Raw genomic sequence first — 72,089 nt, forward strand, 5'->3', positions numbered from 1 at the left:
CCACAGTAAGAGCTCTCTTTGTCTAAATTTCACAACATAGCTGAAACGTTTTTGTGAAAAGATGCTAAACAGACTCTGAATGTGTCTCGGTTACAGCCCGTACCGCAAAAATAACTGATGACTTGAAGGAAAAGTTTAGGCAGTTTTGCCTGGACACTGGCATCCTTGAGGAAAACATTGCCATACTGACAAAGAATGGTACGTTGTCTCAATTCCTGTGGTCACTGATACAGTACAATAATGGTTTTTTAAAACTAACTTTTAACTACTGTTTTGCAGGTGAATGCTATAAGTTGCTCAAGTGTCTCTTCAACCACAGAAAGACAAAAACAAACAGTTGGTCTGATCATCTCAATGGAAAATCAAGATCTTTCTGCTTCTGGCCTCTTTGTATGGAATCATCAGTTCCTCTTTGCGTCTTAAACACATTTCTGTCATGACAACTCTCGGAGGGATTGGCATGGTAATGGGCAGGGCCACAATTAATACAGAGGGCTGATCTTATGTTGTGTTTATATGTAAAACTGTAGATATCCAGATCATTTGAAGATCAGTAAGCTTTAAACTCAGCAATAAACAGTGATACCTTATTTTCTTTTAATGGCATTTATTCAATGCTGTTAACTTTTCACTTTTCAGAAGTGAAAAACTGTAATAAATAAAAAAATCCAATCTGTGAATATGAGTACAACTCACAAAAATAATAAAACTCATCATTAGGATATAACCTTTACACAAATCCTCACAACCTTATACATGGGCAAAATAAATAAATAAATAAATAAATAGAACAGCCTTGCTAGAACAATACAGAAGTATATTAATCTAATAAATACACAATTAATTAATTAATATAACTTTATTAATATAATGCAATATAATAATAATAACTTTTATCCACATCCTATTACATTTGCATAGTTGCAGTAAATTTGCATTGATGATTAGACTAAATCTAAATATGCCAAGGCTAATTAGCCTTGTGCATATGATTGTATAATATCATCCATACTTTATGTTAGATAGCTACTTTTTCAAAAGGGTAGCTTTAGTTTAACTACCTAAATTATATATATCTTATAAAAACAGTTTAGAATAGCTTGATAGTTATTTTAGTATTATTTATTTATATATTTTAGTAATATTTTATTTACGTTGCTATTTATATTTATGTTTTTTATTTGAGAATGTTTCTGGATGTCATGACGTTTTGTCACTAACTTCTGTGAATTCTATCTTCATAGAAAACACATACATTACACACTAAATTAAATTTGAGACTCGTTTCGTTCACTTTGCTTGACACAAATTTCAAGAAATTAGCCAGATTGTACCACACAACTAGGGCTGACGCGGTGAAGGAATTTCCCTTGCGGTAATTTTGAGTGGCTCAATAGAGTGCGATATGCGGTATTATCGCCATTTATTTCTTTATATTTATTTGTTGCTATATAAATAAGTGTTACGATGAGGTCAGCATGCACAAAAACGAGGACATTTTCAGTAACCAATGTTACTGAACAGCGTTGAAATAGGAAGTTAAGTAAACAGAAGATAACGTCAAAATAAGGGTCCACATAACAGAACATAAACCTGACAATAAGCTCGTTAGGCTATTTGTATAGGCTATAACATTTAGTTCCGATCCTCGAATCTGACTGGACAAAATCGGCTTTCTGCTGATATGTCACATCCAGTATCATCGTCTTCGTCTTAAATTGTTAGTCCACTAGGTCACGGCAAGGGACTGTTGAGTGAGCCATGGCCCCTCCCTTGTCTATGCCACTGGTAATGGGTATTGGTACTGGCCCCCATGGCCCCTCCCCTGTCTACGCCACTGGCAGGCCCGCCGACAGGGGCGGACAAACGGGTCTGTTGTCCCGGGCCCAGGGTAGGGAGGGGGGCCCAGAACTGGGCCCTCATTAAATTATGGAATAATTGTTAAAAAAATAAATAAAATAGGCATATTTGTTGAAAAAATATCTAATATTTGAGTTACATAAAAGCTTTTTATTCGTTTTCTTCCTAATTGTCCTTGAAATAGTGGTCAAGACCCCCCCCCCCCCCCCCCCCCCCAAACAAAAATGGTTTGGCCACTGATCGAAATATGATGTTGTCATTTGATTTGAAGTTCAGTAGGCTAACGTTACGCTCAAAATGTCCGGTCAACACAAGTCCGGTGCTCAGAAAAGAAAAGAGAAGAAGAAAATAGAGGCCTTCGAGATGCCCTAAACAAATATTTTTAAAAAGGTGGTGACGGTGAAGCTGGAACTAACGTTAGTAAAGTCAACGTAGAGCAAGGTAAGAAACAGCGCAGCCAACGTTTATGAGTGTTGTCAAAGACCCGGCACTTCGGTACCAAGTCGGTACAAATTTCTTTTTAAACGTCACGCCACGGTACCAGGTTTTCTCAAACCCGGGATGCGCGTGCATGCCCAAAGTGCGTGCAGTTGCGTCCTCTTCATAAAAGCGCTGAGACATGGCGACCGGCGGTGCTGCTGCTGTGGTGGCTGTATGCTGTAAATCCACTTGTTGATAAGAAAGGAGGAAAGAGCCACATATGGAAATATTTTGGATATTAGCTCATAATAGCGACGCGGCGCGCTCGTTTTTACAGGCGCGCCTAAGTTCATTGTTGCATAGCAACGACAGACGCCACGGGAGAGCAAACGCTTGTGGAATGGAGAAAGCGGTGCGAACTGCGCTCTCCATGATGACGAGGAAGTATTAGCAAAGAATTCATTGATTTCTAGCCCTTGGATTAGCTTTACTACTATTTATGGAGATGAGAAATAAAAAGCCGGCTGAAATGCATCACTGTCATCATCGGTGAACAGATAATGGGTCAGATCCGAGTCTATTTTTGCTGCGCTGCTCATGCTTAAAAGTGAAAGCACACCTTTGATGGACAAAAAATAAATATGATTTCACACAAAAAGTGCCCAAAATGCACAGATTATGCATGTCTAGTGTGTTTTAACAAGAACTGCAGTAGGCTATGTCAGAAAAGAAAATGAAGACATTTATAGAAAATGTACCCATTTAAACGTGTTTTTATTATTCATTTTGGGTAAAAGTATATGGTGTTTTATAAAAATAAAAATAAATCGTGGGGGGGGGGCCCCATCTAAGATTATCTTGTCCCGGGCCCAGGCAAGACTATCAGCTGGCCTGGCCACTGGTAATGGGTATTAAAAAATATTGATATATTTGGTCTTGGCGGAATAGATCTGCAGTGCTGTTGCTGTTATTACTGCTGCTGCAGAGCAAGTACAGGACTTGCTTCTGCCAATACATGCACGACACGCTGCTGTGAGCAAGTAAGACATGCTGCTGCTGTACGTACATGAATTACTCTATACAGGTGGAGCTGGGGAAGGTGGAGGGTTTCTGAAAGCGCGCTGCAACTGCTAAGGTAAATGTTATTTTGTATTTGAGGTTGAGCACGTGAGCTCATTGGCTACTGTTACAGCAGGAACCAATCAGCTGTTCCCCATAGAGAATGATATGATTGCAAGTGATTGAGTTAAAGGATTAGTTCACTTTTAAAAAAACTTTTGCTGGTAATTTACTCACCCCCATGTCATCCAAGATGTCCATGTCTTTCTTTCTTCAGTCGAAAAGAAATTAATGTTTTTGATGAAAACATTCCAGGATTTTTCTCCCTATAATGGACTTCAATGGTAGCCAAACGGTTCAAGGTCTAAATGACCGTTTCAGTTCAGCTTCAAAGGGCTTTAAACGATACCAGACGATGAATAAGGGTCTTATCTAGAGAAACGATCTGTCATTTCCAAAATAAATAAAAAAGTTAAAGTGTTATAGGCACACAGTGCTCGCCTTGCGAACTCTCCTGTTCGAACTCGTTCATCAAAATGAACGAATCTTTTTTCGAGTCATTGACTCGTTCATCAAAATGAACAAATCTTTTTTCGAGTCATTGACTCGAAAAAAGATTTGTTCATTTTGATGAACGAGTTCGAACAGGAGAGTTCGCAAGGCGAGCATTTGTGCCTATAACACTTTAACTTTTTTATTTATTTTTGAAATGACCGATCGTTTCGCTAGATAAGACCCTTATTCATCGTCTGGTATCGTTTAAAGCCCTTTGAAGCTGAACTGAAACGGTCATTTAGACCTTGAACCGTTTGGCTGTCCATGTCTCAAAGACATGGACATCTTGGATGACATGGGGGTGAGTAAATTATCAGCAAAAGTTTTTTTAAAAGTGAACTAATCCTTTAAGGACTCATTAGCCTGTGCCATCTAGAGTTTCATTACAGAACTTTGTATTTACATTCTGTTCACATTATGATAAATCAATTTGCTATAGTGCTTCTCCAAACAAAATCTCAAACAGCACCTCATATTAAGAGAATGCAATAATCAATGTCGCACCTCTAGACCCTTTTTGGTCCCACTTTATATAAAGTGGCCCTAATACCTGTGAACTTACATAGTAACTACATGTGTACATAGTATGTAACTACAGTGTACAGTAAGTGCACACTGGTACATAGTATCTACAGCTGAAATATTTGTGTAACTACACATATGTAACAATGTAACAACCCACGGAATGGTATGTGTAAGTACAAATGTGTAACAGGACATTGGTAACAACCCTTTTTTTCACTTCAGTAAGTACACGTGTAACAGGAATTATGTAACTACATTTTGTAACAACAATATTTTACACAAGTTGTTCCACTTCCACATGCAATCTTAAATACTGCAGTTACCAGTTAATAACATTATTTATTAACAACATTTATGAATTATGATGACTCCCATAGATGACTCTCCTATGGCTTGCCACTCTTCTTTAACTGTTTTTCTATCCTCCTGTCAAAGTGATAAAAAAAATGTTATATAAAAAAAAGGACATCCATGGTGAATTTTGAATCTTGTCATGTGTGTGGGTGTGCTGCCCAGAATTGATGTCAGGTGAGTGTGGATTGCATCAATTTGCTCCTGATCTTCAAAGTACAACGGCACAGGCACTTGTTGGTGGAACACTTTTAGAAAAAGTGTCAAGCCACTTTGATTTCTGATAATGGACTGTGCAGAGAAAATTGAAAATGACATTAAAAACATGTCTATGTATGTCCATGTATGTCTCTGTAAGTCGTTTATTTACTAGACATGCTATTGGTTTGGAATGCAGTTAAAAAAAGAGATTGGTGTTTATAGTTTATACAAGTTTAGAGAGAGAGAGATTTTCATTTCATATAGCTAAAGCAAACACACACCTTTATGACATACAAGTTAAAGAGAACTTGGTAAAGACAGAGTATGATAAAACCCACATTAAGTGCACATACCCTACATTTTAGTCCAGATCAGTAAGCTATAAGAAAAATGTATATTAAGATATAAAGATACACGATCTAATACACGATCACGAAATAATACAAATATACTACATTATAGAGAATCTTAACAAACACTTTGTAAGGGCAGGACATGTTTCCCATCTGGCACCATCTGTTACAGCTATAAACCCACCACTGTCCACTGTGCCCCCAGTTAGTTTACCACTTTTCTCTTTTGCCCACATCCAGACAGTCGAAGTTTTGAGGCAATTGGAAAATCTCACCCCATCCAAATCGGCTGGGCTGGACAATTTAGACCCCTTATTTTTAAAATTGGCTGCTCCTATTATTGCCTTACCTATTACTGCCATTTTTAATCTTTCAATCGATACTTCTTATATTCCGAAACACTGGAAAGTCGCTGCCGTAATCCCTATTTTCAAAGGGGGAGATAATTTAGACCCCAGTTGTTACAGACCGATTTCTATTCTGCCCTGTCTTTCTAAGGTTTTTGAATGCCTTGTCAATAAACAGATCACTAATTATTTCGAATTAAACCACAGTCTCTCCGATATGCAATCGGGCTTTCGAGCTGGCCGAGGGTGCACCTCGGCCACACTCAAAGTCACAAATGACATCATATCTGCCATTGACCGCAAACATTACTGTGCAGCAGTTTTTATAGACCTGGCCAAGGCTTTCGACTCCATCAACCACACCATCCTTATTGGTAGGCTAAAGAGTATGGGTCTCTCAAATCACTGCCTTTCCTGGTTCACTAATTATTTCACAGATAGATTTCAGTGTGTTAAATCAGAGGGCTTGTTATCTAGCCCATTGGCTGTCTCTATGGGGGTGCCACAAGGTTCAATTCTCGGCCCGATATTATTTTCGGCCTACATTAACGACGTGGCCCTGGCCGCAGGTGACTCTTCGATACATCTATATGCAGATGATACTATTCTCTACACCCACGGCCCATCTATGAATATCGTGTTAGACAACCTCCAAGTGAGCTTCAATAGCATACAACATTCATTCCGCGGTCTCCAACTAAATTTAAATTCCAGTAAAACCAAATGTATGATCTTTAACCGATCTCACTCTTTACCTTCCTATACAACAAAAATTTCCACTCTGGATGGTTTTGCATTGGAATTCGTTGACACTTATAAATATCTAGGTATCTGGTTAGACTCTTCACTCTCCTTCCATACCCACATTAGCAAACTCCAATCTAAAATAAAATCTAGGATTGATTTTCTTTTTCGTAACAGGGCCTCTTTCACTATCCCCGCCAAACATGCTCTTGTGAATATGACTATCCTACCTATCTTAGACTTTGGTGATGTGGTATACAAATCCGCCTCTAACACTCTTCTTGGAAAGCTAGATGTATTATATCACAGTGCTATACGTTTTGCTACCAATGCCCCATTTAGTACTCATCATTGTAAACTTTATACACTCATTGGTTGGCCCTCCCTTCACATCCGACGACAAAGACACTGGTTTTATTTTATTTATAAAATTATCTTAGGCAAAGGTCCTACCTACTTGAGAAACCTCATTTCAGTAGCTTCTCCCTCTCGTAATCTGCGATCAAGCAGGTTTATTTTATTAACTACTACCAATTTCCGCACTTCCTTTGGCCGTCTTTCTTTTCAGTTTTCTTCTGCCAATGACTGGAACGAACTCCAAAAATCCTTAAGGCTTGAAACACTTGTATCTGCTTTCAAACGACTGATATCTAACCTATTGATACACTATTGCTTATGTTAGCATTACCATTTTCTCCTCTGTGCAAATTAGTGTAATTACTTATTGTCTTTTTTTTCTGCCTTGTTATTCGTCAATAACGTATATTGCACTTTACTTTTCACACAGTTCAATTATTTACTATGTTTTTATTATTGTCCCATTAGGAAAACTGTCTAGCTATTGTACTTCGACCTACTTTTGTACGATGCTCCATTTGACTGAATAACTGTTTGTAACCTGCATTACATTGTCTTGTCCTTTATGTGTAACTTTATGTGTCTGCAACTTGACGCTTTATCTTGGCCAGGTCGCCGTTTTTAATGAGAATGAGTCCTCTATGTGCCAACCTGGTTAAATAAAGGTAAAATAAAAAATAAATAAATAAAATAAATTAGATAATTAGATCACCTCATTTAAACAACTCAAACCAGAATCTACATTCAAGTTTTTAATGTGTGTTTTATCATGTATGACGTTGGAAATAATCAAAATATTTGAGGGAGTGTGCAGTTCAACTCTTTACTTGAGAGATTTACATACATATATACCTATTATAAATGTGTCTTTTTGTGTTCACACCATAGACTTTAAAAAAAAAACAAGATCACATATTTCCAATATCTACTATAATGTTGCCCCAGAAACCATGTGGTGTTTTAATGCAAGGAGTAAACAGGGTCTTACCAGAAGAGGCCATCTCATACAAGCTAAAGACAGGCTACAAAAGAAAATTAAAAATAAATTTAATTTTGAAAGTGTGTAGAGAAGACTAGGGACAGCTAAACCTACACATGGTTAGCTAAGTTTGAGCCAGACAGAACATCAACCTGACCGTCAAGAACTTTTTGTCTCTCGAAATAAATTATAGACCCATCCATTGATATATAGAAATTGATATCTACCTAGCCTAGCTTTATGTAATCGTTTATTATTTAACATACCTGTACCTCAATTCGTGTCGCTGTACAGCCTCCCCCTACTGGACGCATCAGTAACAACAGGAGCGTAAAACTGCCTGGGCCGTATATCTACCAGTTCCAGGTCTGCAGCCTCCCCATACTCAGTCTTACTGCACGAACCTATAGGTTTGTGGCAAATTTGTAAAATGCCAGCATATGATCTTCATTGGCCGCCTGCGAACAACATCTACTTTACTCCGCCCTCAAACACTGTAGTTGTAGCTGAGACTGGAAGAGTTTGGGTCGTGTTGAAGATGTCAAGAAGATGTTGTTTTCTGCACTACGAAAGCAATTCCATTTGCATGGACTTCCAAAGGATGAGGATTTGACCTCGAATTGATACGGTAAAACCGTCGCCATCTTTACTGTTCGTATCACTGTGTATCAAGTGCTGAGTAAGATCCAGAGCTGAAATTCTGACACGCACTGTAAGCGGTAGAAAAATCACAACACACTAGGCAATCTGACCGAATCCTTAATCTATCCATTTCAGACACAGAGGTGATGCTACAATGTATATTATGAGAAAAATATATTTTTATTATTATTATTCTTTCTGCCAGTTGGTGGCACTATGACCACTACTCCCAATAGTCACATGCTCAGTCACCATGACAAAACATATAGCTCAAGTTTGATCTAAATCACTCTCTGCACACAGAAAATATGAGACACTTCTTCGACATCAATATTGCGTCGTCACGGCATAACCAAAAATCATTTCGCAATTTAGAATCTTCAATGTCTCGGCATAATGTTGAGTAAAATTCTGTTTGGCAGAAGCTGATGAATGTCCGTTTGAAAGTTTTTGACTTGATGAGTACAGAGATTCGTACAGATATGTATGTATGTACGAAATATCCACCAAGATTTTGTACATTGCAAAAATGGCTCTGGCCCCAAAAACATTCCTGCTGAAAGTGTTTTATTGTAAACAGAGTCATTGCCCTTGTATGCGAATAAAATAGAAGGTTTGCACTGATAAATGGCTGATATTTGAGTCTCTATCTCCTCCAGCCACATTAGTTTAGATAGAATGACCTGTGCCATAATGCAGTGTTTCTCCTTTTATTCCGTCTCATTTGCTCGTGGTCAGGATTTGTGCAGTTAAATAAAAAAATGGCTTTAAGGGGGAGTGAATGTTTTTACTGTAATAGATTCTATTACTGTGCTGATATCTGCACTGGGTCTTTATGGTGCATTCAGGCTGGCTGGGAGGAAATGAATCAAAAGATGGATGCCATGTAAAGAGACATCATATTTACTTCTCAAGGAAAATGTGGGAGATATGATGGTGTTTCAGTGTAAAGGATAACCGTGTAGAGGATTATAGGCTGTTTGTAAGGGGAAGGAGTGATTCCACTGATACGTTTCAGACAATTGCATAAATAATATCTCTCTTCCCCCATGGTTCAAGGTTAGTACTATGTAAGTATTAGAATTGTGTAAATCTGACAAAACCTCTTTTTGGGGACATCTGGGAAGAACCTTAAAATGATTAAATGAGTCAAATCAATTATTAATAACTTAAGTTTTCATTAAAAAAAGTAATGAAAGATTCAACAAAACAAAATCAAACAAAGATTCAACAAAACAAAATCTAAAGTGCAGCTTCGTTCAAATATATCAAGTAAAATGTAAATGTACCGATTTTCAATCATCTATGTATTGTTACAACGTCGGTAGTAAATGTAAATGAACAGTTCTTAGAAATTCTTATAATATATATATTCTTATAATATTCTTATAATATTCTTATTTGTCAGCAAATGACTTTTGACAACTCCAGGGCTTTCGTGAGAACTATAGATTATCCACCTTTTTCCTGAACGCGGAAGTCTCGCCAAACTCATAGCGGAATTATCCTTTACATTTCCAGTCTTTCTGTGTTTAGTTGAATTAGTGTAGTTTCAAAGCTGATAATGTAACGTTAAACCTATGAATATGGTTTTAAAAAGCACATGGCTCTATAGAACCATCACTTTAGTGTCACCATTTGTCAGTCTTTTGTCAGTGCCTCACCCGTCAAAGTTGAATTCCTTTCAGGAATTTCTTTAGATAATGGTAGTCAACAACAGCCCTGCTGCACTCATTTACAATTTTTAGTAATGTTAAAAAAGATTCTGTTTAATTCAGTCGCTCTTTTTACCCCTTTTTAACAATGGGTTCCGATGGAGACCGGAAAAGCACAGCATCCAAACTGAAGTTAGAATCCATCATGGCAGAGCTCATCGTATGCTCAGAAAAAATTGTATTACCACCCATGGACAGTCAGATCAGAGAGATTTTAACAGAACAATTATTGTAACGTTATTGTATTATCACAGAAAATTGTATCGTACTATGTCTATTCTTTTTAAACCGCATTATGGTAAAAACACTATGGCAACAGCTTTCTTACCCCAACGGCGTTTTGCTTCGGACTGTTGGGTGGAACTGACGGAACGGCAAATGTAACAATTTATTATGTCAGGTTAATGTATCATGCGAATTTCATAATCAATGCAAAGATAATCAATACAAAACATCAAATGCTCTGGAATAAAGAGAAGAGATACGAACCCGACATTTAAGAAATACATGAAGCTGAGAGACCCGGCCGGCTCATCTGAAGTACAGAAGGCCCCGAACCCTTTGCTGCAATTCTTTATATAGACAGAAACCTCTTTCATGTGGAAACATGTGCTAACAATGGTAATTTGCATTCAGGGGTCACACCTTTTGAGAACAGGAGGGTTTAACCATCCCACCCTCCTCTGTGTGTATGTTATCTCTAAACTCTTAAAAACCTGATTACCTTTGGTTTTACTTATTTGGAAATGAGACATTTGTACCAGTCGCACTGAGACATTTCAAATAAACATGTATAAAACTCAATGATAATCATTCACATTAAACCATTTAGATTCTTGGGTGAGTTTTTGGTGATCTTCGCATGGGGGAGAAGGAGTGGGGGATGAGGGAAAGAAATGTAGGTTTGGTGAGACTTTTGTCTCAAATGGTGAGTTCAAATGGTAATTTCCAGAGTGGTCGTTCCTATACCAGTTCTTCCAGTTTTTCCAGTCTTACACTACAGACAAAGAGGTTTGTGAGGTTTTCCACTGTTGCAATGTTCTTTCCGTATTTACAATTCTTTGCAGCCTTTAGTCAGAGCCTACAATGCGTTGGATCCTTCACCGGGAACAATACAAGTCCAACCATTATGACTGAAAGTTTGCTAAGAAGTATTTCCTGCTAAAGTAAGGGCGTTTTCACACCTGAAAGTCCGCACCAAGGTCCGAACCAAAGTTCATGTTTTGATACATTTTATACATTCAGTAAGTTTTGGTTTGGTTTCACATTGCAATTATGCGAGTGCATGACATGAGCAAACTTTACATGACATACTTGCGTCCTGTCGTCATTATCTATGTGGGCTGCATCTTGACATTGATTGGTTTGTAAACGGACGTGCGTCTGACGTCAGCGTGTTGTCAATTCGGCGGGTAACTTTGACAAGAATGAATGAACAGACGAATATCGTTGGCACTATACTGTTATTATTACGGCATTACTAGCTGCAGCACCAACTATACTCGAGGCTAGTTCAAATTCACCAAATGATTGTCCTGGTTGTGCGAACATTTCATCGTCGCCGGCAGGAAAGGAGGAGAAAACCGCAAGCAATCCTGCGACAACCACCGAAACTTCCTGTAAATGGTCTGAAAGTCCGAACCATACAGAAAATGCTTTCACACTATAGAAACAAACCAAACCTTTGTTCAGTTTGATCCGGACCGAGACTACCTCTTTTCGTCTGACCAAATTTCGTCTGTTTGGTCCGGACCATGGTCCGGGGGAGGTTTCACACCTGTAATTTTGATTCGGATCAAACTGAAAAGTCAGAAAATCCGGACCAAACAAGGTAGGTGTGAAAGGGTCCTAAGGCAGTATTTGACTCTGGTAAGCGTATCAATAGCAGACTGGTGTGAGTGGCCTTGGTCGGCTACATGCCTATAGTGCATTATAGATGTTGAAGTTTTATCCACCGAGGGGTCCTTGACCTCTGGTGAGCCCTGATCTAAATGTGTTCAGTCTTCAGAGTACTGTCCTGTTAAGGTTAAGAAAATCTGTCTTTCTTAACTTGCACAGTATACCGTCTTTATTAAATGGCCAATATTTGACTAATGTATGTGAAAGAAAAGTGAGAATAAATGTTTCTGCATCTTCACATTTCAAGAAATGTCCTTCAGGGATTGGTAGAAGGTTATGAGAATGAACAACATCGCAGATAATAATCAAGGTATATTTCAAAGTCTTGTTTGGTTGTAGTGTATTTTTCTTTTGGTATTCACAATATGAACAATCTTGCTATCATGATAAATGGGAGATACATTTTAAAACAAGTTGTTAATTACCTGTATGTACTGTATATTCAATTATATCTATCCATTCATTCATTCTCCAAAACGCTTGTCCTATGTAAGGTCGTGGGAATACTGCAGCCAATAGAAACATATCACGAAGAACATATTTTCTTTTGGTTCCTTTTAAATAAGTATGTCTTTAGACAGAAAAACCATTGGCTGTCCCTACCAGCATAACTGACCCTCCATCATAAAGATAAGACTGTCTTCTGTTTTACTGCACAGCCTTCTATTCAAAACGGGCTTGTGCTTGATTACTCTCAGTTCAAAACTAAACATGAATGATTGGAGCACTTTTATGCCCCATGTCATTTTGACATACAGTCCTATTCCGGCTCATTATTGCTGCCTGCTGGGAATGCTTTTTAGGCTATTGTCAGAGCTTTACTGGTATGGTGAATTGTCTAGAAGGGACAATAGCTTTCAGGCAGGCAAATGGTATGTTTGTCATATGTAGCATAAAATGTATCACGTGTAAAGGCTGTATTAGAGCATAAAAGCTACCCTGCAGAAACAGACAAAGTGCAAATTAATGATCTAAAAAGGTTCCCAATGTTTGTACAAATCTCTCCAATACTGACATAAATCTGATGTTCATGTGGCACAGCGCACTTCTTTTTTTAATTTTAATTTATATATTCAACAATATGTTAATTTGTTAAATCTCATTTGACAAAGAGTTGACAACATCAAGCTTAGTTTGTTTATTTATATTTTTTTATTAAAAATTACTTTTAATAAAAAGAAATGGGATCAGGACATGAAGCATTCCAGAATCGAACCTGCATCACCCAAGAATCAGAGCTCAACGTATCTCTGTATATGCGTTAATCAGTGTTCCATGGTTCTCAATACAACGTGTTCCTGGATCAACATCTTTGTTGATCCAGGAACAACATTCCAAGGTTAGAATGTCAAGTTTAGGCTTAAAACCAGGGTTAGGTGCTTCCACATCAGTGTTATTCACCTATCACTTCCCTCTGATTTTATTTTAGGGATAACATATGGGTAGGGATATGGTTAGGACTACAATTTTGGACAGAAATGTTGTTCCAGGATCAACATAATATGTTGACCCAGAAACATGTTCCACTTGGCAAGATCATGGTGACCTTCTAATAACATGATTGTTTGAACACTAATCCATAGGTGTTTAGAAGTAGAAATATTACTTTTAGTTATTTGGTTGCATATCATCGCTGACACACACAGATATAAATACTTTCACACTCACACCGGAACAAATTAGTGTATCCAAATCATCTATGCTGCATCATGGGACTCAATCATGGGACTGCATCATGGGAATGGCCTCATGGGGCTCAAACCTGGGATCTTCTTGCTATGAGGCGAGATCAGTCCTCGTGGAACTGAGTTTTTTCTTCATAATTTTGAGGTTTTGAAATCCAGGCCATTTTCTGAATGCCACCACTGAGAATATAAATTGCTTGAAACTAAATTTTCCATCCTTGGCCACATGCTGTCTCTCAAGGTTCAGACTGCATCATGGCAGTATATGTGCACATCTTCAAATGAAGCCTCTTCTGCCCTCTTCAGGACTGATGGCAATATTAGAAGTGCTCAAAGAAAATCAATTTTAGCTAAAGGTCCTGCACTGCCTATCACATTCCATTATACTGGAACTGAGAAGAGCACATGTCCAGTTACATTTCAGACTGTGAATTATCTGGAACTTGACCACCAGATTTTTACTTCACATCCGTTAAAGGCTTTTTGGATCCACAACTTTGATCTCTCCTGCCAAGTACTAGCAATTACAGTTTTTTTTATTTGTCCAATTTTTCCACCAATGCTGCCCGTCAACCAGACTCCAGGTCGTTACTGTTCTGTTAAAAATAGGAAGTTAGAGACTGAAATGAGTTTCTGACATTCTCTGTCTTCACATTTCACAAGAATGGCACCGGTTATTCCCACAGCAGAGGTGCTGGGTTCACATGGGACCTGAGGCAAATTACATATTTTCCACACTGCCATTACAGTCTCATACGGCTGAAAAAACTGGATATTTCTTTCACCCGACTTCTAACTCTATAGCAGGGTTCAGGAAAATATTGTGGTTTCTAGTGGGCATGATTTCTCACTGCTGAAAGTTGTTTCTATCTATCTGTATTGCCAGAGACCCACATTAATAGTTTAAAAGGTTTTTCCTATAATGCACATTCCACCCAGTAGCTGATAGCCTCAGGTGACCTTAGAAGAGGAATGCAATTATAGGGGAGAGGTAATGCTCTATTGTTTTTGAAGGCTCACTCTGTCTCTCATGCTCTGTGTGAGGTTAAGTTTAGCCACAATATGCTCTTCCATATTACTGTACTGTACTGATAGCGACAACATCCTGTACTTCAACATTTTACACAGGAATACATTTAAAATATCTAATACTTTTCCTGAATCATAAAATAGACTGTTTTTGTCCATGCAAAACCTGCTGTGATACTAACATCATGGGTGCTTGCAATTCACCATCTGATAGGTTGCTAATGTGTTAGGTGATTGCTTACAATATTTTTTTGATATTCAAAAAAAATAAATAAATGTTTCCTTAGTTTCCCTTAACCCCTCAGCTTCCTCATGTCTGGGTAGTTGCCTTTTGTTGTCTCAGTGTCTTTTCAGGTTTTTTATGTCTGATTATGCTCCGTATGTAACGGAGGCCAGCTAGTGAGAGCTGTGCAGGTAAACATCACCTCCCTGATCCCAAGAGGCGCACTAGCGATTTGGTAACGTGTGCGCCTCCCATGCCGGAGACGCGGGTTCGAGTCCCGTTCAGGGTGAGGTGAGTAGGACTTGAGGGGTTATATTGGTGCCATGACCCGGATGGGAGTGAGGTTTAGGGGGGTGAGTGTAACGGAGGGCAGATAGTGAGAGCTGTGCGGGTAAACCTCACTCCTCTGATCCCAAGATGCGCACTAGAGACTGTGGTCTTTAGCATCCTTGTTAGCACCCGCCTCCCATGCCAGAGACGCCAGTTTGAGTCCCGCTCAGAGCGGGTCATGTAGGACCAGAGGGGTTACACTTACATCATTGCAGTTTGTCTGCTTATCTTCCTTAAGTCTTCTCAACTTTATTATGTCTTTTCAGTTTCCAAATGTCCCCTTTTCATGCTTATGTCCTTTTTGCTTCCTTACTGTATTCAGAATACTGTACAGAGAATATTCATGTTACGCACCCATATAGCTTTCTTGTCTGCTCAGCTTCCTTAAGTCTCTACAGTAGAAACAGTGATGCACCAACTATAACAGAATGTCCCCTTAGTTTCCTCATGTCATTTTAGCTTCTTAATGTCCTCTTAAAGCAGCACTAAGTAGGAATTCCGTTTTTGTCAAACAGCGACCCTTACAGTCGCTGTGGAGTACTTGTACTGTCGTGAATAGCACTCACGCAGAGATGGCTCGCACTCACGGCCGGATCCCCTCCCCCTGTACACCGGTACCTGTTCAGTAGGATGGACGCTGTAACGAGTGGAAATAAGGTATGGCCCCTTTAAGAGCTGCGCACGCCCTACCACATGTATACGGCGCCGGGTTATTTCTGTTTGATGCTCATTTTATCAGAATTTTATCAGATCTGTTTTTTGCCGTAAAGCAATTCGTTACCTCGCGAGACCTGATATCACACGATACTTCCTAACACTGAGGGCGGCGGCCCCGCCGGCCCAAAGTTGCAAGGGTGGTTTTGCGGCTCACAGGCACCAGGGGGGTGCGAGACGACCACCATTCAACACGAAATTAGTAATATAAACATTACAATGACTCCAAAGCTGTTCGGTTAAGGTAAAAAAGTTACTTAGTTCACCTTTAACTTCCTCAAGAATCTTCAGGTTCCTAATGTCCTTTCAGCTTCATTACGTCAGCTCAGCTTCCCCGTGTCCCCTCAACTTCCTTATGTTGTTTCAGCTTCATTACATCTCCACAGCTTCCTAATGTCCCTTACCTCCCCTGTGCCCCTTCAGCTTTCCTCAGATTTTTTAAGTTCCATCAGTTTTTTATGTGATTTTAGCGTCCTTTCGCTTTCTCGTCAGTGGATAAAAGCTGGTAACATGGAGAGCATGCAAGTAAACGTTGTTCATTTACATATACTATCGACACTGTAACAATACAAAGCGGGCTGAAAATCTGAGAAGTTACGCTTTAAGTTTGCTCTCCTTCCTTTCAGTTTCCTTATATTTCCTCAAGTCCCTGCAACTTCCTTTCAGTCAACAGTGAGAAAAGATGTTTCAGTGAGGATGCTATTGGTAGTTCCAGTAATTCATTGGAGGAAATTGTTCATTCTAATAAATTGGTTTCGATTGAAATGTTTGTTTTAGCCCATCACAAGCTAAACTCACTCCACTTTGTCTGCTATCTCATGCGTATTCATTCCAGTCGCCATAAGTACTGTATGTGCTCCCTGAAGACTACAAAGAAGCACAGCCCTGAAATTAGAACAGCAAACAGTACGAGCTTCCCGGAGTGTCCTCCAGTGCTAAACCTAATATCGCAAGATAATTATCATGGATTTTTACAGCATGCTGTGCACATTTGTCCTAAAGGGGAATCTGTCAGCGTTTCTGCAAACGGAATTTGTATTTTATTAGCTCATGGTAAAATTGTCATATACAACAGGAGGATTAAAACAATCACCCAGTTTTATAGTTAGAGGAATAGGTCATATAAAAATGAATGCATGAGCAGAGATGCAGATACAGACAGGGAAACAGATTCAGACGGGATTCATAAATGACAGGCTTGGAAATGAGCGGATATTTCCTTGCAAGAAATTTTGGATGTAATTCCAAGCAAAAAAAAATTCTTTTCTAGAGGGATGATAGAAAAGTGATTTACTTTTTCTCTGAGGGAAAATTTACACCTCTGATGGTTGGCGATTTTGAACGGTACAGATGGCATTTGGTAAATGGCAAAAGATGGTCCAATTCATTTCTCAGATCACATGCATCGCAAATTCAATTTGAATACCAGATTTATGGCAACAGATGTGCCAGAACGATAGATGCCGTAGATGATCATAATTCTTTTGCCAGTTGTTTCCACAGTGGCATCATCTCTAATTATGGTTATTTTTACAGCATTGTCCATCACATTAGAATTATCCGGTTTCATTTAGAAACATTTAGTCAAGGGTTAAAAAGAAAAAAAGATTGAAAGGTTTGTGAGATGTCAGTTTGGGGCAGGATAACTACACCCAGTAGGTCTATGGAGAAAACTGTTAGCAAATTCTGAGAAAATACTGAGGGGAGGTCGAAAGACTTTGGAGAATAGAAGGGACATCTAAGGTCAGTGCAAGATTCGCAGCAACAAGTTTATCCCTGTAGTAGTAGAGCAAGGCATTAGCAACACCAAGGTCATGGGATTGATTCCCAGATAACCGATAGAATGTATCTTGAATTCAATGTAATATGGTTTGGATAAAAGCATTTCCCAAATGTGTAGGATTTGAAAGGAAGACATAGATGAATTGTTTGCCCTTGACATTTTGACTTGATCTTGACTTGCAAGACGCGATAAAGCTAAGCGAATCGTCGACGAACGAAGCTTTCAACTGAACGCGAAACGTTTGATTGCCTTCAGCTAATTCACGCCTGCACGATTGGTGGCGCTGACCGAGAATACATTTTCCCTCATGTATGTATCATACATTTATGTATCTTTTTTGACACCAGTATCAAGTTTGTAACATATCAACAGTCTACACAATAGACTGCAGTTTGAATTTATTTGATTTGAACCATAAAAACCTCTCACTTGGAGAACAAATTGATGCACGATGCATCCAATGCAATTATTAATTATATACATTTTACAATTGTATGTATAAGATATATATTTTACGTATAAATCTGCAAACCGTACCTGTACATTTAAGGCAACAACTGCAGTATTGCTTCTGTTTGGTTAAAATAATCTATTGCCATGTGACTATCTTCCCAAGTGTATTCATTAAACAGTGTCCTTTAAACAGATCCGACCTGATCTGTGGGCCTAGTTATAGCCTAAATCAAATTTAGTCTTAATTAACAGACCCGCCACATCAACTACCCATTACCTTCCTCCTTAACCGGAGGAAGCTGAGCAGCTGTTGAGGGCCCTGGAAGCTTTTTCACGTAAAACCGAATGACAGAATGAACATAAAGATGGAAGGTATCACCATGAGGTCACGCTAGCCTTTCCCTCGTTTTATTGATAATTGTACATGCCTAGAAAAGGTCAGTCAAGAGCATGCAAGAAGGGGGAAAAAATGTGCAATTTAATGTTACAATACTGCGTATTGTAGTGCTAATCTATACCAACAAAATGTCAAACATACTGTCTTCTTACTTGAGTAAACAAATGCATTATGCATTTACTGCTTTATCAGCACAATTTATTGGCCCGATGACTTTTCTATGAAGCGGATCTATAAAGTTCTCATCTCATGTGTTCTAAACCATATAAAATGTTGAAGGAAATTAGATGGCAAAGTCTGCAGGATCAATAAAGACATTGTTTGCCACTGTTCAGTGATCTGCTGAGAGCTGTCCTGTAGGGCAGGCCGCGGGGCTAAACTGCTCACATGTATAATGAGTCAGACCTTTCTAGGCTGTTAAATCCAGAGGACCCGTTTTTGATAGAGAAAGCACTGACCACATTTTCTGCTTAATGAAATTTAACATCCATTCATCCTCACATGGGGGAAAAAAAAGACTGAGACATAATGAAAAAGAGACTGGAAAGCAAAAGATGAGAGCTCATGAAAATTTACAGCGTGATACTTCAGCCTATAGAAGCAAATGCTACAGTCTTTACCATTGCGCTCCCCTTGTTGAGTTGTTACAAAGGTTTTAGCGTCAGCAGATTATATCAGAATGAAGAAATATTTTTGTGTAAGTACAATGTTATTTTTTCTCTGTGGACAAATGCAACATGGGATAAGGTTCGAAATATAATTTTATTGATTCGGATTAATGGTAATTGAATAGGCAGTTGGGTCGTTTTGATTAAAGTGAGATTGCTTTAGAATGGCATCCAAAGACAGTAAGAATTTTCCCTCAAGCTAAAGTATCATTATTACAAGCCGATTGCAGTGAGAGTTAATTCCCGCTGCAATCGCAAGACTTTCAATGCATGAGCTACTTTAGAGAGATTAAGTTGTTTTAGAGTTATATTTAATTTGTCTTCAATTAAGGATTCATCTATCAAGGCAAAAAACTGTAAATTAGAGAAAATGTGGGCTGGAGTAATTTAGTTTATTTGATTTAATGCTTTGCACAAGATTTCCCAGTTGAAAACATGATGCTTTGAAGTGCATACTCCCTCAGTGAACACTGGTTGTTGGCAATATAACCATCCTGTGCATTATTACTTTTTTTTTTTTCTTTTTTTTTTACCATGTGAGGTCTAATTCAGTCATATAGAGCATAACGTTTCAATTGAGGCAATGACAAAAATGAATTAAAATGACTATAGAAATAAAAAAAGAAAATGCATATGTATTTAACCCAAAGGCAGTGGATGAATGGATGGACAAAAAAGATGGATGGATGAATGGACGAACAAACAAACAAATAATGGATAGATGGATGGATGGATGGATGGATGAATGGATGGATGGATGGATGAACAAACACAAATTATGGATGGATGGATGGATGGATGGATGGACCAACAAATTAAGAATGGATGGATGGATGAATGGACAAACAAAAAAAGATGGATGGATGAATGGATGGATGGACGGACGAGCAAACAAACAAATTAAGGATGGATGGATGGATGGACGGACAGATAAGCAAACAAACAAACAAAGGATGGATGGATGGATGGATGGATGGACGAACAAACAAACAAATTAAGGATGGATGGATGGATGAATGGAAGAACAAACAAACAAATTAAGGATGGATGGATGGATGGATGGATGAACAAACAAACACAAATTAAGGATAGATGGATGAAAAACAAACAAATTAAGTAGGGATGGATGATGGATGGATGGATGGACGGACGAACAAAACACAAACAAACAAATTATAAGGATGGATGGACGGACGGACGGACGTACGGACGGACGGACGAACAAACAAACAAATGATGGATGGATTGATGGATTGATAAATGGATGGATGGATGGGTTTGTCACAAAGCATGAATATGAATATTCCAAGCAGTTCCAAAGCACACTACAAGAACAATTATGAAACAAAATCCATAAAAGTATGTAAGAAAATGTCAGAAAAGGGCTATTTAACGCAGATTTAAAAATAGGAATCCATCTACAGAAATTGAAGAATAGCATGCACTATTCATAAATCGGACATGCATGGAAAGGATATAAACCCTTGTTGATAAAGCTCATCACATCTCTGGTAGAGTCATATTTGAACAACCCCATCACACTAAATGCGTCTCTATAGCACGCAGTGTGTTTATTGAGTAATTTATACGCGAAAATGAGTTTTTACGTGCATAGGATACGCATGGGTTGGTTAGGGTAGGTTTAGTAGTGGGGTGGGGTGGGGTGCGTGTGTATTATACGTTTGGGTAGAATTAGTGGTGTGGGGTGCTTGTGTATTACACGCAAATGAACTGCGTATCAAATGCACGCGAAAACTCATTTTCGCGTATAAATTGCACGATAATACACAAATGCGTGCTATAGAGACGCATTTACGTGAGAACAGGCTGATTTGAAACAGGGTGATGCTGCATTGTGTTTGGAGATGCTTGTTTACAACAGGGACTGGAAAATTCATTGAGATAGAAGGAAAAATTGATGGATGCAGAAAAACCTGCAGGAAACGCTGCAGTCCCAAGAGCACATGCACGTGGAAAACAATTCATCTTCCAGCAGACCAGCCACACAGAGCTGAAGTCACTGTGGTGTGGCTTCAAATCCAAAAGGCCCTATAGACTAGAGGCCCAGTCAAATCCCACACCTCAATCCATTTGAAATATTGTTCACAAATATTCCCTAACCAATTTTGCCAAGAAAAAATTGTCAACATCACGATTCACGGCATGCAATGATAGACATATACTCAAAAAGACATCTAGATGCTTCCAAAGGTAGGGCACAACGAGCTAAATACGTGACGAGGTAAAAGGTGCAGTGGCTTTGTTCTCTATATTATGCCAGTTATATTAAAATTCCATGTAATCATGCAACAATGAGTTGTTGATCCCAACTGTTGCAGTATTACTGTCTCTATGTAGCACGTCTCTGATCCATGATCTTCTTATACTCTCTTCTTAGACTCTGACTGTAGAAGTTTTGTGCTTTCCATGCTGCTTTTTTCAGCCGAGCAGCTCAACGTCGTAATCGGATTATTTTCCCTGGCAATCCATGCGTAGTTCACATAATCGGCCTAATGATTTCATGCAGTTTGGATTGCCTGTCGAAGACACAAAAGACAACTTTAACAAATAGGTGTCAAATAATAATAATGTAGCCTAGTCTCTGAAGTTGTCAGATAAAAAAGCAATATGTTGCTCTGCCTTTCAAATTGACCACTGGAAGTTGATGGTGGCAGTAGTGCAGTGGACACGTGATCCTCTTTGTGCTTTGTAAGTGTCAGAGAGAGACAAAATACTTGAAATATGAAAATGTGTTTAGGATAAAAATTAAATAAAAAAAAATACTATCCACGATAAGCATTATCATCTGTGCCTATGCTAACTGTGTCCTTTCTGCTAGAGGACACCTGTAATAAACATGACCATTTATTGCAGTATATTTAGCATGGATGATAAGTAGGCTAGTTAATAATAATTTTAAATGGAAATACTTTCAGTTGAGATCTTTATATTTAGAGTTGGGTATTTTTATTTTAAATACATTTCCATGTATTTATGCCCATCTCTGAGGGTTGCAATAGATTATTCGTAGAGAAAAAAAAGAAAAGAAAAAAATACCATTAGTTTCGAGTTCATTTAAGTGTGTTTTTTAAACATTTCACCAGAGGGTGCCAGAGTGCAGGAAAAGAGCAACCTTTATTTTATGGATCTTGAAGAAGGTCAGAGCATTTACTTTAAAATAAAGTCAAAGCAAAATAAATATTTTTTAGAATAATACAAAAAGAGCTATAGAAACAAAACGTAACTTGATTAAAACCATATTTGCTCTAGGAAAGAGTTAAATACAAAAGATCAAGACGCACTAGAAAATATTTATTGCTTATACAAACTACAGATTGGATTATTTACTTTAAAGTGATATTTTAAGAATATTATTTAAAAATATATTTAATAGCAAATATTCAATACATACTATTTCTAACTATTCATAACTATTCTAAGTCCAACATGATCAAACAGATTTTAGTGATACAAAAGAACAAAGGTTTAGATATAGTGTGTGAATGAAACAGAGCCTACAGAAGTGTATCAGGATCACAGCATGAGCAAGTTGTCGCAATGGAGATCTAGCAAGGGTGTAAAATGTAGTAGGGATGCTAGCAATGATTTTGATCAAACAATTAAAGTCATCATGAAATAAAAATGGACAGTGATTTATCCATGCACATCTTTTTTTTTTTTTTAATTTAATTTTAATTTTTTATTCAAGTGCCGTCATAATCTTTAATCAAAATAACTTCCCCTTCCTCTTGCAGTGACATCTCTTCTGTTCTCTGATGACATGTTGAAGGCTGGACAACCTGTCAATCACGATTGCAACGGGTAATCAGAGAGAAATGTAAATCAGAGATAGTTTTTTCTTTTTGTTTAATACCAGATGATCCATGTAGTTGAGTTATCTGGGTGATGTCATTGACTGGGCTTGTTTCTGTTAGATAGAATTTGAAAGCAATTATGGTTTATGGACACAATACTAATAATCTGCATTAGTTTTAGAGGACATAATGGCTGAAGCTCAACATTTATAACCAGACCGTGAGAGAAGAGTAAACATTTAAAGTCACCCCACCCTGCAAATAAATATTAGCTGTCCTTGTTTAGACAGTAAAAGGCACTATCACCCATGTAAGATACACAGTACATTGAGCACACTTTATGTGTTATGCCTTTGTATCATGCTAGATTTATTTTACGTTTCTCGGCTTTTCACAACACTTTCTATAAAGATTGTATGTATAATGCATTATAAAGTATATTTATATCCTGCCATAAACAATTTTAACCAAAGATATGATAGGCTACATTAAACTAATGCTATTCATGGTTGGTATAGGCTATATTTATCTACCATCATTTGATTATCTTTTTTTTTTTTTAAATGATCTTCTTTTGTGTTTAACAGAAGAAAGAAACTTATACAGGTTTGGAACAACATGATGATTTATTTTTTATTTTTGGGTGAACTATATATCCCTTTGATATTTTCCTTCTCTGTCAATGAAAATAGTTCCAAACAAAGCCAAAGCATCAAGTTTTGCATGTTGCCACTGCCCAGCAGCAAACAGAAGTCAGTCTGGAGCCACATGTTCGAGTGAAGCGTTATACTCGACTCCAGCTCCACTACAGTTTGCTCAGTTGAAAGAGAAACGCACTCTACTGGAGGCCAGAACTGTTTATAAAATACATTAAAACACAAAACTTCATGTGTTACAATACTTTTACTTATACTTTTTTAATATACTTTTTTATATTAAATAAATGTCGTTCTTTTGATGTTTCTATTCATCAAAGTCTTCTAAAAATGGATCATGATTTCCACAAAAATGTTGTTAAGTACACAAATGTTAATAAACTCTTAAACATTGATAATGATAAGAAATGTTTCTTGAGCTCTAAATCAGCATATTAGAATGATTTCTGAAGGATCATGTGACACTGAAGACTAGAGTAATGTTATGGGAATAAATTAAAATTTTAAATATAGTCAAATGTGTGTGTGTGTGTGTGTGTGTGTGTGTGTGTGTGTGTGTGTGTGTGTGTGTGTGTGTGTGTGTGTGTGTGTGTGTGTGTGTGTGTGTGTGTGTGTGTGTGTGTGTGTGTGTGTGTGTGTGCTAAATATTAACATCATATCATCCACCTGCTACTCTGATCTCTAATCAGTATCAGCACAGGCCATTAAAGGGTTAGTTCACCCAAAAATGAAAATTATGTCATTAATGACTCACCCTCATGTCGTTCCAAGCCCGTAAGACCTCCGTTCATCTTCGGAACACAGTTTAAGATATTTTAGATTTAGTCCGAGAGCTTTCTGTCCCTCCATTGAAAATGTATACACGGTATACTGTCCTTGTCCAGAAAGGAAATAAAGACATCATCAAAGTAGTCCATGTGACATCAGTGGGTTAGTTAGAATGTTTTGAAGCATCGAAAATACATTTTGGTCCAAAAATAACAAAAACTACGACTTTATTCAGCATTGTATTCTCTTCCGGTTCTGTTGTCGATCCGCGTTCACGAGTCCGCAGTGACGCTGCTGACGTAAGACGCTGCTGACGTGTATCTGGTGCGTCCGTGTATTCGGGTTCAAATAAATATGGCTGGGCACAAAAATGCAAGTCTTCCTCTGTGTCGAAATCCTTAAGCCCCGTTCACACTACAAGCGACTTTGTCGCTGCAGGTCGCCAGTGGCTGCGCTTGAGGGCGTTCCCACTACTGGTTGCCTAGTAATGTTTGTGAGTGACATTCACGGATGTTACTCTATGTTAGACAACAAATATGTTTTCTTGCCGCTACAAACAAATATTTTGGAAGGAAAAGTCTAAATATAAATGGAATCAGTACATAAAATGCATAATATTAAAGATGAACGAGAAACAATGAGTGCTTTTTGCCATCGCAGCTATTTAACTGCAGCAAACGGGCAAATACCAGTCTATCTGGGTTACCGAAACCATTCAGGCACGGAGTCAGTACGGTGAATACCACTGTATGTACACGGAGATATATCATAAATTATAGGACAGTTTCTGACTGCTAAAATGAGCTTCTCGTTCAACTTGCCTCGGTCAGACTCAGCACTGAAGAGTGATGCGCTCCACTGACTTCACTCCTATTGGTTGTCGCTCCCGAAAGTCGCTCTGATTTGCATAAAGTTAAACAGATCTCAACTTTGTCGCGTCGCCAGACACGCCCCACCGGTCGCCAACGGTCGCTGTCGCCGGAAGTCGCCCGCTCCCCATTGAAATGAATGGTATATCGTGTCGCTTTGTCGCTTGTAGTGTGAACGGGGCTTTAGACATGTTTGCGAAGATTGTTTTGTTTACAGCATGTGTCGAAGCTCGGGCGCACAGACAACACGTCAGCAGCGTCTTACGTCAGCAGCGTCTTACGTCACCAGCGTCACTGAACGCGGATTGACAACAGAACCGGAAAAGAATACAATGCTGAATAAAGTCGTAGTTTTTGTGATTTTTGGACCAAAATGTATTTTCGATGCTTCAAAACATTCTAACTAACCCACTGATGTCACATGGACTACTTTGATGATGTCTTTATTTCCTTTCTGGACAAGGACAGTACATTTTCAATGGAGGGTTTAAAAATTAAACTGTGTTCCGAAGATGAACGGAGGTCTTACGGGCTTGGGACGACATGAGGGTGAGTCATTAATGACATCATTTTCATTTTTGGGTGAACTAACCCTTTAATGAGCCATATTCAACCCCTAATATGTGTTATACAGGTTCCATTGACAATGTTAAACTCTGTCTAGAACCGTCATGACCTGTAGCAAGCTTGGTTTTAAATTTGTATGTATCCCATGAACATACAATTCATCTTTCAGAATAATATCTGCAAAGAGATTCCTTAATAGTGTCACCATATAGTGTGAAGAGAATGATTTCCTTGTAAGACTCATCATCTGAGCTGTTGCTGTACAACTATTGGCCACGAGCAACGTCACTCAAGCGACAAATCCTCCAATCCTGATGCAGTGTAGGCGGTCTCCTCTCCTCCGCCCACAATCCCTCTCTTCCTCCCGCCCACGCACACACGCCTCCTGCCCTTGACTCATACGGAGAGCAGAGGAGTGATCTGTTCGTGTTTTGAGATTGCAGTGTCTGTGTTTCTCCATGCTCGTGCTTCAGCTCAGATGGGACACGGAAGTGCAGCGGCTGTCTGGCACATGAACGCGCGCGGCTGGTCTCTCTGGCGGGACATCCCAGTTACGGGATGCTGAACGGGAGCCGTGAGGGTTTGTTTGAACTGGGCAGGCAGCTCCAGCAGGAAGGAGACTCTCAAGCTGCTCTGCACTGCTTTCTGAGCTGCCTGCTGGGACTCACACATGTGCAGAGCTTCCACTCGCTGCCCAACTGCCTGCATCAGGTGAGCCCTGCAGGACGGAGCTCTGTAATGATGCATTGTGGGATAGAACCCTTTCAAATGGGCTTTAAATGTAGGAGATGACTATTTACACGCAAAATTAGCATGCATGGGCAAATAATGCACAGTTGATTGCACATAAAGCTGTAGTTTGCATGCAAAAACTTCTCACAAGCATGCCGTGTTTTAATGATTCGATGGCACACTGACCTAAAACTAGCTTTCAGTCAATGCATATTTTAAACTGGCAAATGCATTCTGAAACATTAATGCTGCACACTGACAGCATGAGCCGGCACAGCAAAAACACTCTATCATTTGCAAAGATTGTGTGGTCAGATTTGTTTGTTTGCTAGTGCACACAGGAGACGTGTTTGACGCGTGTAGCAAGATTTGTTTATCATTGTGTTGCAAGCTATTGCAATAGCCTTGTCCATCACGTGTTTACATGAAACATCAGGGGAATTTAGCGAATAATGTCTGCAGCTAGTATACATGTTTATTTATGTGTTCACTTCCCTTCAGTAATCATGGAATCTGTTCGATGACAGTCCGTCAGATTAAAACACTCATCCCTGGTTTCTCACTCTGGGTTTCTCTCACAAGGGTCCCAAGCAATGTCCAGAAGATAAACAGTGGCTCTTACACAAGAGTACTGGAATGTGTGTTTACTGTGTTATGACATTGGCCAGACATCTGACCGTACGAAAAATACATATTTAGAATTTGCTAATATTTATCACTAACATTAACTATAATATTTCATCTGAGGTATTTTGACATGTTGAAAGTTATAATAACTAGAATGTTACATTTTGAGTGAATTTGACAATCCATTGTGTACTGTAGGTCATGTTTTAGTCTAAATTCAAAAGGAAGAAAAAAATATTTATTTTAATTTTAAGAACATTCATATTTTTTGCTTTATGTCATCATTTTCATGACATTTAAGCACTTATTTAAGCAATTTAAGCACTTAATCCAGATTACTGCCAAAAAATGCATTACTGTAATGTGAATATATATATATTTAAAGAGACACACATATATATATATATAGATCATGACAACTCTCAGAAGAGAATTGAAAATAATTGTATTGATAAGAATGGAATGTACATATTATTTGTATTGACGGACTAGATTTACTGCTGCTGGCATAAGTGAGGGCTACTTCCAAAAAATGCACATACACATAGGATACAAGCTGCTGCAAGGAAAGTAGGAAGAACCCCCTAGCAGAACTAGGCAGGTGGTGCTGGGGAAGGTGGCGGGCTAGGAAAATTCCCATTGCATACTGCAGCAGCCAATTCAGGACAGAAATAAATAGGTTACGTAGATAGAACAAAAGAATATTTGGTCCATGCAGCCGACTTTAAGAGGAAATATATATATATATATATATATATATATATATATATATATATATATATATATATATATATATATTTAATTATTATTTTTTTATTATTGCTTCTCCTAAAGCCAGCTGCATAGCCAATCAATCTTTATATACTGTATATTTATTACTGTTTTAAATATGCATTTATTTTTATATGTCTATGTTTATGATGCATTGTGGTAATAAGGGATATAGGCCATGAGACGGGACCCCAAATTTGGGCTACCGGTACCATTTTGAGGGATTAAATTTCTTTTTAATTTTCAGGAAGGTACACATCTCTAGTGTTGAAAAATGTGTGATAGCATCCGATCCATGGTAGCTTTCATTAGAAATCAACACTTATATCATCCTACCTCAAGGATAAGGTGTTCAGTGACTACAAGAGAGAAAAATCTATCCTTTTATAATTTTAAAATTTTATTTTAAAAAATATAATTTTTTTATAAAAAATTTTTATAAAATTTTATAAAATTTTTATAAAATTTTATACAATTTGTATAAAATTTTATAAAAATTTTACAAAATTGTATACAATTTTTTTATAAAATTTAAAATTTATTTAAAGATAAATTCATTTATCCTTTTTCTTGACATGTGTTTGAAAATCGTCCTCCGTAACCAAAAACTACCTTGAATCTAATGCTATCACACATTTTTCAAATACAGGGTCATATACCTACACAAAAATCACCATGCGGTTTAATCCCTCAAAATGGTACCAATCAACCCTCTGTCTCACGGCCTAATAGAGAAAAAATAAAAATAATTCAATTTCACATTATATGAAAAATAATTCAAAATGTGAAAATTCTTCCTTCATTCTAAAATGTGTTTATTTGTTTGTTTGGGGGGTAAATGTTACTGTACCTGCTTTCTCTCTGGACATGCTTTCTATCTTTTATTCTGTGAAGTACTAGAAGTTTTGAATTTTTCAGACAATATTCTCTCTTAATTCCTTCATACAGATTGCTGAACTCTACATTGATGAGAAGAATTGTATCCTTTTTGATCAACCCTCGCTCCACATTGTGTAACTGAACATAAAATAATAAATCCTTTTTATCTGCACAACAAACATACATGAAATGAAACACTGTATGTTTTATGTTGTATGTGCAAAGCAGTTGTGCAGTTTGGTTAATGCAGGGCCTTTACAACTGTAGCTTCTTCAGTGTGGTCTTTTCCCTAAGAGGATTTGTGGACACTTATCGAATCTCAGCTGAAAGAGCATCACAGCTAATTAACCTGCTTAGACCCAGCACGAGCTCCCCTGTCATTATTCATCCACGGACTGCCATTAACAGCAAGGCTAGTGTTACGTGACATACATTCCCTCTTAAACCCATGGCCTCTCAATTACTAAAGCATAGAGTTTAAACGGGTTCAAGACTGGTAGTTTCAGCTCAAACGGGTCATTTACAAGTCATTAACCAAGATCATTCATAACCTCTTTTCCAATTAAAATCCAATTACATGTGAATTGGTTTCAACATATTTTCTATGATCTTAAGCAGTAAATAGCGGTGGGACTTGGTGAAAAATGTGATCTCTGTGTAATTACATAAAAGAGAAATAATTGATGTAGATTGTATCATTTAATTGAATAAGCTATTTAATTACATGCAAAACATTAGTCTGTTCAATCAATGCACAACAAGGGACTTTGGAATAGGTGATTTGAGGAGCTGGGATGAATTGGGTGTGGTTACACAGAGATGTTATCTGGAATGTTCTGCCATTCTATTATCCTCATATGGACCAGTGCTCATGCAAAGCCTATATATCAGTAAAAGGCAGAACGGTGAATTAGGGTGTAAAACACATATACTTGCTTGCAATGGCAATTGTTTTGGTCCACAGTATTTTTTTGACAGAACTGCCCTCATACATACACCGGACCAGAGCGTTTGACTGACACGTGAAGCGACCAAACACAGTCCAGTACAGAAAATTGCGAAAGTTTAGTGTCAGTAAGATTTGTTTTTAAAAGAATAAGGATATTAAGTGACAGTGACAGTGTAGACATGTATAATCTGACAAAAGATTTATATTTTAAAAAACATGTCTTTCTTTTTTTTTACTTTACTTTTCACCCCAAAAAAATGGATCATGGTTGTAATGGAGTAATGGCTGGTGAAAATTATAAAAAATATTCAAATAGAAAGTTATTTTAAATTGTAATAATATTTCAAAATGTTATTGTTTTTACTGTATTTAATCAAATAAATGCAGCCTTGGTGAGCCTAAGAGACTAAAAAAATTCCCAATCTTACCAATCCACAACTTTTGGTAGTGTAAAAGGAAAGATTTTATGCCACAAACCTTGCAAACGTAAATACATATAGTAGTAAATATTCTTCTTCCAAAGCACTCATTGTAGCAAACAGTAAATTTAGTTTTTCAGACCTCAAACCCAAATGAAAGTTAAAAACATATTATATGACACCATGCTATCATATCTCTTCAGTTGCATGTTCAGGAAGATGAAAGCCAAGGCATAACTTTCATCATGTACTCATTTTCTAACCGGGAGTAGATACAATGGGTGAGATTGACACTCCCGAACCGGCATGATCAACAAGAAAAAGAAATGTAGAAATTGCTTCCACAGTCATGCTGAGATTGCGGGAAATATACATGCCAAGCAGAAGGACAAAGCTAGCATATTTATGTATTGATAAAGTGCTGCGTATGTCCTCTAAAGCACCAGAGCGGGTATTGTAATAAGTAATGCACATATCTGCCTTGCCAATGCATCTCTTTGCAATCTTTATTTCTAAAGCTAGCTTACACAACTTATTTTTAGATGTCATAACCAGTTTAGATGGAAAGGATCTCAAGCTGACTAGCTGAAGACATTACTCTAGCTCAGGGATGGGCAACTTTGATGATAGTGAGGGCCACAAATATTTTATCGTCACTATCAGAGGGCCAAATGTGACTGTGCACTTCCACCAATGGGATATTGAAAAATTAGAGGTACCATTTTAGAAGAAAACAATGTATGTATGTATGTATTACAGACTCTGCTTAGTGAATCAACCTGCATGTCCATATTCAATTATTTTTTCTGCTTCTTTTCATGAATGAACTTTTAACATAAACAAATAAAACATTACTGTGGCAAATGTTTTTTATTTTTATTCAAGTGCAAACATGTTGGGCTCTCAAAAAACAACCAATGATGGCACAAAACTGAAAAGTAGCCTATTAAGTGAAAAAACTTAATGGGATATTGGAAAATTAGAGCTACCATTTTAGAAGAACAAAACATATGTATGTCTGTATTACAGACTCTGTAATGTTTAGTGAACCAACCTGCATTTCCATACTCTAGTATTTTTTTACTCAATCTATTTTTTTCTGCTTCTATTCATTAATGAACTTTTAACATAAACAAACAAAACATTACTGAGTAGCAAACCTTTTTTTTATTATTATTATTCCCGTGCAAACATTGTGGGCTCTCAGAAAAACGTAAGCATACTTTCCACCATAGGCTATATCTCACTTACAGGGGGGAAAGTTTAAAGTTAATGAGATACTTGTGGTCTCTCCTGCTGGCGTGCAATAGACTGGATGTCAATGTCAATGTTAGTGCAGCCAATCCTCATGAGCTGAAACAGAACGTCATCGCTGATCCTGTTTCTCTCTTTCGACTTTATATGTTTCATTGTGGAGAAGTTGCTCTCGCAAATGTACGTGCTCCCAAACATGCTGGCCATTGACAGTGCAAAATCCCTGAGAAGTGGAAAGCGAGACTCTGGTAGTAACCTCCAAAATGAAACTCCCCTCTCACTGCGCTTTGCTTGAAAAAACGGGTCTGACTGAATTTCGCAAAGTTCAAGCTGCAACTCGGAGGGTTGCTCGCTGACAGCAGCAGAGAGTGGGTCAGTGAATAACGCTATTCGTGGCTGCATGGCGTGGAAATCATGGAAGCGGCACTTAAACTGCTGCTGCAGTGTTTCGATGTCGGCTCTGTATTTGTGAAAAATTTTCTCGCATTCAGGGACATCTCTCCGGATCTCTTCACAAGCGGGAAAGTGCAAAATTTTGACAATTGGCTGAAAATCCTTCTTTGAAAAGCTCTAATTTACGCCGAAATGCATTCATGTGTGCGTAAAGGTCGGATACAGTTTGGCCTCGCCCCTGTAACTGTGTGTTCAGGTGATTGAGGTGTGAGGTAACGTCCGTAAGGAAGGCCATATCGCAAAGAAATTCGGTGTCTCTGAGTTTTCGGGTGTAGGCACTTGTATCGCCTCGAACACTGTCCTCCAAAAACACAGGCAGTTCGGTGCGCAACGCAAAAAAACGCTCCAGACACTTTCCTCAGCTCATCCATCTAATCTCGGTGTGCATTTGTAAATCCCCATACGCCGCGCTCACTTCATCCAAAAAAGCTACAAACCTCCTGTGACTGAGAGACCTATTCCCTCCTCGGATGAGATTTGTAACTTTAGTCACCAGATCCATAACGTGACTGAAGTTAAGTGTCTTGGCTCAGAGAGCCTCCTGTAGAATTAAAATAAAGATTAGATTCAGCGCTAAAATCTACACATCCTGTCATATTAATCTCATAAGGCCGCCCATATTCATAATAATAAAAAGTGAGCTGAAGATAAAACAACTCACCTGATGGATGATGCAATGCAGTATAGGACAGTCCACCCCACTCTGTTGGAGGAGCCCGGCGAAACCATTGTGTTTTCCTTGCATCGCAGGTGCGCCATCAGTAACGACGGCTGACAGCTTGTCAAAGCCACCATAGTACTCATTCACAACACTGTTAACGGCGTTGAAAATATCCGTCCCTTTAGTAGTGTTGTGCAACGACACCAATTTTAAAAGTTCTTCGTGTACAACAAATGAACTGTCAATCGTTCTAGTGAAAATCAGTAGCTGGCTAATATCCGTCACATCTGTGCTCTCATCCAACGCTAATGAGAAGTATTTGCAGTCGTGCATGACTTGTTTCAGTTTGCCATCGACGTGATTATGGATGTCAAAAATTCTGCGTGTCACTGTGCGACGGGACAAGGAGACAGTTTCAAAGTTTTTAGCCATATCCTCGTCTCCAAATGATTTGGCCATTTCCATTGCACACCTCTTCACCATTTCGCCATCTGACAAGGGCTTCTTGGCTTTAGCAAGCTCCAGTGCCACAGAGTAAGACGCCTTGAGGGCAGACTCCTGTGTGGATGTAATTCTGGTAAAAATACTCTGTTGTTGATTGAGCTTCACTTTCAGGTCAGCTATAACAGCGGACCTAGCAGCTCCGGTGTACTTTCCATATTTGTCCCTGTGTGTGGTATTGTAATGGCGACTTAAGTTGAAATCTTTGAATACCGATCTTGTTTCCAAACACACTAAACACATAGGTCTACCTTTGAATTCTGTAAACAGATAATCTGTTTCCCATCTCGTCTGAAAAGTACGATTCTCTTGATCCAGTTTTCTTTTTTTACCTCTCATGGTTCTTTATCTTCATCGTTGACTGTAGTGAAGCAGGTCCGACTAAGAGTTTTGCATAGGAGGCGCCCTCTATCGGTATACTGTATCATTACCATTTGGAATTTGTTCAGATGTAGTAAAACCCCTTTTTGCGGGCTGTGACGCGTTCGGGCGCGCGCGCTTCCATTGGACGCGACGTCACGCCAGGCTCGCTGGTAGGCTGCTACAGTTGCTGCGGAGCAGCCAATGAGCGCGCTAGACAGCCCGCTCTAGGTCTGCTAGCTGCTGCACTGCGTTGACAATTATGCAAAATTAAGGATCATTTTTGGCTTCATATCTCGAGAAAAGATGACCTTTCCCGTAGCGTAAGCTTCTTACGCAATACGAGAGAACCTCTCGTAAGAGAACAACATTTCTATGGTATTTGAAAATTGACCCGCGGGCCGCACTGAGTGAGGAGGCGGGCCGCATGCGGCCCGCGGGCCGCCAGTTGCCCATCCCTGCTCTAGCTATATCCATAATAGATACAGTATTTCCTTGAAAATAAATTCCAGCACAGACAGTGCAGCACCAGCAAATGACCCTCTACATTAGATAATGCTTTACAATGAACTCTGTTAGAGAGCTACATGTGTCAATTTATCTGGTCAATAAAATACCTTACTGACCTGTTGAGTAGTAAAAACGGCATCTCCCTGTTGCTTTTACTAGATTTCTAATCCCTCATTTCTCACCATCTCCGAAAAGCCAAGCTAATGTTGATTCTTGTTTTATTACAAATTAATATCGCATTCTCTTTTCCCCAGCAACTCTCCTCAGTTCTGCCGTTTTTAAACGGGTGATTCCCCGGAGGTTGGAGATTTAGCTGCTCCACGTCAGCCTTTCTCTCTCGTTGTGACAACTAACCTGTTCCACTCCCACACTAGACACACGACAAAGTACCCGGAGCAACTTTTCTCTATTTATGGATATGATGAGACTCGTATATGTACGCAATTGACCGTTCGCAAAGACCCGCCCCCTTTAGTTACTGTTGCTATGTCCGACAAGCCACGCCGCTCTCACGCCACATACCATGTTCTCACAAAGTGAAAAATACATACTGACAACGCACTGACAGACAGGACAGACCAGGTTACTTTTGATATTAAAACAAAGTCTCAACTTTCAAATTTGGTCATTTTTTAAAGAAATTTAAACAATAAATACCGTTTTGCAATTTGGTTTGAACATTGGGGGGTTGGAGTGTGAACAGGGTCCCAGGGCATGCTCCTTCGTGAGGTTTGTTTATTTATTTTTGCAAAATTGACTTTTTGTGGTATCATCCACACATGCACATCATACAGCTCATAAAAGCTCAGAACTAATTAATTTTTAATTGGTGAATTAATTAATTGGCTGATTCTATACACTATATGTGTCTTGTGGGTAGTCAGAGTACCTGCAAATATGCTGGTACACGTTTTGGAAGAAGGATTGATGATGTATTGAAAAATTATTTACATTTTTGTTCATTTTGAACAAAAATAAATGTTATACCTTCACCTAAAACTAAAACCGTAAAAAAACGATATATTGTATACTAAGCAATATTTCCAAAAATATGAAGCATAACTGGACACAGGCCTTTAATCAAATGGAGAGGAAGGCAATGCTAAATGAACGACAAAAATCCACGCAGAATAAATTGTTCCTGGTCTCACCTCCACAGCTATTTCAACAGTTAGCATCACGTTCACCACAAATAGATTTATCACTTTCAAACTGATCCCCATGTGGTTAGTCAGCAAATTCAGATGTTCCTCAGCCAGCTGGGATCTAAAAATATGTCCGGGACACCTGGGAATATGCTGCCCATTCTTGGAAAAGATCATTTTAAGAGGGACAACATAACTTAGCACTGCTTATAATGAGACACACACATTGTCATCAGTAAATGAAAAAAACGTCTAATTTTTTCTAAGTTTATTGCTAGACCATGTAAACTAATGTTTAAAAGTTTGGGGTTGGTAAAATGTTTAAATGTTTTTGAGAATAGTATCTTGTGCTCACAAATCATGCATTTATTTGATCTAGTAAAACAGTGAAATTGTGAAATATTATTACAATTTAAAATAACTGTGTTCTATTTGAATATATTTTAACATTACATTTATTTATGTGATGGCAAATCTGAATTTTCAGCATCATTACTCTGTTCAGTGTCACATGATCCTTAAGAAATCATTCTAATATGCTGATTTGGTGCTAAGAAAACATTTCTTTTTATCAAGTCAAGTCACCTTTATTTATATAGCACTAATACAGATGATAAAATACAGATGTTTCAAAGCATCTTTACAATGAAAATAATTCAATGATTTAGACAGAGTTCTTTTCGGCTGTACAGCAGCTCTAAAAGAAAATAGTGTCATTGTTCAGCTGAAGTCAGTTCAGTGTTGATTCAGTTCCGTTATAAAGATCATCAATTATTACATTAGTTCATTTCATCTATAAAGCAGTTCTGTAGAAAAACAGTGAATCAAGCACAGTTCAGTTCTCATCCAATAGAGTCAGTGCAGTCAGATCAATAATATTGCTGAATATGAAGTGATGTAATATTCATATTTTTATTATCAAAGAAAACAGTTGAGCTGCTTAAAATATTTGTGGAAACTGTGATATACAGACATATACTGTATATATATATATATATACACTCACCTAAAGGATTTTTAGGAACACCTGTTCAATTTCTCATTAATGCAATTATCTAATCAACCAATCACATGGCAGTTGCTTCAATGCATTTAGGGGTCTGGTCCTGGTCAAGACAATCTCCTGAACTCCAAACTGAATGTCAGAATGGGAAAGAAAGGTGATTTAAGCAATTTTGAGCGTGGCATGGTTGTTGGTTCCAGACGGGCCGGTCTGAGTATTTCACAATCTGCTCAGTTACTGGGATTTTCACGCACAACCATTTCTAGGGTTTACAAAGAAGGGTGTGAAAAGGGAAAAACATCCAGTATGCGGCAGTCCTGTGGGCGAAAATGCCTTGATGATGCTAGAGGTCAGAGGAGAATGGGCCGACTGATTCAAGCTGATAGAAGAGCAACTTTGACTGAAAAAAACACTCGTTACAACCGAGGTATGCAGCAAAGCATTTGTGAAGCCACAACACGCACAACCTTGAGGCGGATGGGCTACAAAAGCAGAAGACCCCACCGGGTACCACTCATATCCACTACAAATAGGAAAAAGAGGCTACAATTTGCAAGAGCTCACCAAAATTGGACAGTTGAAGACTGGAAAAATATTGCCTGGTCTGATGAGTCGAGATTTCTGTTGATACATTCAGATGGTAGAGTCAGAATTTGACGTAAACAGAATGAGAACACGGATCCATCATGCCTTGTTACCACTGTGCAGGCTGGTGGTGGTGGTGTAATGGTGTGGGGGATGTTTTCTTGGCACACTTTAGGCCTCTTAGTGCCAATTGGGCATCGTTTAAATGCCACGGCCTACCTGAGCATTGTTTCTGACCATGTCCATCCCTTTATGGCCACCATGTACCCATCCTCTGATGGCTACTTCCAGCAGGATAATGCACCATGTCACAAAGCTCGAATCATTTCAAATTGGTTTCTTGAACATGCCAATGAGTTCACTGTACTAAAATGGCCTCCACAGTCCCCAGATCTCAACCCAATAGAGCATCTTTGGGATGTGGTGGAACGGTAGCTTCGTGCCCTGGATGTGCATCCCACAAATCTCCATCAACTGCAAGATGCTATCCTATCAATATGGGCCAACATTTCTAAAGAATGCTTTCAGCACCTTGTTGAATCAATGCCACGTAGAATTAAGGCAGTTCTGAAGGCGAAAGGGGGTCAAACACAGTATTAGTATGGTGTTCCGAAATAATCCTTTAGGTGAGTGTATATCCTTGCTGAAAAATATAAATTTCTTTTAAAAAAACTTACTAACCTTTTGAATGATAGTGTATGTACAGTACTTGTTTGACTTTTTTAGTTTGTTTATTTAATATAATTAATACTGTAGCTAAAGCAAACTTTCAAAATTCTAACAAGAGTTTCAGCTGTACTTTATGATATCAAATAGAAGCATCAGCAAGTCACTGCACATACAAAAAAGAAATACTGCCAATATCTAGGTCATTCACGGCTATTTTAAGAACATTTTCCTTTCTGGCTGTATTTTTGTAATGACACCTAAGGGCAAATATGATGATCTTACAAAGAGATAGTAATGACATGCCTTTGAAAACATTGAACAAACTCTTTAGTGACTATTTATAGAACTGCTGCAAGCTTTGTGTCTTTCTATAGAGCTTAAATGAGAAGGTGACACAAACACTAACCAATCAAAATATCAAACAGGCCTTGAGCTAGAATAGGGATTGTATGTTTGACTGTTTTTCTGTTTATGCAATACATCAAATTTTCAGTGAACACCAGTGTTCTTTATTGTCTTTGGTGATGCTAGCAGCTGAACAAATCAGGATTTCACTGAGCTGGAGTAATTGGGCATGTGTGTGATCATAACAAAAGTCTATTTCATGGTGACAAGCATGTCTAATCCTTGACCCGTTTAAAATCAGATGGGAAAGCACTGCAGTTCATTCAGGCGGAGAAGATGTTTTACGAAGTGGCATTGATCGAGCTCACCTCGCTGCAGGCCAGCACAGGCAGGTCCACTTTTTATGGCTTTATGTAAATATATTTTTATGATGCTGTTGAGTGGACATGTGTCTCCTTGATCAGTATATTCACAATAGACATTATCATCATAGCTGTGTACCATAATATATTTAAGCAATATCTCAAGCAAGATGTTCAGGTCAGCAGCATGATTGTGAGAGTGTGCACTACTTTTTTACAACTGTTCAACAAACAAACTTTGTGTATTTTTGCTCCATCAACAAAAATAGTTCCAAACAAAGTCAAAGCTTTCCTTCCAGAATGAATCTGTTTATGAACTAATTGGTTCAGTGAATTATTCAATAGCTTACTTACTTACAAAGATATTAGGTGCATTTCTATCGACCGCAAGTGCCCTGCGAGTGCGAAGTACACTTCAATGGGTATTGTGTCATCGTAAGTGAAATTCCAATTCAAAGGGAACATAAATGAAAGGTTCCAAAAGGGAATTTTCACACTGAATGCTATAGAAGAACCATTTTTGGTTCATTTTCTGAAACTTTTTCCACTGTACAAAACCTTCTGGGAAATGCAAAGGTTCTATGGATGTTAAAGGTTCTTCATGGAACCATCAATGCAAATCAATAACCTTTTTATTTTTAAGAGTGTACATGTTCAGCACTTGAACTCTTGCGAAATATTTGCTGCAAATTTGTGATTAATCTGTGGCAAATTTATGGCAATGTTTGCCAGAAGAAGGTTTGAAAAGGACAGAGATGATTATTTTCTGAAATTTATTGAATGTACTGTACGTAGGTGGTAAATAGGTATGTTTACATACACTAGTTTTCGCCAAAACGAATGAACCCAGTCCGATTCCAGGTTCAGTTTATATCAACCCTAAACGTTACACTCCGGTTCACATATTCACTTACATGTGCATCAGGGATGGAAATTAACTTTTTTGTCCACCGGCCACTGTGGCTGGTGGATTTCAAAATCTACCAGCCACTCAATGTTTTTACCAGCCACTTTCTTGTTTTTAACCGATAATGTGTAACTGCATGTGAAAATTAATACTACAAGAATACTTAAGCAGTTTATTTAATCTCAAGTCTCAATGAAATACTGACATTTTCTCTTTCTCTCACCCTCGGCCTCATCCACCTAATCTGTCATTTATTTTTGTTTTGATGATAAATTGAGCCAGCCTCCAAAAGTAATTAACCTGTCCTGTGATTTTTTTTCTCTCACACAACACTCTCCAGACACGGATTTATGAGCTATAGTATGTTGGTTGCCTTTACATTAGAATAATATTTAATATAATCTAGATATGAAATGGAATAAATAGCATTCAATACAAAATGAATATGTCTCATATTGAAATCAAGTTTTATGTGATAAAATATTTGCTTTGTTGTGCATTAGAACCACATCAGGCATTTAGTAAAAAATAATTTATTGAAGCATCCAGATACTTCACCACGTGACAGCAGCTAGGCTCTTGATTGGTTAACGCGGCGCGAATTGACGCCAAAGTTCAGATTTTTCAACTCGGGCGGCAGACGCGAATTCGCGTCAAACGCGTGAATGCACAAAAGCACTCAATAAAATCATGCGCGCGGAACGCGTCAGACGCTCGAACTTGCCGCGCGAATGAGGCGTATTCGCATCTACCACGGCGCGCTCTACACCTCATTCGCGCCGTAGGAATTTTTTACGCGCGTAATGCGTCTTTGCATTGACTTAACAATGAAATCACTCGCGCCAGACGCTCTATTCTCGTCTGGTGTGAACGCACCATAATGTTTTCTCTGCAGACCTCTACGCCTGCGATGTAACGCCACATTTTTGTTTGAAGGTGTGCCTCCTCTAAAAGTGTCCGCCGTCCGGGTGAAACAGTATGCTATTTTTATTTACCCGCCACGGTGGCCGGTAGGTGAAGCGAGTTTACCCGCCACAACACAAAATCACCCGCATTTGGCTGGTGGCGGGTGCTAATTTCCATCCCTGATGTGCATTATATGTAGGCTATTACGAACAAAATATAATTCAGATCAAGCTCAATCGAATCGACTGAGGTCTAAAATGAAGGCTTTTCAGTCCGCTTTAGCCATCAATACTATTATTTGGGTGTATGTAGCTAATGAATCATTTAGTCAAAATACTGATTTATTCAGGAATGAAACAAGCAAAATATGAAAAATGTAATTTGGTTATATAAGATGTGTCTTCTTATCTTATATAACCCCCAACAACCAAACATGTCCCCAAGGTCCTGTCAGAGAGCAGTAATGTATTTAACAGAGGAGGTTCATCTTTACCTGCCGTGAGATGAACCAGTATTTATGGATGAAGGAGACCCATTGATCTCCTCCCATGGTGGACGTCTGCCTTTCCTCTGGCTCTCTGCTTGCTGCTGAGACAGCATAGAGTTCTAGCATGGGCAGAGAGTACAGGAGCCTAGAGAGATTTATGACCACGCTATACATTACCTCATTAAAGAGCTGTTGAGTACCATGGAGATGCTGCCTGAGTCAGCACTTTGTGTGATTTCTACCCTCTGGCCTTACTCAGTTCCCATCATGCACTCTGGATACACCAAAAGATTTCTGTGTAGAGCGATATTGTGTCTGCAACATTTAATAAGTGTATTGATCCAGTAAAATTAGGTTTAAAGGAGCTGTATGTAAGAAATGTATTTCAATTAATCATAAAATGGCCCTGAAATGTCACTAGACATTAAGAAATCATGTTTATTTCAAATACTTATATCACTGACAACAGTAGTCTGGCCAGGATATTGTCATTTAAAAAGTGCAGTTGCAGCCCTCAACTGATGTTGATGTTGTCATGTTGTGTTTTGGTCTGATGCTCCACCCTCCACCTATCTACCAATCACGAAGTCAGTAGTGTTGCGACATCCGGGTTGCCAGCTCTGCTCAATTACCACAGCTGCAGCTCATCACGTTCCTGCTGGATCCTGCAGCCGATCTGGCAACCTCGAGTCAGGGAGGAGGGGGAGGGGATACACCACTCTACAGTAATTTGAAAGTGATTGCAGTACTAGTTTTGGCCACAATCTTACATACAGCTCCTTTGAATACAGAAGTGCATTTCGTAGGGGCCGTTCGCACGGAACAAGTTTTGCACTCCACTTATGCTAACTTATGGGAGTAATGCGGCGTACTTCTGATATTTACGCTACGCCATGACGAACTACGCTACTTCCGACGTCACAAGTTGCGTAAGCTGCTCTTTAGGCGCAAGTAGACTGCGTTTGGCCAGAAGCTAGAATTTTACTTTGTAATGTGTTGAATGTAGTGCTGTCAAACGATTAAAATATTTAATCGCGATTAATCGCATTAATGTCATAGTTAACTCGCGATTAATCGCACATTTTTATCTATTCTAAATGTCTCTTGATTTCTTTTTGTCCCATTATTTTTTCTAGTTTTAATGCTCTTATCAACATGGAAAAGTGGATCGGCTTGCTTTGTGCAAATGTTTTTTATTGAAAACAACATTGAGATATACTGTTAAATTTCACACTAATGCCTCGTTTCCACTGAGCGGTACGGTACGGTACAGTTCGGTTCGGTACGCAATTATTTGCGTTTCCACTGTCAAAAGTTGTGAATGGTACCAAAAAGCCGAACCGTACCGTACCACTTTTTGGGTACCCTTCCGTTGGGGTACCTAGCACAGTGGTACGGTACTAAAAGGTGGAGCTAGACTCACTGCAGAACGGTGATTGGTTGACAGAGTATCGTCAATTGCGCGTGCTACAAGGGCATTAGAAGCATACAGTTAAAATATAATACTACTGTTATTGTGTCACGAAATGTAGTTTTAAGAGTTTTTCAGGCGAGAAAGTAGTTTTTTAAAGCTCAAATCTGTGGTTTATTTATAGATTTATGATAATTTGAAGATCCATTCCAAGCAATCACCGGGCGCTCGTCGCTCGTGCACCCCGCCTGGAGCAGCCTTTCCCCGGCTAGCCGTTCTGATGTTTGCCGCTGACTCTGACGTCTCTGTAGTGGTTAAACATGAGATATAATTCGCCTTGTACAGACCTAACAGGCGATCTTTGGTCTCGTGAATTTATAATTCGTTCCCTGGCCAATAGTTTTGGCAGAAGGCTAAGTGAAGTTTCATATATTTGAGCGCTGAATTTGTATATTTGACTGAATTGTTTGCTTTGTTATTAAAGCTTTACTGTATATATTTTTGTACCTTTTACTAATACTTTTATAATGGCTATTATTGATAAAACTGAAATTCAACAAAAATAGATAGTTTTGTCATTTATTTTCTTTTATTTCAAGATCATCTGTAATGTTGTCTATTGCAACATTTGTACTAATGCAATACGCAATACATTGCCTGGAATATGTTTAATATTTTTAAATTGAAACGAAAAGAGGCAGGATTGTGTTTTATATTTAGTTTTGTTATAAATATAACGTTACATGCAGTGAATATAATCAATATAGGCTATGCGTTGCCTGAACCACATTTGTAATGTACTTATAATGTTTAAAATGTATTTAAATTAAATCGAAAAGAAGCAGAGTGGTGTTTTATAACATATTTCGTTTTATTGTTGCCTAAAATGTACATAACCGGAGTAGCAGAGCGAGCTGAGTGGCGCTTTCAAGAACGCGCTGTTCCATCAGCAGAATTACTGGACTCGCGTCCTCGGGATCATTCTCCTGAGTCGGACTTTGCGTGGCTACTTGGTATTGAGAAACGCCTAATGCCAGCGCTTGTTTCTTGTGACAAACATCCCGAGAAGCAAGAACAAGATCTGCTGTCTGTCATCCATTGTTGTTTACTATGTCGTTTTTGTTCGCGCGAAAATGACGTCGATCGCTTCTCTCCGGCAAACACCACGCCTATCAAGTGACGTTATCACAACTTTCCGGCATACACCACGCCTATCAAGTAGGGTACTGTTGGCAGTGGAAACGCGAGCCCCGATCATGGTTTAGCGACCCGACCCGAACCGTATCGTACTGAACCGTACCGTACCACTCAGTGGAAACGAGGCATAACATTCTCACTTGGAGCAAATAATCTCTCACACAATGTAACACTGTCCATCAATAAAAGGGTGAAAGAAATACTGACGAGGTCCTGATATTGACGAGGGGGCGGAGGATTCGCATCAGTTGTGTGTGTGTGTGTGTGTGTGTGTGTTTGGCCATCAAGTGGTATTTCAGACTAGACGTGCTGCGATGATGATAGCTCAGTTCACAACGACAAAACACACAGATCACTTTGGTCTTGTCAATGGAACCATTTGGCAACTTTTTAAAAGTAAACTTCCATTCAAAATCTTATTGGCATCCATTTCGGCGTCTCGCGCTCGTCATCCACTCAAAACGTAACGTTAACCAACTATTTGGCCGGCTTGCAAGCCCAAACAAGTGTGTGCGGTGTGCCTGTTGTTTTGTTCCCGGTCTAGCTAGATCCGCTTGCGCATTCAAAACGTCCTCGCGCGGCACAAGCCATTGAAATGAATGGGTTTCATAGCGCCGCGCATGCCGCGTCCTGTTGCAAAAGCATGTGAAAAAAAACTACAAAGTTTGCTAGGCCAAAAAGACCGTTAATCGCGCGATAAAAAAATGAACGCCGTTAAAATGGGTTTGCGTTAACGCCGTTAATAACACGTTTAACTGAAAGCCCTAGTTGAATGTGAATATTTTTCTTACACGAACGAATGGCTTCGCTTCAGAAGGCCTTTATTAACCCCCCGGAGCGGTGTGGATCACTTTTATGATGGATAGACGCACTTTTATGGTCTTCAAAACAGAAACAACCATTCACTGCCATAAAGCTTGGAAGAGCCAGGACGTTTTTTAATATTACTCCGATTGTATTCGTCTGAAAGAAGAATGTCATATACACCTAGGATGGCGTCAGGGAGTAATGTAAATCATGCGCTAATTTTCATTTTTTGGGTGAACTATCCCTTTAAACTGTCAGCTTGAGATTTGAATCTGTGGTGGAAGTTATCCCACACAAAATAGGGTTTTTAAAGACTCTCTGTTGCTGTTTCTTATTGATTTATATGAAAGCAATGTCACACGAGTAGGAGTGTGATACATGGCTCTGTATCAGCGCGTCTGTGATCGCCTCCTGTACTCGGCCTGTGGCCTTGTGTCTATGGCCCAATCGCAGCCGATATAGAGCCATATCACACTCCTACTCGTGTGAAATTGCTCATGTATTGCCAGAACATTAAGCTTACAATCAGGTCTTCATTTCAATATTGATACCCAGGCAGAAAATATAATTTAGTAATCTTCTTGGCATTGCCAGTTCTAGTTGGTCTTTCTAAGCTTCTGTTTTTCATACGTTTCATTTCCTTGTAAGAGCATTTGAATCTGTGGGTGTGGTGGCAGTGATCGGCCGTCTCTCTCTCTCTCTCTCTCTCTCTCTCTCTCTCTCTCTCTCTCTCTCTCTCTCTCTCTCTCTCTCTCTCTCTCTCTCTCTCTCTCTCACCCTCCCTCCCTCCCTCCCTCCCTCTCTGTCTTTTTCAGTCTTGTCACTGTCTTGTTGTCTCTGTACGCGAGTGTCTCTGTGAGTGTTTTTGCATTGTCTGTGAGGTTTCTGACAGACTTTGTGTGAATCAGGGTCTCGGGAAGACGGGACATTGGGAAGCTCAGGATGTCTGTCTCAAGAGGAGTTATCAGAACAGGCTTCTCAGGCCCAGGATCTTGAGAGACTGGCTCAGCTCTGCATCATGAGCAAGAGGTAGGAGAGTGAACTGACTGTGAGAATGATCCTGCATAGATACAGCATGCTATATATTTTTTAAATACCAAATGCCATACCAAATACAAGTCAATGTGTATTGATAGAGGGCATTTCATGAGCACTTGATGCATGATTTAGGAAGATGCATTCAATCATTCTTACTTAATTTGGCCCAGTTTTACTCAAGATCATTTTATTTGTGCTATTTGTCCACACTACATTCCTTGTTTATGTCTCATCCAAGAAATACTTGACTGCTGTTCTAGTAACGTTTCTTAGTAATATAAACAAATACAAAGCAGAACTGTTTCATATGGTAACATTCAGCTTTACTGGTTTTATTAGAGAGAAAATGTAAATGATTTAAAATGATGGGCAGCATTTATACCTGATTTATAACTGCATGTTTTACAGTCTTCTGATTTGGTTAAAATTCTGGAAGTGCAGTTCATGTTCTGGGATGTACACAAGTTTTTATTTATGCTGAATTAGGAATCCCTTACTATATTGGCTCAAGTGTGCGCTCGTACGGAGAGAGGAAGAGAAAGGTGACTTGTGTTATGTGAGTCTCAAGGTTTCAGATGTTACTAGGACACTCTGAGAGAGGTGTCCGCTTTCCTCCAGGGGCTTAAAATGATGAAGCGGTCTTTTGTAAGCCACTACCACATACACTTGAGGACATTTATGACCACCAGTTGGCCCTTGTTGGGGACTTAAAGCATTTAACCTGATTGTCCCAGGGAAGGAGACTGGTAGGTTGTTGATGCCACAGGAGAGAGGATGGCATTACACTTGAATGAGAACGAGATTGTTTTATTGCTGCTCCAATAAGATAATGTTTCACAGGACAAAGAAATGTGGGGGTATCCACACCATTTGTATGTAATCCCTTAAACTCTTTGGCTCAGGTAACTCTTGAAACCTGAACAGGATAGATCTTCAAGATCTGTTGGTAAACTAGGACAGCAGTCATGGTTGAAGTTGTTGCTATTTCAGCTTAAAAACACCTGAACAAATGTGACCTCATTATTTCTCCCTTTAATAATATCAGTTTAGGGGGCAATGTCAGGACACTCATTTTTGACCTTATAATTAAATTATAATTCATACAAAAACACAATTACTTAACAATGGCTGCGTCCGAAAGCTTTGGCGGCTGACTTGTTGCCTCGCTGCCTGCCTTATCAGGCAATGACTTCACAGGCAGCGTTTGCACACAAAGTGTAACGATTTAATGATCTACAGCAAAATGGATAATAAAGAAATAAAAACTCCATTTATAGAATGAAATTCTTAAACAGAAAAAACTAAGTAGTTTGGCTTAATATTAGATTTCTCCGATTTTTTTTTTTAAAAAGTCATGCGGTGCAACATGGACAAAAAAAAAGTTAGTTCAAGTTGTAAATTTTCATGTGGTGTGTGTATATATATTTTTTATATATATACATTTTTATACGATTTTCTTCCTTTTCTTAACCATGGACAGTGGACATTCTTATATTTTTGACCCTCAAATCAATATTTCATGTCCATTTATTTATTTGACACCCCACTGATACCCCAAAAATGTGCTTGTATTACTTTTTCAGGTAACAAATAAATTTACTTCAATGTCTGATAGTTTTGACACAAAATGTAGCTCAAGCCTTATTGAGTGAATAGGAAGTGGTTCTGCCTCTTGAATCTTTCAGTGTTGGGGCAGGAAGTGCTCTTGTAGCTGAGAGCTTTGCCATGTTGTGTCCGATCAAATGTCCTTTGAGGACAATCCAAAACAGTGCAAACCAACACCTAGTCATTATTAATTAAAGCAAGACCATAATAACCACACTGACATATGTATTGGGTTTTAAAAACATACTGTACTTAGAAGAGAGAAGTACAGAAGACTATTAAAAAATGTGACATTCAAAGCGCATGTGAAGGATTCAATATTGAATTCCTGACCTATATGCAAAAAAAGCTAATTAAAGTCATTTTACAAAACAATAGTGCTGCAATATGGACTGCGTAGTGCTAAATGACCACATGAAGAAACAGTTCCATGTGAAATCCCTCGGGAAATTCTCATTATACACCTTGAGGGCAAAGCAGCGCCTATCTAAACAGCACCATTCTTCACACACATGCCAAGAGTTTCTGTTGAAAAGAATAGAGTGCCATATCTCTGGCACGGGCCGCACATTTCCACTACCTCCTTCAGGAATCATAGCACACGTGTGGCCAGATTTGTTGTGACGGGTGCTGTAATGGATCCGCATGCCTCACCGAGCCTGACTGAGGTGGGCTATTGCTGTGGTATTCTGAAACTGTCTGTATCTGTGCTTAAATTAAGCAAAGGTGCCAGGCCTGTGGGATCAAATAGAGCTTTATGCCTATGTGCTCTACTTCTTTTTTTTTTTTTTACAACCGCTTCCCAATAGTAAATGTAAATATAGACAGAACAGAATCTATATGGATAAAATATGGTGTATATATATATATATGAGTCAGAGGATTTAGATAAAGGATGCACATTGTTATCGTTGGTGCCAACATAGTTCATCATGCATGTCTTCGTCATTTAAAACTCTTCTGTATTTGCTTTTTACATAGCCTAAGGCTCCTGTAACAAATGTTCAAGTGTACCAAACCTTATGAATCATCTTTACCATCAGAATAGCGTCCTGCCGCATTACTCATGCAATTTTTCCAGGATGTACTGTGCACAATATGTACATTTTCTGGATGCATAACTCTCTGGGAAAAAAAAGTACAATTTATACTTTTAAAAAGTGTATTTATTACAGGAATAAAGATTTAAAATTGCAACTTTAATTAAAAGGTATAATAGTTTAAACTTAGCTTAAGTTTGGAGTGCTTTTTGACACACTTAAAATATATTTACTTGTAATATTGTAATTTAATAATACACTACATATGTTAGTCAACACATCAAAATAAGTGTAATTCTTTTTTAAAGCATAAACAAATATAATAAAAAAATCTCGATTTAAAATGTACTATAAAGTGAAAACTTTAATTTGACCATTACAAAGTGCATGTTTTAAAGGTTCTCTAAGCGATGTCGGGTGATGTCACTTCTTGTTGACGTTTAAAGTGTTGTCAAACAAAACGGAGGCTAGCTAGACCCTCCCTCCTCCTCATCCGCGCACAAACCCCGCCCCCAAGTCCTTCTTGTCGGTGATTGGCTGGAACTGTTTGTCATGTTTCGTGGAGCGGGTTAGCCTTGTTTGTTTTTGTTGCTGTTTGTGGAGCCTGGGCTGTCTACAGAGATCGCGTTTCTTTACAGTGTGTTCAGGGGACAGGCAGCCAGCGGTTAGTGAGGAGATGTTTGCAGTATGTGACAAAAAATGTTTTGGCCTAAAAAACGCGTGACATCGCTTAGAGCACCTTTAAATGTGTATTTAAGTGTGTTAAGAAACATTAAGTGCTCTGTCTACACTTAAGTGGCTTTTTATTTGAAGTAAATAATAGTATAAAAATGTAATATAAATGTGTGTGTATGTGTGCGTGTATATATATTTATGTATATATATTTGAGATTTGAAGTACACTACAAGTGCACATTCTTTACAATTAAGTGCACTTCTTTTCACAAGGTACTAGTACGCTACATTTGCCAAATTGTAAAGTATAGAACCAGGGTACAACGCATCCCACAATGCAATGTACACAACAACTTGACCTTTCAATTTAATATTTTTAGAACAGTAGGCAGTATTTAATATATACTGCACAGTAAGCAGTGTGCTATTCCATGAGGTGACAATGTTCTCTGTCAAGAGTTTCTCCAGTGCCAAGAGAGTAGTTATAGAAGGTTTTATAGAAGGTGAGTGTCAAGTGTTTGCCTGACAGTCTCCCTTTATTCACTCTCCTTTATGATTATAAATATACTGACCTGCTGTGATCCGTTTTTGATAAGCAAATAAACTTGATACCAAGCCGATAGTTATGTCCTAACATGCTTTACTGTACTGACTCATGTACAGCAAGTATTATGGGTTTTGCTTGATCTCCTCTGATGTATTCCATTAAATGGATTGTTCTTGCTGTTGCTCACAGAAAACATATCAATATTAATGATCCATCTAGTATAATATGTTGCAATATGTGATATTATACTGGACCCTGTCTGTAAATGCACTGATACTCTCTCCCTCTTTATGGCTGAGGTAATAGAAAAGGGTCAACCGAGTCTCCAAGGTGTAATCAATTATATAGATTTGGTGATCGATAATATACAACATGTGCATGCATCTCTCTCACACGTGCAGTAAACAGGCAGACACATGTTCGGTGATGTTCAGACTACATGTTCCCATACTATTTACAGTACAGTATTTTATATGCAGTACTGTATGTACACTGCAGTGTTGGGGGGTAATGCATTACATTACAGTAATCAGGTTACCTTTTCAAGTAAAGTAATGCTTATTTACTTTTTCTTTATGCAAGTTATTTGTTTTCCCATTTATTAACTGGCAGCTCTCCTGTCCCCATGTTGAGGGAAATGAGGAGTAAGTGCAGAGGCGTTGTGTGCGCTGCTGTGTAAACACGTTTGTACAAAAACAGATTCAGTATTCCTCAAAATAAATAAAAACAGTGAAATGAAAACCTGCAATAATAAAATCTTAAATAATATATACACTTTATGTATTTAATCTCACTTTATTAACCAGTGTCTTTTCTGCTGACCTTCGATGATCCAATTCAACCATACCAATAAGTAAAATCACATAGTGTTTAATTTTTTTTCTTTGTTTTTATTGCTATAGTAAAAGCGTTGAACTTTATTCTCATGTGTCCTAATCTTCTGTAATCCAGGACAGCTGAAACGTTTGAGCTGCGTCCTCCATATAAAGCAACTAAGTAACGCAATTAATTATTTTTTCGGGGATTAATACACTATTGTAATGCCTTACTTTTCAAAGTAACTTTCCCCAACACTGGTACACTGTCTATTTTGTATGCATGGACACCCTGAAAAGAATATTGTATCTCTTATTGTATATTGTATCTAAAAAATTACTAGAAATAACATCAGTTGTAATTTTCCTTTTTTTTTTAAATAGCATTTTTCTTGAACTATTTTACACATACACACATTTTGGACCATCATTTCTAATGTTTTTGTCTCTTCATTGTTTTCAGACCCCATCTTGCTTTAGAATACAGTGGCAAGGTATGTACATTGTGTTTTAGTATACATGCAAAATGACAGAAGGATTTAAAAGAGGAGAAATCTTAGGAAATGTTGAAGTAATTGTAATTTCTCCATCTTTTTCCATTTAGGCCACTAAAATCCACCAGCGGGCTTTTGGTAATGACCACCCCATCACAGCCCGGAGTCTGGAGCTGCTAGCCACTGTCTATGCTGAGATTGGCAAAACAGAATATACAAGTAACTTAACTATTTACTTTCCACATGAAGTTGTGTCTTCAGTTTCCCTTCAGCCATGCCACTAAAACATTGTCAACATTACGTAAATAATTAGAAAGTTAATTGTCCTTACAAAAATGTGCCTTGATATGTATACACTGGGAAAGAAATGCTCTAAACAATGTTTACTCAGAAATTGATAGTAAATTTTACAAACAATTACAAAGAATCTGCAAGCAACACATTGAATAAAATGTGAAATTAAAGTAGAAAACTGGTATGTAGGGCGGGACTTGATCAAATTCCATGGGGATTTGATTGTATGGTTGTGGTTTGCTATTGGTGGATCTCATGTGAGTGACAGGTTGTCCCGCCCTCGCGCCAGTAACCGCATCATCAGAGAAGAGAAGAGATGAGCTGCAAGAGGTAGGGGCAGTTAGTTTGATTAAAGATGAGGGCACAGGAATAAAATAATAATGATGTGCACAGATAAATCATTTATAATAAATACCGGAATATTCCATATAAAACAAGATTAGTCAATTTTGAGTACATGGTGACTTTCAAATGAAAGCGTTCTGTATTTTAATAATAATAATTCATTACATTTATATAGCGCTTTTCTAGGCACTCAAAGCGCTTCACATGGAAGGGGAACACATTTTAGTTTGATTTGTTTTTATCATTTTTAATGACAGTGGTGGCTATAACCAACTTATCTGGATAGTTTGCTATGTGTTAAATTTGTATAAACCTTCAATTAATCACATCTGCTCTGCAATTTTGGTCCATTACATTCCTGTACATTACTGTACATTATAGTCCCATACAAGCCAGCAATCTTTCATATTCTAAGTAAAGTGTTCTGATTGTCATATCAAAATATCCACAGTAGCTTTCAATGAAATCTCTTTTAAGAACTTGCATAAAGGGCCATGCAAGGATATTGCACTGCATCAAGTCTACTGCACATAAAGTTCTGTACGATTAAAAAACTGCGGAGGTATATTAACCGAATGAGTAAACATGTATTCCAAGCATGCACTTTCTGTCAGTGGCTGATGGCGTTGTAGATCTCTGGCTGAAAAGCTGGGTCATGTCTTTGACAGTTTGAGGCCAGGGTGTTTTTGTAAGCAGAAATGCTTTGCTAGTTTTCTGGAGGGACGGGTCGTTCTGTGTCTACCCTATTGCCTTTTTCCTGGACGATGAAAAATGTATTGTGTAGGGCAGCAATGTGTCACGTACGTCAAACTCAGCTGTGCCAAGTCAGCTTTTTGAGAGAAAATGCTTTCCCCACAACATATCACCAGCGTGGCACTATGTCATAGTTTCAATGCTAAATTATTCTCTTCTAAACTAATTTCATCATACAGACTGTACCGACTAGAAACAAATGTGTGTTGCTTATTTTGCTGATTAAATGCCAAATATGTTGTTTTGCAGTTTGTAAAGTGCTCTTTGTGTTAATTTTTACAGATTCATTGGGAGAGTGTGTGTCAACTCTTTCCAAGAGGTTCTCAGCCAGCGAGTCATTTAGCGACGCTCTGAGTGGCATTTCTCATAGCCATAAGGACAGACACTCTGAGTTACGGCACAGAAAACAGCCATATATACAACAGGAAACTCTTAAAACTAAGGTAATCCAACGGTCATTGACAAGTGTCCATGATAAATTAACTGATCATTCAAAATTATTAATTCAATTCAATCAGATTCTTCTTTATTCCTCTTCTTCTTTATTATGGCATCAGAACTGTTTTAACATTTTTTACTTTATGCCAAATGAAAAACATACTCATCATAGGGGTGTATTCAATTTCATAATGGATTCATCTCATTATTGACCCATATCTAGGGTGGGGTATCACGAACAAATTCCAAATTTCCAAGAACAGTGGACTTGATAAGGCACGCGCATTTCTATTACGCTTATTGATTCCTGTGTGTGCCTTTTAATGTGCTTTTAAACCATTCAAGCGCAAGAAGATGCGAAAGAGAACTCAATTCATCACTGGCACGCTGTTTTCTATGCTCCACACGCATCCAAAGCTCACGCACAAAAAAACTCTGTAAAATGAGATGCTAGTAAAACTTTCGCGGTAATTCCATATCATAGCAAGCAAAGCTGAAAAAAGCTGCACTGCCCAAACGCTCTCAAGCGTTTTCGCCTAGCGCTTTGGTGGACACACGACCATAGTGCATGATACTGAATTGAGCACTCTTTCACGTCTTGTGCTTGAACGGACAAATACACATACAATTTTGACAAAATATTCTCGTAAACATAGTATATTGGATTCGTACATTAGGTCTTAAAGTGACAGCAGGCTAAAATGCCTGCTGCTGTCTGTGTCATTAATCTTAATCAAAAAACAAAAGACTAAGAAAATCACTCACTGATCCTGACTAAATAACTTTTGTAACTTTAAAAGGCTTAATCTATATTTTATAACATATTATTTTGTAGTGTTTTTTTACATTTGATTTCAGTTTCTGAACTTTGTTCAGTTGTATTTATTTGTGCTTTTGCTAGTTGTTTTTTTTCTGTGGTATTTTTGTTAAAACCATAGGCAAAATTTCCTTGTGTAAGTGTTCTGTGGGCTGCTAATTTTTGTTCATGGTATTCAGCTGCAACAGAATGTTTTGCAAAAATAATCAAATTTGCTTATTGGAATCGAAACTGGGAACCGGAAACGCTAAAATTCATACGATACCCATCTATACCCACATCTTAGCTTAATGTGATTTACTCACATAATATAGCACATGTTTTTGGACCAACATCCTTTTTTGTGTCAATTACATTAGACTACTTTGTGCTTTTAAAATGTCATGATGTCATACTGCAAATAATCTTGTCACATGGAAAGTGTGTTAATGTCAAAAGGTCTTAGAAATCAAGAGCTAAAGTTATAGGAATCTACTGTCACATTCAAACGACTTCACATTACGTCTATCAAACGTTCTAGAAGTCGATAGTTTTGTCTTTTCTGATTTCAGGTCATAAATGAAAAACTGCCCACCTCTATCCTGAAAAGGTCCAACGTGAGCAATGTAGAGTCAGACTCTTCGCGCAGGAGAAAAAACGAGAGGCGAGTTCGCTTCAGAGAGCCAGAGATCACTGTTCATGGTAAGAGAGTTCAAATAAACCTGCTCTAGCAGTCCCTAAAAACTGTTCTTTAAAGTGACAAATTGTGAAATAGTCAAATAAAAGTAGGTTAGTAAAAGACTTTTCTTTCTTAGAGCTGAGGTAAATGAATTCCCTCATTCTGAAAAAAAAAAGAAAAGAAGGGATGCACAAACATGCCCAAGTGAATTACTTTCTAATTTGCATGCAAATTAGCCAGTGTGCAATCTGTGCCAACAAGACTGTTATGTTAATGAAACAAAGAATCGAATTTAAAGAATTACGCTTTAGTGCAGCTTGTCTGTCTCTCAAGAGCTCTAGTCTTGTCGAAAGGCCTTGTTGAAAATTGAAGGTCGTGTGTTTCCTTTTGTTCATACGCTAGAGTCAAGTCACCTTTATTTATATAGCGCTTTATACAATACAGATTGTTTCAAAGCATCTTTACTGTGATAACAGGAAAATGATTTAAACAGAGTTCATTTCGGCTCTACAGCAGCTCTACGAAAATAGTGTCATTGTTCAGCTGAAGTCAGTTCAGTGTTGATTCAGTACCGTTGAAAAGATAATCAATTATTACATTAGTTAATCTATTTTCATCTAAAGCAGTTTTGCAGAAAACAGTGATGTCGTCATCCAACTCAGTTCAGTTCTCATCCAATAGTGTCAGTGCAGTCAGATCAATAATATTGTTGAATGTTAAGTATTCCCAACTAAGCAAGCCAGAGGTCAGGTGACAGTGGCAAGGAACCCAAACTCCATCAGGAGACAGAATGGAGAGAAAAACCTTGGAAGAAACCAGGCTCAGTCGAGATGCCAGGTCTCCTCTGGCCAACGAACGAACACAGTGTGATTATGATTCAGGCTGCATCACAAGTCAGAAATGAACAAGTAGAATCACATTACCAAAATTTCACGAGCAAATATCCAATGTATATTGTCAATAGTGTAGCAATGTATGAAGCACAGCTCATAAACAAGCAGCTTTCTGTTGGTCAATGCAGCAAATTTCAAGTTACTATTGAAATGACTGGAATTCGTCCGCAGAACAATGGTAAATGTGACCGCACCTTTAGTTATATGAATGTTTATGAGCTTTACAAAGACCTTGACTAATTGAACTCAAACCTAAAACTCATTATTACTTTTTATGTTGGCTTTCCAGACATTCCGTACTATGACTGTTTAGGAGGTAAGAATACTAGATAAGAAATGTGTTGAACAGTGTCGTAGATCTCAAAAATGCATGACAACATGCATGACATTTACTTGCATGCAATCTGGGACTCAGAACAGCCTGAAAGTTTATTAGTAACTCTTTGCTGTGGTTTAAAAATTGACATGAATTGTACTACAATTTGTTTGCCTTTGCCAAAAATGTGACATTTGTGCATGCTAAACCCAAAGAAAGAGACCTTTTTCTTAATTTTCTGTGGTTAAAAGAGTGCTGCTAGCCAGGGAATAATGCTGCCCACATGCTTTCAGAAAATTCCTTCTTCCCACTTCTGAAATCATAATTACGTGTTACTAATCATGGGGGACACCAGGTTCATTCTTGCCTATTTCTTGGAAAAATATTATTAAAGCCAACATGTAATGAAAATATTTTGTCAATATCCAGCATATTTTGAATAAAATGTAGTGCCCCATTCGCAGACAACCATACAAACATTACCTGCTCTATAAATTCACAGTCAGCTTGCTGAAGATGCTGGAATTTCAGTCAAATTAGTGCTGTTTTCGTAGTGTATGGATTACAATAGTAATCAAATGGCTATTTGTATACGTACATATACACTGATCAGGCACAACATTAAAAACACCTGCCTAATATTGTGTAGTTCCCCCTCGTGATGCCAAAACAGGTATCTGGCAGCAAGTCCTGCAAGTTGTGAGGTTGGGCTTCCATGGATCGGATTTGTTGGTCCAGCACATCCCATAGATGCTCAATCGCATCGCGATCTGGGAAATTTGGAGGCCAAGGAAACACCTTGAACTATTTATCATGTTATTTAAACCATTCCTGAACAATATTTTCAGTGTGGTGTAACCTGTCCTACTTGACCCACTCCGAGCAGGCGTCTCCGGCCTCTTGGGGCCACGGGAGTGAGGTTTACTCTCACAGCTCTTTACTTTCTGGCCTCCGTTACACTCACCCCCCTAAACCTCCCTCCCATCCGGGTCATGGCACCAAATGTAACCCCTTCAGTCCTACTTGCCCCGCTCTGAGCGGGACTCGAACTGGCGTCTCCAGCATGGTAGGCGGTGTGCTAACAAGGACGCTAAAGACCGCAGTCTCTAGCATCAGTCTCTAGTGCGCTTCTAGAGATCAGTGGAGTGAGGTTTGCCTGCACAGCTCTTACTAGCTGGCTTCCGTTACAGTGGTGGGGTGTATTATCCTGCTGAAAGAGGCCAATGCCATCAGGGAACACCATTGTCATGAAGGGGTGGTCTGCAAGTCTTTAGGTAAGTGGTACGTGTCAAAGTAACATCCACTTGAAGGTTTCACAGCAGAAGGTTGTCCAGAACATAACACTGCCTCTGCCGGCCTGCCTTCTTCCCATATTGCATCCTGCTGCCATCCCATCAATGTTATTCACTTCACCTGTCAGTGATTTTAATGTTGTGGCTGATCAGTAGGATATGTTGTGGGAAAACCAAAAAAACCCGAAACAGTCAGTTCAGCAATAGTTCTCTCCTCTGCTACGTTTATAGTTTATGGGCTGCCAACTAGGAAATTAGGGTATCAAAATGATCTTGTATTTCTTAGTTGTATATACGACTTGAGAGGTTGTTCACGTCTAATTTCTTACAAAAAAAACTTGTATTTACGAATCAGAGATGAAGCAGGAAATAAGTAGCATGTAATTTCAGTGTTTTTCCTTTGAGTTTTCCGCGTACAGACCACACTATTGTCAAAACAATCCCCATTCACACGTATTCTGCTGCCAGGCCATTAGATGAAACGCTATAGAATGAACAGGTAATATGCATGTGCATGACGTCATTGTCTTCAGAGATTCACGTTTTTGTTGTTTACACAGAGTTGTTTTCAGGCCCCCAAAACGCCGTTGTCGTGTAAACAAACGGCAAAAACGCATACAAAGTTGTACGTTTTTAATTGAAAACATTGTCGTGTAAACAGCCCCTTAAGAAACGTTAGCAAAATAGCCCCTAAGACAAGCTAACTGCTAAGCTAACTACCTATAGCACCTTTAAAGAATGACTGTTTTAAGCAGTTGCGCAGCCAACAAATGTAGCATTTCACACCAAATCTTTTTGAATTTGTGTGCTCCAGTGTACGACACCCCCCAGAGCCATTTGCACCTGGCCTTGCTCACCTGCCTGTTCCTGCTGCTGTCTGCGCTGGGTCTGGCACTGTACTGCACGGACCGCCGAAGACCCCAGCGTGCCTGCGAGGAGCTGCAGACGGCACTGGCTGTGTACCTGCTTCAATTCAAACAGATTGTTTGGGCCTGCTGGATCTGGCTGACCATGCAATGACCATAACCGACCACAGAGGGCAGCAACAAGCAGAAGAAAAAAAACCACGAAAGGTCAGAATGGTTTTAAAGGACTGTGGAGGAAATAAAAGGGTCCTTGTTTTTTTTTTATTGCTTTATTTTCACTGTTATATATTCAGACTGGTCACCAGTTAAAGTTTTTGAGGATGTTCAACATCCACCTCTTTTATTTTGTAGTTGATTGAAGGCCACGCCATTAAGCGATGGTGTGCTTTTTTGCCCTTTATGGTGGCATATCCATTGCCACAACCTCATTATACTGAGTCATATATAATCAGAAATCTGTATATGTAGCTATTTGTCCTTGTATAACTTTTCTGGGCGATTATGTTTTAAAGCATCTGTTAGTCCTTTTCCAAATAATACTTGTGCAGCAATAGTAATTAAACCCTTTATCAATCAGAATTATACAGGACTGTCAAAACAGAACACGAATGAATGAATTCCGTCTATAACAGTTAGAACCCGACTGATATATTGGTACTGTAGGTCAATATTATCATGCGACCTGTTTTGGACTTTAATAAGCAATACTGAAAAGAACGACATGTAACGGTGAGTAGGCCTACATGCATAATGCCATGTTTACTGTCACAAATAGTTATATTTTAACCCTTAAATGCATGAATGTTTAATCGATCTTTATTACCGGGTCTTTAGTAACCCGAAACTATATCTTACACGGATAGATCTCCAACTGCTGCAATCGCATAAAACTCTCCTGATATTTTAATAACAATTACAAAATAATTGTTTTCTCATTTCCCGAGTACATTCAGCTGTGTCTTTTTCACGAACATATTCTCATAACTATCATTTTCAAAATCAATATTTTGATTGCTGACAGCTTCTTCCGCCATCAAGTGAGACTTGTATTTAATTGCATTCGGTACTTGCTCTACAGTAAATCGCTGAGCCATATCTAGTTTTGCTGATGACACTTGTTTTATTATCCGTGGTAATTACGAGTGAAACATCACACCATCATTGCGTATCAGACATTGTCCCCTTGAGGAATAAAGATGAATTGCACTTATTGAGTCATAAGAGATTTAAAATTCTTACACTATTACATACCTCGGGTCATTAGCGACCCTATAAACTTTTTACAAAAAATTAATTAGAAAACAGACATTTTTTATAATGTTTTTTCTTGTTATATTGTTTATAATTAATAGATTGAGGAACACTAAGAAGGTTGATGTCTAACTTTAAAAAATGAATGAGGGGTAGGGTAGTGAATGCTGTCCCGGGTCGATAAAGACCCGAGGTGCATTTAAGGGTTAATGCCGATGACACTTTTAGACACACACATATCGCATGTGCTTACAGAATGTTTTAATGCATGGCTGGATCAATTCCTGCTAGTGTTGTACGTTGCATTCTTTGCTTAAAATATTTACCTCACTATTTTGTCATATGATACAAATATCAATATAAGGGCTTTCTGACTCAAAGGGTGAATTTAGGAACCCGTTGCACTTAATTTCTTGTATTAAACGAATAAAGACAGGATTATATTGTAGAACTATTTATGCTCCAACCTATTCAAGAATGGATTTATTTTCATGGCAGCTTCAAAAACATCTTAATGTTTTGGTGTCGTTTTATTTCAATTAAATATTAGATCAATGTTTATCTAGTCATTATTTGTGCAAATGCAATTAAAACATATTAAAATATAAAAAAATATTAAGAATACAGTTAATACATATTGACTTAAATATACCATTTTTGTATATAATTTTGTTATTGGTTAAGTTTGTACAATATCATGTTGTACAACTCCCCGAAACCTTAATGATATTTACTGAACGAATACTTCATTGGAACTAAAAAAAGAACACTATATTTAAATGCTTTTTTTAAAGTAACGATTAAAATGGTGTACACTCGTCTGAGGGAAATGTGTTGTTAATTTTAATGATCATTTTAATGTCGGTCAATATAAACTTTTCTTGTAAATGTTATAAAAGTTGAAACCAACATGAACACAAAGAGTACATTTCTAGATATTTTTTTCAAACATGTTTCTTTATCATGAACACACTTATGCCATTGGATCAGACCCAAAATCAGTCGGGCTCTACAGAATGTGCACACTGTGTTCTCTATGAATCAATGTATCACAGCTTTTTAATGTCAGAAATTATTTCATTTATTTAATTCTTTTATTTTTAATTGCTGTACATAATGTGGTTGAATGTGTCTGTGGAATGCAAGACAATGCTATTTATTTTACTAATATTAAAATATGTTTAGAGTACAAATATGCGTTTTATGCATTATCAACATGTATAAACAGAATGACACTAATCATTGTTAAAGAATATATTATATATAATGTACATGTGAAAAGAGAAGAGCTGGCACAATGACGACACCTTTAGCATTTATCTACTTGACAAAGTTGTTAAGCACAAACGTTTCCATCTGCCACAAATTCTCCCCGAAAAGAGATACAAGACTGTCCAAGGATGAGTTGGCCATATTTTGTCTCATGCACTGCCAGATTTAACTGGCAAATGAAAGAATGCCATTTTAGAGAGGTGAATGCTTTGTGACACCTGCAACATTTGAGTTTATATTTTACATGAACCTGTACCAGCATCTTGGCCTAAGCCTATGGTGCATTTATTTGTTTTACTCTGTTTTGTATAAGAATTTTCTTTTTCTGTCTTTTTTTTTTACTATTAAGTTTTACACTTTTAGTATTTTAATATTCCATTATAGCAGCGGCTTTTCAGTCTCTATTTTCTAGTTTTTGGGTGAGCATTTGGAAAAAAAATCTAATTACATTAGTCTTTGGATTCTGGTGTCAAAAATAAGTTTTAATACTTAATATGTTCTCCATTAGCAACCAATTTGGCATGTATTGCTATAGTAAATAAGGAGATATTAGGCAGAATGACAGCCTTAGTCACACACACACACACACACACACACACACACAACCATTCAAAAGTTTGGGGTCAGTAAGATTTTTTTAATACTTTTTTCACAATGGATGCATCAAATTGATCAAAAGTGACACTAAAGATGATTCCACAGAAATATTAAGCAGCACAACTGTTTGATAATAATAAGAAATGTTACTTAAGCATCAAATCATCATATTAGAATGATTTCTGAAGGATCACGTGACACTGAAGACTGGAGTAATGATTCTGAAAATTCAGCTTTGCATCACAGGAATAAATTACATTCTAAAATATATTAAAATAGAAAACCCTAATATTAAATTGTAATATTATTTGTAATAATTATTCACAATTTTACTGTATTTCTGATCAAATAAATGCATCTTTGGTGCATATGAGAGCTTTCTTTCAAAAACATTAAAAAAAAATTACCTAACCCAAATATTAGATTTTGCATCATATTGATTGAAAATACAATTGGATTAAATTTATCAGTGCAAGTGACGAAGAGTAACAAATTAAAAGGTGTACAAATCATCTGTGAATGCATCAAATCACTGTGAGTTACTTGGATAGAAGCGCCTGATATTGTCAGACACAAAACAAATGTTTATGGATGTCATTTACATTATGTATTTGCTATTTATATGTCCATTGTGCACTGGTTATTAAATGTATGCAACAGACAGTTAATTAGCACACTTACTTAATGTACCCGTTTGAGGGGTATTCAGACGACAAAAGGGAAATCAACTAAATATGTTGTACTGTTGGGCCAGCCAATCACTGAAGCAATAAAATTGCCCCAGGTCCAGTACATGCTCCTTTCCTGTATGTGTACAGTGTACTTCAATAGAGGTGCTTTTTGGCAGTATATTCACTGCATTTCTTTTTCCTTTCTTTTGTTTCAAAAATTTAAATATTAAAAACCAAACAGAGCTTTAAATGGTCATTAGTTTAAAGACTGAATTTTATTTTCATGATCAGAAAAATCACCAATTGCTTTGTATTTTCATCATCATTGCTGTTTATACTGCTATCATTGCTTTTATTAAATAAAAGCCCTAAAACAAATATAGGCCTATAATGTCGAAGAGATGTGTTCACACTATGACACAATAAATAAAAATGATGCACAAAACAATGTCTGCATAATTTTTTGTGGGCCTGAGTGTGTTACAGAATTACAGCGAATCACGACTCATGCTCACACACCATTAACTAGCAAAACTAAAACATAATCCTTTTATAAGATGCTTAAACCGAAAATAAAAGGCATACATCAAAATTTATTCCAGCATGCGCAATAATACTTCAAAACATAGTGAACTATATGGAGTGTGTGATAGCATAAACTTTGTAGATTCTAGGAAAGTAAGTAAACTGAATGAAGCAAATCATTAAATAGTCCCTCCAAATCTCACATATTTCATCAGAGTGATGTCATGTCACGAAGACAGATTAGTCACTTCACTATCTTTATAGAGCCTTCCTCTTCACCTGTGTATTTTAATAGCATATATGCACATGCAAGCATGTTTTAAATCCCTTTACATAGGAAAGATACTATCACAGTCATATACATGATTATATATGTCTTACACATGGAGGCAGTACTGGAAGGGAATGATCTTTAAGTAAAGAAAACCAGAAATGGATCACACACACTTTAAATAGTATTGCCTGAGCTACAATGCATGTACTAAATCCAACTCCTCAGCTAACGCTGACGGAATAGAGACTTGACTGGAAGCTGTCGCTCATATCTAGAACTGATTTAAGGAAAGCATTTGGTTGAGAAAAAACCATAATTGTCAATAAGACTTTGATTGTATGTCACACAGGATTTATAAGAACATGTATTTAAGCACACTTCCTTAAAGGGATAGTTCATCCAAGAAAAAGAAAAGAAAATTGTCCTAATTTACTTACCCTCATGTCATTCTAAACCCATTTAATTTTGAAACACAAATGAAGAGATTTCTGTCCCTCCAATGAAACGTTCATAAAGACACCATACAAGTAATCCATATGATTGCTTTATATCATTAATAGATTTAATATAGGCGTTTATTTACATAGAAATTGACCAATGCACGTACATAACACACGTGACGTGTGAGAACCAATGAGGTTTGCTTCTATTGATCATTTTTGATGTGCTATGTGCATTGATCAGTGTTTATAAAGTGATTATGTCTCTTTAAGAGGCTTGGATTAATCTCTTAATTCATATGGATTACTTTTACACTGTTGTCATTAACTTTCTGAAGCTTTCACAGGAGAGGAGGTTTCATTCAACATCTTTTGGAAAGGCTTATGGATTTGGAACAACATGATGGCAAGTAAATGACAGATTTTTCATTTTCGAGTGAACTATCCTTTTACATTATTCATGCTCACTGTTCGTTTTGTTCAGGGTCTTGTGTTTTAAGCTCAACATCAAAAAATGTTGTGGGTAAATGATCTGTGACCTCAGTCCAAACAATCGAGTGCACATGAATGTCTATTCTTTTCAGTCATCGTCCAATGTCAAATAAAATGTTATTCAGAAGCATTTGGCTCAATTAAGCTCAACTGAGGTCAATCAAAAGTTGAGATACACCAACTAATGAGCCATATTTAGAAGCTTATGAATACATTTTACTTGACAGTACATTAATGGAAATGTTCTATAATAGTTGCGTTGCAAAATGTTGAGTTTATCATATCATGCCACTTTTCTCATCTACCACATCTGAGCACCGGCGTGATGAGCGTCCGAGTAGGAACTCTTTCTCGTGGATCAAGCTGTCGACCAGATCCTCTTGACGGTAGTTATGGTAGACCTTCAGAAAGGCCATGACTGTGATACCCAGCCAAGTCAGCCAGGCCGCCCACAACCCAAACTAGAGGAAAGCAGAGGAGGCCTGACAGTTATATTCATGTTAAAAATTGGTAATAAGCAGTGTGAAAAGCAAAACATGCCTTATCTGGAAGTCTACAACAGTTTGAAGGTTAATAGAGAAACTTTTGGTTCCATTATCCTAAAGTCAATGGTTTTTTTGAATGGGATTTTGTTTAAATACCTGAAATAAGGTCTGTGGTCAAAAACACCCTCAAGATATTTTAATATTTTATTTTAAGACAAAAATTGTTGTTTAAAAAAAAAGCATTTACTTGTCTTTAACTTTTTCCCAGCCATTGACGGAATTTTTCGCTTTACGTGTTTTCACTGTTATACGGTAAGAATCATAGACTTTTGTTAGCCACAGAGTTTATTTTCTGCAATAATCCAAAAGCCAATGGAAAAATCCGACTGGATGTTTGTCAAGGGGATCCAGAATGATGCAAAAAAAAACACCAGCCAACAATACCTCATCACTGCATCACTCTATTGGAGTGGTTTGGTCTGTTTAAGGATATATAGGCCTTATAGTTAAAATATTTGAACAGTTTGGTTTTTGAAAGAATGTATAGGAGGTTGCAAAAGTGTCTTAATTTGTTACTAGGTTGTTGTGAAAATGTTCTAGTGTTTGCAGATATCTGACTACGGGTACGTTTAAATGACAACGATAACTAAAAACGGAAAAAAAATTCCTTTGCATTATTCGCGTACAGACGACATTGTCAAACCGATGGATCCACGAAAACGATTTAAGACGCTGTATTATTCATTCCAGGCCAGTAGATGGCGATGTCACTTTGTAAAGAAACACCTGCGCATGACGTCACCATTCCACAAATTCACGTTTTTGTAGTTTACATAGAGACGATAATGGTATCGTTTTCAAAAACTTGCACTTTGAATCCTGTTTACAAAAGTTTGCGTTTTCAGACCACCAAAACACCATTGTCGTGTAAATGAGCGGCCAAAACGCAAGAGTTTTACGTTTTAGTGTACTACATACATTTTTTAAGTTTGTTTCACAAACAATTAACATTCTGAAATATTTACATATTTCATTCTAAATTTGTATGACTTTATTTCTGTGGATCACAAAAAAAGGATATTTTGAGAAATCAGTGTATCTCAAGTTCTATCTACAAAATCTTCAAAATATCTTCTTTTGTGCTCCGCAGAAGAACAAAAGTCACACAAGTGATTAAGTGTAATTGTAATAGAGTGAGTCAATTTTTTAGATGAACTATCCCCCTAAGACAACATAATGAACCCTGTTGATATAAAGCACTAGATGTAAAGTACTAAAATGTAGTCATTTTACACAGTTTGTATTCTTAACTGACCAACCTGTGCTATGGCAAACTGGTCATAAAAAGCAGAGTTGTCCAACCCTAGTTCAAGATCAGTGTCCTGGAGATCCTCACAGCTAGAAATGAACAGTAGTCATTGTTAGAAATGATTCACAGATTCTTGAAGAATCAACATTTATTGAGAGGATTCTGTTCATAAAAACTTGAAGAACAAAGCTGCTTGTTATACAAACTCAGGGTTTATATTCAAATACTGTAGCAGTTTATGGACACTGAAACGTGACTGAACTTTAACAGTCACTGAAGTGAACTGAGCCAAAAAGCCCCTGGCTAATTTCAATGTCACTAAACCCTCCTCTGACAGAGAAAAAAAGGCCCACACAATTAATTGGGGCTCTTTCCACGCTACACAGGCAGTCTGAAAACATAAATCTCACATTGTTTTTTTTTAATCTACATACATACAGGCTTAACTGAAAAGCATGCTTACCTGCTGGGCATACTGCCTCCTTCTGTGACGGCATCACACCATAGGTTGAAACCCACACTTACTATTGTGCTGGACAGGAATACAGCAAACACTACGAATGTGCTGATGAGCAGGTTTAGGAAGGCATTGAAGATTGAGCTATATAAATAGAAGAGAGATAGTTTACAAAAGTCATTGTTTACACAGTCCTGCCATTCTAAACATATTTTTTTCTTCTTCTGTGGAACACAAAAGAGGATATGTTGAGTTGCTCTTTTCCATAAAATAAAAGGAATCATTCCATAAAATGATTTACACCGTTTATCTCTAAAATGCACAAAAAAGCTTCAAGCACCCCATATGACTTAGATTCCAAGTGTCCTGAAGATATAAAAAATATATATATATATATTGAAAAGACTGAAATCTCAATTAAGATTGCTTGTTTAATTAGCCATCCCAGACAGCAAGTGTCGGCCCACATCTGGTACACATGGATTCCACACGACCCAGATGTGGGTCGACACTATGTTGCTGTCTGGGATGAGATGTGCAAGAACAAATGATGTTTGACACCAGCATTGGCACAAAGCATCTTGATGTATATTTTGGCCTTTTCCTCACATAAAAGACCTGGAGTACATGGACAACTTCTGTGGTACTTTTACCATAAATCCCCATATACTTGTACTTTTCCATTATTCTTATTTTGAATGAAAAAAAAAAACTAAAATAATAACAGCTGCTCAAATTGTTTTTCATTGCAAGAATTTTCATGTATTAATCACTTTTTTGTTGAGGAGCTTGTAATGAAAGGTTGTTTATGAAAGCCTCTGTAGATAGATTTTTATGTGAAGGGCTTGGGACGTTTTTGCTGGGAAAATCAAAAAGATGTGGCGTTTACACACATTTTTGTAAGAAAAATATCCAAATATATATCTTTATAAACTATAAAGTTATACGGCCGTACGTGAGTCTAGTTCCGGCGGAAGAGTGACCTCTGACCTGACGCATGACGTATTGACGCAGAGGATAGAGCAAAACAAAACACCGGTCATGAATTAGATGTCTTAAATTATCATTTTTAAAGAGAAATGTCAGAGGTGGTTGAGTTTGTCGCGTTGACTTGGTTGAACTATTTGTTTGAACCGCAAGAGGAGTCTACTCTCACCTAAGCTGCTTACACTACTCCTACATCCTACGCCATACACCGGAACTCAACTCTCTCGTGAACGCGAGGACGGCCGTTACTGGAATCTGGTCATTAAAGTTGACAAAGTTATAATTATGGATATTTTTCTTACAAAAACGCATCGCTTCGCTTCAGAAGACCTTTATTAACACCCCGGAGCTATTTGGATTACTTTTATGATGGATGGCTGCGCTCTTTTGGGCTTCAAAAAATGGTACCATTCACTCCCATTATAAAGCTTGGAAGAGCCAGGGTAACGTTATTTTTTAATATAACTTTGATTGTGTCTGGCTGAAAGAAGAAAGTCATATACACCTAGGATGGCTTCAGGGGGAGTAAATTATAGGATCATTTTCATTTTTGGGTGAACTAACCCTTTAAGTATGTGATTTAGTTATAGCCTACTATTAAAAGAGTATATTTAGCATGTCTATTAAAAGTAAACCACAAGGCCCTTGATGCCAGGCTAGAGACTAAAATCAGATAGCAATAATTAATCAATATAATCTCAATCAGTATGCAAATTCATTCAATGATCTTTTTAACTTTTCTGTGACTAAATCATTCAAATGTATTACCAGCTCAATTACATTTTATTAGGCCATGAAACCTACACAATAAAACTCCATAATCACAGATAGTATCAGTTTGTTATGATATTGAACAATTGTCCCAAATAATAAAATATTTAACTAAAGTATATGCTGCTGTGTGACATCACATAACTGCATCACGCTTATTCCCAATCACCGCACAGGCACGGGTTTAATAGCTTACATGTGAGACATCAAATTCACAAGTTAAACGATGAAATGAAGAATCACTCACTCATCGTGGCCTTTGCAGATGAAAAGCAGAAGCCTCCAGGCTTGCACGGCGGCCAGGATGAGGGATGCGATGGCGACAGCGGTGATGAAGCTGCAGGAGGACTGAGGTCCCCATTCCTCAATGATGAAGCGCTGCTTAGACACCGTGATGTTCTCATTCTGCCACATACCCCGCGTAAAAAGCAGACATTTTCCACGAAAATCCTCCGTGTTTTCCGACAGAGGTACTATCGCTATAAAGCCAAAGACGAAGGCTAAAAAATAAAGGATGCATTGCGCAAATATTAAATTATCCATTGGTATTTTGTCCGAGCTGTGTTGTCGGTGCGGCTCGAGCTCTCTCTGGCGCTACTGCGGCTGCGCAGTCGGACTCTGCAGCACAGGCGAGCAGAGATACAGCTGAGGGCATTTTTGGAGAAAAAAGAATCCGAACCCCACAACACTTATAGTAGCTAGTAGTAGTTTTTATGGAAGGCTAATCAATACAAAATGCTAAAAAAAAAAATCGGGTAACACGTACGTTTAATACACTTAGCCTACTGTACATTATTAAATTAACAAATCATTAAGCTAAGTCAGACGGTTTAGTGTAGGGCTTTTAAAAGTAGGCCTACAATAATAGGCAGCTTTACAGTAGTTTAATAACAAACTTCTACTGATTTTTAAATAACACTGAAAGGTTACGTCAAATGTAAGCCTTTTTGTGACTATTTATTGTGACTATTATCAAGACACAGACACTAAAATAAAATAAACATTAATTCCAATATTCATTAAATATATTAAATTACATTACATTATATTATTTGCACATAAAAATACAAAACCAGTGTACACAGCATGACAGTGCTATACAATCAAGCTATATGAATTCATTCAGTTTGCCAATGTACAGTTCTGAATCAGAACAGACCTGTGTTCCTTTTGACATGACAAATGTGAACTCCATTAACACAGTCTTCTGGCTTCCGACTTCAAGAATACTATACAATACTAATTCAATGAGAGGTCTGAAAATGAAAATAGTTCATTTTAGAAATATGGTGGATGCATTCATCTTTGTGTTCCACACAAAGTAAAAAGAATAAATGCATAGCTGTCAAAAATGAAAGGATGCACCAGGACGTGATTTTATCATATATATAGGCCTATATATATATTTATATATTTATATTTATTTTATTTTTTTCTGACCCCAAGACTCAACTCATTTACACAATTCTCCAGCTGTGATCCTTGGCCAGAGTCTATTTCTGAGTCTGCTGCTATAGAAATACTTCTTTGAATTTACAAACATATTTATTTATTACCTCAAATGGTGCTGCGTAGGAAAGACCCATGTACAGTCATGGTCAGAAGTATTGGCACCCTTGGTAAATATGATCAAAGATGCCTGTGAAAATAAATCTGCATTGTTTATCTTTTTGATCTTTCATTCATAAAACTTGCAGAAATATTACCTTTCATTGAAGTAAAAGAATTGAAAGTGGGGGGGAAACCCTCGTGGTTATGAAGCTTAAACATTTTTCAAATGACAAAAAAATGGTCTTAAACATTTCAATTAGAAAAAGGAAAACAAGTTTGATTTATTTCTAAATACATTTTCTTTTCTATTTCATTTTTTGTTAGAAGTTGTGAAATGAATGTTAATTGTTATATTGTGATAAAAGAAAAAATATGATGAAACTAGCCTATGTACTATATAGTTAATATTTTATCCGAGACATGAAAATGTACTGCATAACAGTACATACATAAAGCTTTCTTTAGGCGCAGACGGAAGTCCAATGAGGTGCTTGCTCAGCATTTGAGAGTCACTCGGCCCCACATACTGTACTGTACACGCTTCAGCTGTTTTATACAAAGTGGATTTGTGAGGCGCAGAGCAGCCAAGAAACCATTCTTGCAGAACGGCAACAAGCAGAGGAAATTACAGTATGTGGGTCCATTTACCTTTGAGTAACAACCAGTGCCAGAAAGTCCATTGAAGCAATGAGTGCAAATAAGTGTAACGGTTGGTTACAAAGAGGCCTTCTGTAAAGTGCAGTGAAAGCACTGTCACGGCCTGTACAGTAAGAGCATCATAACATAAACAATATTGTGTTATCACTTGGACAGGACAATAAGAAAACATATTATCTAGTGTTTTTACACTGTTAAAAAAATGTTTCTAAGTATAATCAACTTGGTTGTAATAGCAATTTCAACTACAATTTTAATTGAATCTTGTATAACTTACTGTATATTTAAAAAAATTTTGTCAAAAATGACTAATTAATAATTCAAATAATATAAACGTGAGTTCCTTTGGTGTCCAAATACCTTTGCATAATCTTGTGTTATTGTGTAATACTGTTTGATCTGCATTTCAGTCCTGAGCCAAAGTCTCCAGCAGTTAGGTCTCAGAGGCGTGTTATCACTGCACTGCAGATACATTTTTTTATATGTATGATCCTGTTTTAGTCATGGATTGTCTCGATGTGGATGATTTTATTAACTGTTTTAATACTCACTGTGTAACAATTTTGGATCAGGTGGCTCCTGTTAAAGCTGCAGTCGGCAAGTCTGGCAGATTGAGTGGACTTTTGAATGTTTACAACTATCATGCCCCTCCCCCACTATCAACGTATACCCTCCCACCGAGTTCGCGCTCGTCAGTGTGTGTGCACCAGGTTATCTGTGAACGCGCCCGTCTCATCAGCATCCATCAACACCATGGAGTATTTGGAGGTATGCTGCCCTGGCTAATCTACCCATAGATTGCAATTGCTAACGTCATTTATACTCTAAATGAGCTTACTTGATTTGTTAGTGTTTTGAAAGCGAGATACATCCGCCATCACTCTTCGTTACTGCGCGAACTTCAGGCGTGTGCATGTGATTGTAACGTGCGCGAGGGGTGGCGTGTGCCCGATCTGTGATTGACAGTCAGATCTCACACCCCCCTGCGCTGATTGGACCCGATGATCCGGGAGCTGTGGATTTTTGCAAAACAAATAACACGCTCCAGGTGGAGTTAGAAGCTCGGATATTTTCTAAAACCACTTTATTTATGTTGTGCTGTCGGATTATAGTGTCGATTTCACTGAATATGATCAAAAAAATGTTGCCGACGGCAGCTTTAAATCTAACTTGTCTACTCAGAAAAAAATATGCCCTTGGATAAATTAAGATATTCTAAGTCTTAAGAGACTGTGTCGAAAGACTGAGCATCTGTTGAAATCCACTAGTCTTGAGGTGCACAGGCTCTATCTCAGGGATCTTGTGTCGTCATACAATTTGATGGTTGAAAATGCCAGATCTGACTATATCCGTCAACTGGTAACATTGAATAAAAAAAATCCTAAAATGTTGTTTGACACGATCAATGCTCTTGTTTGTCCTGCTGCTCCAGATACCCCTGTTTTTTGTGAATCTGACAGCAACGCCTTCTTGGGATTTTTCACCAATAAAATTAAGATGATTAGGGATAAAATTCTGCCCCTTCCGTGTGGTACCCCTGCTGTTTTTGAGCCTGTCTCCAGCATGTGGTCCTCATTTAGGACTGTGACGTTTGCTGATATTTCGGAACTAGTGACCAAGATGAAGCCATCTTCTTGTTCATCTGATGTCCTTCTTTATAGGCTCTTCCAAAAAGTGTTTGAGGTAATTGGCCCTTGTGTTACCAAAATGGTTAACCTCTCTTTGTCTACTGGTGTGTTTCCCAATGCTTACAAGCATGCCATAGTGGAGCCCTTACTTAAAAAAGCAGGTTTAGACCCTACGGACTTCAATAGTTTTAGGCCTATTTCTAAGCTCCCGTTCCTGTCCAAGATCCTTGAGAAGGTGGTCTTTGAACAGTTGACATCTTTTCTGGACAAAAGTAACATCCATGAGTCATTTTAGTCCGGTTTCCGTAAACATCACTCGACTGAAACGGCCTTACTGAAAGTGTCAAATGACATTATGATGTCTGCTGATTCTGGAAAACATACTGTTTTGGATCTGTCCTCAGCCTTTGACACCGTTGACCATCAGGTCTTGCTGAGAAGACTGAGGGACCAAGTTCAAGTTGGTCTGTGGTCTAGTAGGGGGAAGATTTCTAAACTTGTATGGTCAGTATGTATGGTCAGGAAGTATGGTCTCACGAAATGATTTGGAGCTCATCATTCATGCTTTTGGGTCTTCGTGTTTAGACTATTGTAATAGTTTATTCTCATGTCTAAACAAGAAGCAGCTCTCTCGACTGCAATTAGTGCAAAACTTTGCAGCCAGAATTCTGACCCGTACAACTATTCTAAAAGAACTGCATTGGTTGCCAGTGTCTTATAGGATCAAGTTTAAAATTCTGGTTCTAGTTTTCAGAGCCTTGCATGGTCAGGCTCCTCTTTACATCAGTGATCTGATCCAGCCCTATATCCCTGTGCATAAGGTCTGAGGTCTGTGAATAAAATAAAATAAAAAAAAGAATCGATACTTTTTCAAAAAGAATAACGTAAGAAAATAATAATGTAACAAATGTATAAAATAATAATGTAACAAATGTGTAATAAACGTATAATTACATTGTAATAAACGTATAATTACATTGTAATGTATAATAACACTAAACAATGTATAATTACTAGGGCTGTCAGTTAAACACATTATTAACGGCGTTAACGCAAACCCATTTTAACGGCGTTAATTTTTTTATCGCGCGATTAACGGTCTTTTTGGCCTAGCAAACTTTGTAGTTTTTTTCACATGCTTTTGCAACAGGATGCGGCATGTGCGGCGCTGCACTATGAAACCCATTCATTTCAATGGCTTGCGCCGCGCGAGGACGTTTTGTTGCTTCGTCGACCAAAGCGCAAGCGGATCTAGCTAGACCGGAAACAAAACAACAGGCACGCCGCACACACTTGTTTGGGCTCGCGAGCCGGCCAAATAGTAGGTAAACGTTATGTTGTGGCAAAAATTCATCTCAAACAAACATCACTGCGTAAGAGACACTCAGAGTCAAATTATATAAAATAGAAGTATTTATTCCTGCAAGAATAGGAGCAGTCTAATACACAGTTGTTACCCTGTGCAGAAGAGTGACACCCCCCAGACAGACTGAACTAGCTTTTATCTTAGTTTCAAGGCCTTCTTCCCCCCAGAGCCTTCCTCCCAGTAGTTTTCCATAGACGTCACTAGTTGGCCCACTAAGCTCCCCTGCATCAAATGGTTTGTTCGTCTGTTCTCTGGAGTGTCTCCCTCTTCTGCCTCCCCAGGTACATAAACAGAATCTTCTCTCACTTCAAGTGAGAGACACACATGTGACATTCTTTGAATCATCTATATTTAACTAAAGATCAATGAATATCATTAAAATTGCTACCACAACTCCTCACTTTTTATCATTCTGATTACCCATAATCACAATAATAAACAATAAGACAAATTTTAAGTCATATCATCACACTTATACTCTTCATCTCTGATTTTTGCATAAATGATCACTCTCCTTAACATTTGTGAAACAACATTTTGGAAAAGTAAAAAGCTTAGGCTGTTTT

At 37.9% G+C, this 72,089-nt stretch overlaps 3 protein-coding genes and 1 pseudogene across 4 annotated transcripts; 3 read left to right on the top strand and 1 right to left on the bottom strand.

Moving 5' to 3' along the window:
• The window catches only part of LOC130080308 (lipocalin-like), a 2,794-nt pseudogene extending 2,371 nt beyond the window's left edge, over positions 1-423 (top strand).
• A 25,931-nt stretch (positions 424-26,354) lies between these two features.
• LOC130080309 (consortin-like) lies at positions 26,355-38,244 on the top strand. The gene is made up of 3 exons (XM_056245666.1): positions 26,355-26,675; positions 29,043-29,073; positions 38,129-38,244. Exons 1-3 carry the CDS (start codon positions 26,523-26,525, stop codon positions 38,242-38,244), a joined length of 300 nt encoding a protein of 99 aa, XP_056101641.1. The 5' UTR covers positions 26,355-26,522.
• Positions 38,245-44,778: 6,534 nt separating this feature from the next.
• Positions 44,779-57,784, top strand: LOC130080227 (nutritionally-regulated adipose and cardiac-enriched protein-like). 2 transcript variants are annotated; one of them, XM_056245535.1, is made up of 7 exons: positions 44,779-44,933; positions 50,088-50,118; positions 50,229-50,337; positions 51,793-51,953; positions 53,317-53,446; positions 54,606-54,632; positions 56,739-57,784. In XM_056245535.1, exons 1-7 carry the CDS (start codon positions 44,923-44,925, stop codon positions 56,942-56,944), a joined length of 675 nt encoding a protein of 224 aa, XP_056101510.1. In that variant the 5' UTR covers positions 44,779-44,922; the 3' UTR covers positions 56,945-57,784. The 2 variants fall into 2 exon arrangements, with proteins under 2 accessions (XP_056101510.1, XP_056101511.1); XM_056245536.1 differs by lacking the exon at positions 54,606-54,632.
• A 4,572-nt stretch (positions 57,785-62,356) lies between these two features.
• LOC130080317 (transmembrane protein 179) lies at positions 62,357-66,939 on the bottom strand. Its single transcript, XM_056245674.1, has 4 exons — positions 66,569-66,939; positions 64,570-64,707; positions 64,117-64,195; positions 62,357-62,773 (listed from the first exon to the last, which is right to left on the bottom strand). Exons 1-4 carry the CDS (start codon positions 66,862-66,864, stop codon positions 62,591-62,593), a joined length of 696 nt encoding a protein of 231 aa, XP_056101649.1. The 5' UTR covers positions 66,865-66,939; the 3' UTR covers positions 62,357-62,590.
• Positions 66,940-72,089: the final 5,150 nt, after the last annotated feature.

This window comes from Rhinichthys klamathensis, unplaced genomic scaffold (assembly GCF_029890125.1).
Source record: "Rhinichthys klamathensis goyatoka isolate OS25496 unplaced genomic scaffold, OSU_Roscu_1.1 h1tg000032l_1, whole genome shotgun sequence".
NCBI classification, from domain to species: Eukaryota; Metazoa; Chordata; class Actinopteri; order Cypriniformes; family Leuciscidae; genus Rhinichthys; species Rhinichthys klamathensis.

Excerpts from the sequence above, each read along its gene's own strand:
- LOC130080309 (XM_056245666.1), top strand. The coding sequence starts at position 26,523 with ATGCTGAACGGGAGCCGTGAGGGTTTGTTTGAACTGGGCAGGCAGCTC. Across the intron at positions 26,676-29,042 it reads TGCCCAACTGCCTGCATCAG|ATTGCTGAACTCTACATTGA; the intron begins GTGAGCCCTGCA and ends TCCTTCATACAG. Across the intron at positions 29,074-38,128 it reads CTACATTGATGAGAAGAATT|ATGGGAAAGCACTGCAGTTC; the intron begins GTATCCTTTTTG and ends GTTTAAAATCAG.
- LOC130080227 (XM_056245535.1), top strand. Across the intron at positions 50,338-51,792 it reads TGGCAAAACAGAATATACAA|ATTCATTGGGAGAGTGTGTG; the intron begins GTAACTTAACTA and ends TAATTTTTACAG. Across the intron at positions 51,954-53,316 it reads AGGAAACTCTTAAAACTAAG|GTCATAAATGAAAAACTGCC; the intron begins GTAATCCAACGG and ends TTCTGATTTCAG.
- LOC130080317 (XM_056245674.1), bottom strand. The coding sequence starts at position 66,864 with ATGGATAATTTAATATTTGCGCAATGCATCCTTTATTTTTTAGCCTTC. Across the intron at positions 64,708-66,568 it reads ATCTGCAAAGGCCACGATGA|CTCAATCTTCAATGCCTTCC; the intron begins GTGAGTGATTCT and ends CTATTTATATAG. Across the intron at positions 64,196-64,569 it reads GGAGGCAGTATGCCCAGCAG|CTGTGAGGATCTCCAGGACA; the intron begins GTAAGCATGCTT and ends GTTCATTTCTAG.